The sequence below is a fragment of the Nuphar pumila genome, chromosome 6, assembly GCF_984573655.1.
Source record: "Nuphar pumila chromosome 6, dmNupPumi1.hap1.1, whole genome shotgun sequence".
Lineage (NCBI taxonomy): Eukaryota > Viridiplantae > Streptophyta > Magnoliopsida > Nymphaeales > Nymphaeaceae > Nuphar > Nuphar pumila.
In genome coordinates this window covers 75807591-75879679 of record NC_143254.1, presented here as the reverse complement: position 1 = coordinate 75879679, position 72089 = coordinate 75807591, and the positions used below count along the sequence as shown (strand labels likewise).

The 72089-nt window shown below is 35.4% G+C and overlaps 1 pseudogene; it reads left to right on the top strand.

Moving 5' to 3' along the window:
* Positions 1-30421: 30421 nt before the first annotated feature.
* Positions 30422-56704, top strand: LOC149834935 (amino-acid permease BAT1 homolog; annotated as a pseudogene).
* The last annotated feature ends 15385 nt before the right edge of the window (positions 56705-72089 follow it).

Genomic DNA, 72089 nt, shown 5'->3' with positions numbered 1-72089 from the left:
GTAAAGGTGTCAGGAATGGTCAAACCTTATACCGACGAGCGAATCCCGTCTCTCCATTGTCCCACAAATTTTAAAAAAGGAGGCGAGTGATTTTTAACTTTTCTTTGGTCAGATGAGACCTTGCAAAAGAGTTCTTCTCTCTTCTTCCTTTTCTTTTCTCTCTTCTTTTTTATCTTTTACCCCCTCAAAAAGGGAATAGAGGCTAGAAAGGCGAAGAGAAGGGAAAGAGGAACGAGAGGAAAAAATTTGCATGATCACAGCATACAAAATATTTCTCCGGTTCTAAGGTAAAGGCTTCCCAACATCTTTGGGCGCCTATCGATATACCTCAGACTGTGGCCCTTAGGTACGTGGTAGGGGGACGCTAACCCAAATAAGTGGTCCAGTTGTGAGGCTCTCTCCCAAACTATGGTTCAGTGAGACAGTCCAGCAACGTGAAGACCAGGACAATATAGGTAGGGATGTTTTCAAAAACATGTTCAACATGCAATAAAACCACAAAGCTCTAATGCAAGTCCTAAAGAGATAGAATTTAAATGAAGAGAAGCATACACTTGCATACATTGTTTGCATTCAATCCTTAGAATTAAATCTAAGTGAACATGGAATAGTCTCCTCAATATGGTTCTACCAAACCATACTTAAATCCTATATGCCTTATGTTAGCTTTAGGACAAAATCTAGGTTCCTAAGGTTTGCATGAAAATGAAGCTGACATTTGTAGAATAAAGACTTAGATAATATCAAAGCAAAGCAAAAGGCACAGATTCGATCGGACGGATACGATGTCCCATCTCGGTCACCAAAAACTGTGATCATCGCAAAAAAAATTCTCTTGGTGTTCCTTCTCTTTTTTTCTTCTCTATTCCTTTCTAACCTCTATTTCCCTTTTTAAAAGGGAAAATAAAAGGTAGAAAAGAAGAGAGAAGAGAAAAGAAAAGAAAAGAAGAGAGGAACTCTTTTGCGAAGGTCTCACTTGACCTTAATTTTGAAAATATTTAGAAAAATTACTCGCCTCCGTTTTGAAAATTTGCGAAAAAAAATGGAGAGACAGGATTCACTCGTTGGTACGAGGTTTGACTGTTTCTGACGCCTTTACCAGGGGTAATCGAACCAAGGATCGAATTTATGCCTTTTTGCTTTGCCTAAATATTATCTAAGAATTTATTCTAAGTCTAAGATGCACAAAGAATCATGCTTGTGCAATGCAAATACAGAAATGTATGCTTCTTGAGAAAATACTTTTGGAAATTTGAGATTTTCCAAGTGATTCTAAAATAAATGTGATAATGGAGTGAAGAAATGATTTTTGAAAGTTGAATCTAACTTAGAACTTGAGATAGATCTGAAAAGATATTTGAAGTTCTATGTCTTGAAATAATCAGAATTTTCGGAAAATAAAAAAAGAATAATGAGAAAGGGGAATTTGAAGTTGAGATAGATAAAGAAAATGAAGTTTCAAAGTCAAAATGGACTTTGAACTTGAATTTTGAATCTGGCTTTCGAAGTAGAGATGGAATTTGAAATGAAATTGAATTTCGGATTTGAAGTTTGAAATCAAAATGGGATTTAGATTTAAGAATTTCAAATGGAATTTAAAAATAGAATTGGATTTAAGAAATCTAGATGTGATTTGAAACTAGAATTGGTTTTGAAATCTGGAATCCTAAATGGAATTGGATCCGAAGTTTGGAATCCTAAATGGAATTTGGATCCGAAGTTTAAGATCCAAGATGGAGTTGGATTCGAAATCTAGAATCCTAAATGGAATTGGATCCGAAGTCTGAGATCTAAGATGGAGTTGAATCCAGAATCTGAAATCCTAGATAGAATTGGATCCGAAGTCTAAATGCTAAATGAGATTAAATCTGAAGTCTGGGATCAAAAAATGGAGTTGGATCCGAAATCTGGAATCCAAGATGAGATTGGTTTTTGAAGATCTGAATCCAAAGGAGAATTGGGTTCTAAATTTAGAACCCAAGATGAAATTTGGATTTTTTGAGGATCCAAAAATGGGACTTTGAAGATGGATCTGGATTTTGAAAATCCATTTTTTGAATTTGAAATTTAAGAAAAAACGAATTATGAGATTTAGAATTAATCTCAAAACTTTGATTTTGAATTGAGGATCAAGACTCAATCTTTAGATAGAACTTTGAAGATAAAGAATAAACTTGATTTTTAAAGTTTGAATTTGAAATCAAAAGATGAATCGGAAATTTCAAAATTTAAATTGAACTTTTGAAATTTGATCTGAGATGTTAATTTGAATTTGAAATTGAATCCTGAAATGAATATGGAATTCCAAAGTTGAATTGAACTTTTTGATTTTGAGATGTTAAATTGATTTTTGAAACTGGAGAATGAATTTGGAATTTCAAAGTTGAACTGAACCTTGAAATCTTGAATTGGAGATTGAATTTTGAATACAAAAGAGAAATTTGAGATTTTAAAGTCAAATTGGACTTTGAAATAAAAAAATTGGATTTTGAAGTGAGATAGAAAGATGAATTGAAATAGAAATTGAAGATGGATTTGAGAAGTGAAGAAGATACTTGAAGAATTATTTCAGAATCAATTGAGTTTTGAAAAAGGATTTCGAAAACATGATATAATTCTATCCTAAATGATGAATGGAGGAGGAATTTTGAAATTGAGTTTTTGAAAGAAATATTTCATTCTTTAAATGAATTGAAATAGGATTGACGATATAATACATCCCTGACTATGGTCACTGAATGTATCATATAATAATCATATTTAAATTCAGGTGAAGAATAAAACATATTTTGGTGCTTTTATAGAGTTTAAAATGAAATTAACTCTCAATATATCCTGACTATGGCCATTGATATATATCTTGAGTTAATTTTAAGTTTAAACTTTGATAAAAGAAGCAAATATTTAGAAAGCATGATGATTTTTTTTTTAGAAGGGTCCAGTATGGATCCTGTGTTATTCCATAAAAGATGAAAACCATAAGTTTTGTTCACAACCTAACTATGGCCATTGATGCAAATCATCAACTTAGGATTTAATCACCTTTTATAAAATGGTGCATGTGTCATTTGTGTTCCTATTCGTGAATTTTTGAAAGGAAAGAGAAAATGATATGAAAACACATAATTCTAGAGAAAGTTCATGCTCATACATTCTAATCTAGTGCAGGAAATGTAAAATTTTCATTCATATCTAATTTATTACAATTTGAATGAAATTGAAATCACAAGTTCCTAATTTAAGCAAAAAGATGGCTTTTTCTACCTAATTCCTGCAAAACTCAAGTTAGAGCAAGGTAAAAGATGCCTACAAAAGGGAAATAGTTGCATTTGAGATGCAAGAAGAGGGAATGGATTCTTGTGGAAATAGCGTTAACTGGGGCAAATGATGTTTATGAATAAGTTGGAATATCATATAGGCACAATGTTATTGTTGTATCACACTAGTGGAGTGGCTGGAAGTGGGGTTGTAGATGGGATGCAGAAGAAGGTGGTAGGAGCTTGCAGTGTTTGGCACCTCTACGAATGCCTAAAGTGAAGCCATAGCAATGCCTAAGCACTACTGTAGTGGCATGAGAGGTTATTGCAGTGCTAGGCGCTGTTGTAGATACATGAAAGGCTACAACCATAGGCACTGATGCTGGAAGTGAGGTACAGAGACATAGTGCTGTGCACAGGTGACAGCGAAGTGCAGTGATGATGCCATGAATATGCAGGTGCAAGTATAGGCAACAAGTGGTATGGTAAATGCAGGATGAGTGCAGCACAGGAAACCTTATGAAAGACAGTGGGAGGGTGTTGTTCTGCAAGTGAGAGTGTAAACGTGAATGAAAAAGGGGCAGAAGTGCTAATGCAGTGAAAGGATAATGATGTGCTGAACACGTAGGTAAAAGAATGTGCAGCAAATGTGGTAAAGAGATGCAATGAAATGATACAAAAAGGGGTTGTATGTAGGAGTATAGTTAATATACTCAATGTATATACAAAACAGTGGATGGTGGTAAGTAGTGGTGGAGGGAATGAAAGTGAAGGGAATGACATGTGAATATAGCAGTGAGATGAGAAAATGCAGTCAAACAGGAGAGAGAAAGATCATGACAGCCTTGCCCAACAATCCCCAACCAAAAGGTCAATAGGATAAGGAGGATATTCATATTTCCACAGATGAAACTGTTTGGGTTCATCTCACAGGCTGATTCTCATCTATTGGGCCATGGAAAGATTGATGATAGCGGATCATACTCAATTGTCAGCCTTCCAAATTGAAAACATAGACGATTTGCTTAGTAGGGCCACTAGTGATTACAGAAGCACATCAATGACCAACTGAAGTTCTAAGAGATCTCCTATGAGTCTGTGAATACCCCAATTTTTTCAAAATTTTATAAAATTTCCCTCTTGGTCTCTGACCTCATATTTCTGAATAAATTGAGTCATTTTTAATCCAAATTCCAGTTATTTCTCATATTCACTGGAATCCAAATTCATGTTATATATCCGACTCAATTTCACATCCGGATACAGTGATAGAATTTAAATCTGAGCCTCATTATCCAATTTTCGAAATCAATTTTATAGAAGTACCAAAATAATTTCTGAAAGGCTCAAATAGTCCATTCAGTATCCATTTGGATCCATTTACTTTGTGTTTCTCAATTCGAGGTCCAAAACTCGAATATTTTCTTCAAAACCAAGATCCAAATCCATTTTTTGAAGAAATCGAACCTGAATTCTCAGAAAACCTTTCTTTCGTAAATATTTCTCAAAAATACAAAAAATTAGTTGTAAACCCTCTATTTCCCTTCAGTTTTTAGAGTTTTATTTCAAAAACACAAAAAATACAGAAAAAGAAAAAAAAAATCGGTTTTAGGAACCTCCTTTTGAAAAGCCTCTTTTAGCTTAAAGAGCCCTTTTCAGAAAAATCTTTTGAAAACAACCATCATTTTGCAAAAATTTCCTCTTAAATCTGCTATTTTTAAAATTCTCTTTTATATTTTGTTTAACTTAAATTTTAAAACCTTTAAAATCATAAAAAAAACATTTTTTTAAGAAAGGTCGTCTGTTGCTGCCTCAACCCTAGACCCTCCAGAAAAAGGGAAAGAAAAGGAGGAGGAAACAGAGGAAGAAAAGGATGAGGAAAGAAGGAGGAAAAGAAGCAGGAAAAGAAGGAAAAAGAAGAATAATAAGAGAAAGGAAGGATAGGAGTTGGAACATTCAGCGATTGGTGGTCACCAGTCTCTCTCTCTCTCATCTCTCTTCTTCACTTAGAGTTTACGAAATTTGGAGAAGTTTTCAGCCCTTTCTTTCAGACCCCTTCAGCCAAGGTGAGTATTCCTCTTCTATTTCCTTTAAATTTCTTGTCATAACATGATTAATAGATTAGAATCTAAGTTTTCATCTTCCTATTTGCTGCATTTTAATCTCTGTTTTGATTGAGCCAAAAGAATTGAAGTGATTTGATCTTTTTATATCAGATCCTTCTTTCAAATGGGCTATAACAAGTTAGATTTGTGCCTCATCCATTATGCATTTTTTTTTAAAATTTTTCATCATCCATTCATGTTTTAAGGCATTAGATCTCATGTTTGAATATCTACGCATGTGCAATTTGCTTTCATCATGTTCGGTTGCTTTCTAGATTATACTTTAAATTTTGGTGCATTTTAGATCTATCGATTTGTATGTAACCAGAGCTCATTTTAATCTGAATGTTTTACTGCAACTTCATGCATATGTTTTCATGTTCTTCACCAAAAATCAAATCATTTTGAGTTTGTTTGACCTACTTTAAAAATCGATATTCAGAACCTGTTATTTTACACCGTCAGGATTTTAGCAGAATCACGACCAACTTGCGGGAGTGATTTCTCTCTAACCAAAGATGATCTTTCTGATCCATAAAAATAGGTGTTTTCTAAATTGAATCTAGTTTGTTCATGCCAAATTTCAGCAATTTCTATGGTGTTTTCATACTCGATTTGGGTTAAAAACCACAACCCTGTCATGATGTGTCATTTTAACAGCTCAAATTTTGATTCATTTTGTCAGAATTTTATTTCCCGAATGGAAGATCATTTTCTAATTCTATAAAATGAGTTCTTTTTGTTTATATGTCTAGTTCATCCCTGTAAATTTTCAAAAAATTTCATGGTCAATTTCTATTTTATTTTGATTAAATATCAGAACCCTGTATCCAGATTTTGTATATGTTCTGATTTTGGCCCCCATGTCATGACTGTTGTAACATACCTTCAATAAATCACCATATGATTGGCAACATTCTTCAGCAAATCGTTGTTATGATTTTTGGGGTCTCCAATGAATCTCTACTATGATTTATAGTGTTTCCGGGTCTCCAACGAGCCCTGCAATGATTTTTAGTGTTGTCCGGTCTTTTAACTATGAATCGTAGTGTTTTCGGGTCTCTAACGAGCCCCACAACGATTTGTAGTGTTGTTCAGTCATCCTACAACAATTTGCAGTATTTTCTAGTCTTTTAACTACGATTTATAGTATTTTCAGGTCTCTAACGAGACCCACAATGATTTATAGTGTTGTTGGACCTCACTATAGCGATTTGTAGTGTTTTTCGGTAAACACTGCAATGATTTGTGATACAAATCGCTGTAAATCGCTACCTGAATTAGGATAAACTTGTCAGGGTCATATATCTCCCTAACCAGAGATCGAATTTCAAATCCGTAAAAAGTGGTGTCTTTGTTATGGAGTCTAGTTTACTCTTGCAAATTTTCAGCAATTTTTACGGTCATTTGATGCCTCATTTGGATCTAAAACCAGACCCCTATCAGTCTGCCTTATTTGAGTGACACAGGTTTTAGTTCGTTTTGTAAGAGTCATATCTCCCCAACGGAAGATCATTTTTCAAATATGTAAAAAGGGTTTTCTTCCTCTCTGTGTCTAGTTTATATATGAAAAGTTTTATAACTTTATATGCTCATTTGATATCTCAAACTTGTTGAAAACCGAGACTGGTTACAGAATTTCAAATTTGTAACAGGTTCATTTCCTGTTTGGAAACAGTGACTTCTCGAAGTTGCCATTTTCAAACCAAAATTGATTTTTCAATTATGTAAATTGGGTTAGCTTTTTAATTGAGTTAAACAACTTTTCCATCAAATTTGGGAGAAATCGGGTCTGTTTAGCGTGTGTAACATCCAGTTTATTGAAACCTGACTGTTAAAATCTAATTTCTTGTTTCTGAAATTAATGCTCTAATGTTTTGATCATAACTCTAGTTTCAAGAATGATTTTGATATTCTGTAAATAGAAAATGCTTTCTTGTTGTGTTGTGAATCTAAGGGTTCATTTTGAGTTAAAATCAAATCGTTTAAGACTTCTGTCCACTCAGAATGCTCTAACAGGTTCACCTGCAAAATCCTGATTCTGCAAAATCTTGTCTTGCCTGGATAAGAGAATCCAAATTCGGGTTTTCCTCAGATGATTGCTTAGCATTTTCAATTCTACAACATTCATCAGATTGTTATGTGTCTGCATATCATTTTAGACATTTTTAAAGTCATTGACCATTTATTCATTGCATCTTTCAAAAACAGATTTCATAAAAAAGCATTGCTTTGTTAAAATGAAGTTAAAATGGGCATTTTATCACTTTTAAATTCAAAATTTCAAACATAACTCCTGTATTTCATAAATAAAAAAATGAATTTTATCAAGTTGGAATGCCTTAACTTCATTTCAAACAAGCTTTGGAGTTTATTTGCCTTTATTTCAATAATTTTCAATAGATTTTCATAAAAATCTCAATTTTAAGGTTAAATTCACTTCAAATTCAAGTTTAAAAATAAATTTATATGTTTTAAGCACCAATTTTGAAAATCAGAAACTCCAAAAATGCATTTTCAAATGCTTTCACAAAATCATGCATCATATGTGTTTATTTTGTTTAATTTTCTTTATCTCTGAGGCATAAAAGGCTAATTTTGGATATATTCTTTAATTTTTCAACAATTGAGGAGAAATCCATAAAAGTCAACATTTATTTCTAACAAGTTTGCTCATTTTGCAGGATTTTTTTTATTTTTGTTATCGCTTTTTCAATTGTTGTATCAATTCAAAGGTTGTAATAAATCAATTAATGAGAAGTTTACTTTACGCTTAGTTTAGAATGAATGAGCATGTAGTTTAACTTTTCATTTTTCATAATAAATATGTTGCATTTTTTATTTTCATTTTCAATAACACTATGGTGAAATACAAATGACACAAGCACCATTCTAATAAAAGGTGACTAAATCCTAAGTTGACGATTTGCATTTATGGTCATAGTCAAAATGTGAACAAAACTTAGGGTTTTCATCTTTTATGGAATAACATTGGGTCCACACTGGATATCTTTCAAAAAATCATCATGCTTTTCTACATATTTTCCTCCTTTATCAGTGTTTAATTTAAAATTAACTCAAAACATATATCAAGGGCCATAGTCAGGATATATTGAGAGTTAATTTTATTTTAAACTCTATAAAGGCCCCAAAATGTATTTTATTCTTTAAATGAATTTAAATACGATTATTATATAATACATTTTATGGCCATAGTCAGAAATGTATTATATCTTCAATCTTATTTCAATTCACTTAAAGAATGAAATATGCTTTTCAAAACCTAATTTCAAATTTCTCTTAATGCATTCATCATTTAAGATAGAATTGCATCATTATCTTTTAAACTATTCAAGTTATTTTTTTCTAAGTGAGTTTTGAAATAATTTTTTTCAAAAATAGTCTTCATTTCAAAGTTATCCTTTTTCTAATTTCATTCCCAATTTCATGCAATTTCAATTCCTTATTTTCAAATTAATTCTCTCCATTCAATTACATTTTCAATTTCAAACTTCACTTCTTCAATTCTTCAATTTTAAGTTTAAAGTGCAATCTTTTGACTTCTAAATTCAATTCTAACTTCTGATTTTCAAATTCAATTTTAAATTTTGAATTCAATTTCAGAATTTGATTTCCAGATCTTCGATTTCAATGCTTTTAAATTCATTTCAAATTCTTGAATTTCAAAATCGTCATCTGATTTGCGACATCCTTCAGTAAATCGCTATTGTGATTTACCGTATCTTTCCATAAATCATTGTGTGATTTACAATGACTTTTAGCAAATCATCCTGTGATTTACGGTATTGCGATTTATCGCGTCTTTCAGAAAATCATTGTTGCGATTTATAGTATTCTTCAATAAATTTTAAATCAATTTCTAAACTGTCGGGCCATTTCCTAAAGGATGTTTCCAAATTTCATTACGAAAATCACTTGGAAAATCTCAAAATTTCTGAAGCATTTCTAAAAGTATGCATGTTTTCAAGTTCAAATTCATAGCACAAGCATGATTCAATGTGCATTTAGGACTTAGAGTAATTACTTAGATAAATTTGGGCAAAGCAAAGGCATGAATTCGACCCTTGGTTCGATTACCCCTAGTAAAGGCGCCAGGAACAGTTGAACCTCATACCGACAAGCGAATCCCGTCTCTCCATTTTCCCGCAAAATTTTAAAACGGAGGCGAGTAAATTTTCAAAATCTTTTTCCAAAGGTCAAGTGAGACCTTGCAAGAAATTTTCTCTTTTCCCCCTAAAAAGGAAGAAGAGGAAAATTTTTACAATGATCACAGAAGTGGCGACCGAGATAGGACTCGTCTTCGTCCGGTCGAATTTTTGCCTTTGCTTTACTTTGATATTATCTAAGTCTTTATTCTACAAATGTCAGCTTCATTTACATGCAAACCTTAGGAGCCTAGACTCTGTCCTAGCTGACATAATGCATATAGGACTTAAGTATGGTTTGGTATGACCATATTGAGGAGATTATTGCATGCTCACTTAGACTTAGGTCTGAAATACAACTCTCCTCAATTCTAGGGATTGAATGCAAACAATGTATGCAAGTGTATGTTTCTCTTCCTTTAAATTCTATCTCTTTTAGGGCTTGCATTAGAGCTTTCTGGTTTTATTGCATGTTGAGCATGTTTTTGAAAGCATCCCTACCTATATTGTCACGGTCTTCACGTTGCTGGGTTGTTTCACTGAACCATAGTTCGGGAGAGAGCCTCACAACTGGACAACTTATTTGGGTTAGCGCCCCCCTACCACGTACCTAAGGGCCATAGTCCGAGGTATATCGGTAGGTGCTCAAAGATGTTGGGAAGCCATTACCTTAGAATCGGAGAAATCTATAAGTCACGTACTTGGGTATATTGGCTTACCTTGATTGGAATCAGATGATCTGAACCATAGAATTAGGATTAAGGTCCTATAAGCCATTTTAAATATTGCATTTAGATTCAGCTTTTAGGGAGTGCTGTTTGTGCATACTTGTTTGTGCAGCTTTAACTTTGCAATGTTTCTTTGTATTCTCTTATACATATCAACTTTTCTAAAACCCTGGGTATATTATTCAAAATTTCTCCTTATTTTCAGAAACCCAGGTGTATGTTTTTTTTCTACATTCTTTTCTCTTTTATATATCAAACTTTCTTCAATAAACCCTGGAAATATCTTTTAAAATTTTCTCGATCTTTCAAAAATTTTCAAGTTTGTATCTATTCTTCAAGAGTCTATCCATAAGTCTTGCATTCTATCTGATTATCTTTATTCTTTGCCCCAGTATCATTCTGATGGCGTCTAATTCCCTCGATGTTGTCTTTTCCAGAGATCATGTCTTCTATCAGATAAAGGACGGATCCATGGATCATCGGGTTATCCAAACTCATCCCTTCTTCCCTCGGTGGTATTATTCTTGGTTTGCCACCTTCTCGCATATGTTCTCAGACCACTTGGATGATTGTGGATTGGAGATGGCATCGGCAGTGGGCAAGCAGACCATCAACGGAGGTCTTATCCAGGCTATGGCAGAACGGTGAAATCCATGTACCTGCACCTTTTGATTTTCATGGGGAGAGATGACTTTACTGATGGACGAATTCAATGATATCATAGGTTTGCTAGAGCCAGCTGGTCAGCCAGATGATCCAGTTGAGCAGTAGTTTCTGATCAACATCAAAGGGGTAGATGTTCAAGAAGCATTAGCTAGAGCAACATGGAGCAGATCTTGGCCTCTCACTGAGATCAATGGAACTCAGTTCATCGACCTGTTTGGGCTCTATCGCAAGTATGGAGCTTATGAGGAAGTTGACACCTTGTCTCGAGCAGCAAAAGATAGAATTCAGCATGCCATGATCCTATGCACAGTGGGATTAACATTCTTTCAAGACAGTCAAAACATTGTTGATGTCAGAATTGTCCAGCTCTTTCGGAGATGGGGAAGCAAGCAGACCCGTCATATTTCAGTTTCCATGGAAGCTTTAGCCTTTTTCTACCGAGGATTAGCTCGCTTCGCCCTTGGAGAGACCATTTTTGTGGAAGGATGCACCTATGCCCTACAATCTTGGTTTCTGCGACATGTGCCATCAAAATCCAATTCCTTCAGGTTCAACAGTAAGAAGCCGAAATCAGCCATTCAGTATCGAGCCTTGATCGAGAGCCTACATCAAGAAAAGATTCTTTGGGATTACTTCGACAGGCGAGAATCAGTTCCTCGCTACACTTATGCTCATAGCAAGCGCTACAGATTGCTTGGTCCCTTCTTTTGTGTCGACTATCAGACAGAGAGGTGTCTCAGACAGTTCTCGCAGTGGCAAGTTCGAGCCAACATTCGCTTCCCGACAGGTAACATGCCAGAATTCAATATGCAGTCAGATTAGTGGTCTGGGGCATACCATGTAACCAAATACACTTGAGATTCCTTCATTTCTCTTTATGTGTTTCCTGGACCCCATGTATCTTTCGAATATCAAGAATGGTGGCAAGTGGTCTGTCCACCCTCTCTTTGTTTTTAAATCCATCGTCAATAAAATTTATCTTTTTTTTCGTTCTACTGAAAAGCTTTTTGAGCCAAATTTTATTCTGTTTTGTAGCATAAAATGGTCATGATGCTTATGACAACCTCATCCCTCGTAATAGGGACATTCTTTTAACATATTCCTCATTCGTCTTCAATATCTATCATTATGGTTGACGACCTCACCTAGGTAACAAGGCACATTTCCAGTTGTCATGAAAATGATGATGACACAATTATCACAAATCTTGTGACGACCCAATCCCTGGTAATGGGATAATCTTTCAAATTGTCTGTTGAGTCCTCCATTCTTGCCTTTTTCTGCCCTAACCATTCCTTTATTCTGCAGAAATCATTGGCATTGTTAAGATGGTTTAGACAAGGACTGGGAAAGAGACAGTCCCTCAGCACAGTGGCAGTGAGATCGAGGCGATGGAGTCTCCCAAGTCAGTCACAGGACATGGTCAGAGCAAAGGAGATGACATTGATCCCGTCATGTATGGTCTGTTTCAGAAAATGATGGCCAGAATGATGTCAGAGCAGGCCGAGGCAAGTTCGAAGAAGGTCATTCCTAAGAGCAAACCGAAAAAGAAGGTTGTGAAGAAGCCGATCAGAATTGTCAGAAAGAAGGTCCGATCAGAATCAGCAGAAGAAGAGTCGGAAGAGGAAGAGCAGTTTGTGTTCGATCAGAATCCTCCGCGGCAGTTTGTAAAGATCTTCGAAGAACCCGAATCTGTGAACAAGCCTAAGTATGGGATTCCAACTAAGGATCCGATGCATGAGCAATTGAAGGAGATGACTCGAGCAATCAAAGATATTCAGGCCAAAAGTAAGGGCAAGCAAACCTACACTGACGAGGATTTTTACAATGGCCTAGACGGGGACGATGATCTGGAAAATCTCCCTCGCAAGTTCATCAAGTTTGATGGCACGGGCAATCCAAAAGCCCATTTGGCCATGTTCTATGCAAAATGCGGTCGTTTAAAAAAGGACAACAGGGCCTTGTTCATCTGCTTCCCTCGCAGCTTGGAAGGAGTATCGGTCAGGTGGTTTTCAGACCACATCAACCCTATCAAACTACGAGAATTTGATAAGGTAGTAAACCTTTTCATCAAGCGCTTCATGTTCAATGTCGAGGCCTCGCCCACTCTCAATCATCTGTATAATCTAAAGCAAAATGAAAATGAGAGAGCAGGAGAATTCATCCACCGGTGGAGGAGCACCTGTAACAAGATGAAGGTTCCCATTCCAGAGGAACATGCTCTACAAATCATCCTCAATAACTTCTCTCAGCCTATAAGGAATCTCATTTCCACATCTCTTGTAAAGTCATTCATTAAGTTAATCGAGAGAGCCGAATGGCTCGAAACAGGATTGGACAACGACCTTTATGAAGGTTACCCATTCGTTTGAGGTAACCCTGAGCAGAAAGAAGGCACATGTTACTTATTCTACCATTTTTTCAGGCAATAGCAGCAGTTTCGGCGGCAAGAAGAATAAGAAAAACTGTAGCAAGGGCTCAGGAAGCTCTAAGGCTGAAAGAACGAACTCTGTAGCCCAGAAAGGCAAATTCATCAAGTCGCAGCCTGTTCAGCCGGTGCCACAGCCTGAAGCAAAGCAACAAATGAAATCGAAGCATGATGGCTGGAGTTATGATAGAGAGTTCACCGCCCTAGAGCAATCCCGGGAAGATATCCGAGAATACATGCTATCGAAAGGGATGGTTAAACTCCCTAAGATGGCTGATCCACCAGCCATTATGGGCAAATAGACGAAAAAATTCTGCAAATTCCATCAGACTGTAGGACATGACACAGAGCATTGTTTTGTCCTCAAAAATATCATCCAGGACTGTATCGACAAGAATTTGTTGATCAAGGATGAAGAGCAGTCAGAGATCTTGTCCAAGCCCTTTCCCAAGCATTCAGCTTCAGTCATTTCAGAGCAAATAATCCTTCTTCAAAACAGTATTCAGCCATGTTCCAGCCAGGACATTCAGGATCAGCATCAGGTCCTCATGCTGCGTCAGGCACAGTCTTCCACCAAGAGGGTGGATATCACTTCAATTTTTAGTAATAAGAAATCAGTCAGCGAGGCAGCAAAGGTAACGGCAGAAGCCAAAGTCCCATCATGATTTTCTCATTCTTAATATTCAGTCATATCATTTTTTTTTGAGGATTTTGTCTCTCCAAAACCATTCAGGATAAGGTTTTAAGCCCGAGAAATCATGTTTTTCAAAATAAACTTCTTCCACACCTAGTTCAGATCTGTTGACTAAGGCATTTTTCAAAATTTGGAGTGTTTTCTTTGCCACTAAGCTCAACTTTCAACAGGCTTAGTAGCAAAGAGGGGCATCTATGAACACCCCAAATTTTTCAAAATTTTATAAAATTTTCCTCTTGGTCTCTGACCTCATCTTTCTGAATAAATTGAGTCATTTTTAATCCAAATTCCAGTTATTTCTCAGATTCACTGGAATCCAAATTCAAGTTATATATCCGACTCAATTTCACATCCGGATATAGTGCTAGAATTCCAATCTGAGCCTCGTTATCCAATTTTCGAAATCAATTTTATAAAAGTACCAAAATAATTTCTGAAAGGCTCAGACAGTCCATTCGGTATCCATTTGGATCTATTTACTCTATGTTTCTCAATTCGAGGTTCAAAACTCGAATATTTCCTCAAAACCAAGATCCAAATCCGTTTTCTGAAGAAATCGAACCTGAATTCTCAAAAAACCTCTCTTTCGTAAATATTTCTTAAAAATATAAAAAAATAGTTGTAAACCCCTTTATTTCCCTTCAGTTTTTAGAGTTTTATTTCAAAAACACAAAAAAATACAGAAACGGAAAAAAACAAATCGGGTTTAGGAACCTCCTTTTTAAAAGCCTCTTTTAGCTTAAAGAGCCCTTTTCAGAAAAATCTTTTGAAAACAACCATCATTTTGCAAAAAAATCCTTTTAAATCTGCTATTTTTAAAATTCTCATTTATATTTTGTTTAACTTAAATTTTAAAACCTTTAAAATCATAAAAAAATATATTTTTTTAAGAAAGGTCGCCCGATGCTGCCTCAACCCTAGACCCTCCAGAAAAAGGGAAAGAAAAGGAGGAGGAAACAAAGGAAGAAAAGGAGGAGGAAAGAAAGAGGAAAAGAAGCAGAAAATGAGTAGAAAAAGAAGCAAAAAATGAGCAGGAAAAGAAGAAAAAAGAAGAATAAGAAGAGAAAGGAAGGATAGGAGGAGGAACATTCAGCGGTTGGTGGTCAGCAGTCTCTCTCTCTCATCTCTCATCTTCACTTGGAGTTTACGAAATTTGGAGAAGTTTTCAGCTCTTTCTTTCAGACCCCTTCAGCCAAGGTGAGTATTCCTCTTCTATTTCCTTTAAATTTCTTGTCATAACATGATTAATAGATTAGAATCTGAGTTTTCATCTTCCTATTTGCTACATTTTAATCTCTGTTTTGATTGAGCAAAAAGAATTGAAGTGATTTGATCTTTTTAGATCAAATCCTTCTTTCAAATGGGCTACAACAAGTCAGATTTGTGCCTCATCCGTTTTTGTTTTTCTTTAATGCATTTTATGTTTTAATTTTTCATCATCCATGCATCCTTTCATGTTTTAAGGCATTAGATCTCATGTTTGAACATCTACGCATGTGCAGTTTGCTTTTATCATGTTCAGTTGCTTTCTAGGTTATACTTTAAATTTTGGTGCATTTCAGATCTTTCGATTTGTATGTAACCAAAGTTTATTTTAATCTGATTTTTTTATTACAACTTTATGCGTATGTCTTCATGCTCTCCACCAAAAATCAGATCATTTTGAGTTTGTTTGACCTACTTTAAAAATTGAGATTCAGAATCTGTTATTTTGCATTGTTAGAATTTTAGAAGAATCAGGACCAACTTGCGGGAGTGATTTCTCTCTAATCAGAGATGATCTTTCTGATTCGTAAAAAGGGGTGTTTTATAAATTGAATCTAGTTTGTTCATAACAAATTTCAGCAATTTCTATGGTGTTTTCATACTTGTTTTGGGTCAAAAACCACAACCCTGTTACCCTGTGTCATTTTAACGGCTCAAATTTTGATCTATTTGTCAGAATTTTATTTCCCTAATGAAAGATCATTTTCTAATTCTATAAAACGGGTTTTCTTCATTTATATGTCTAGTTCATCCCTGTAAAGTTTCAAAATTTTTCATGGTCAATTGCTATTTTATTTTAATTAAATACCAAAACCCTGTAACCAGATTTTGTATATGTTCTGATTTTGGCCCCCATGTCATGAGTGTTGTAACACACCTTCAATAAATCGCCATATGATTGGCAACATTCTTCAGCAAATCGTTGTTACAATTTTTGGGGTCTCCAATGAATCCCTACTATGATTTGTAGTATTTTCGGGTCTTCAACGAGCCCTACAACGATTTATAGTGGTGTCCGGTCTTTTAACTACGATTCATAGTGTTTTTGGGTCTCCAACGAGCCCCACAATGATTTGTACTGTTGTTCAGTCATCCTATAATGATTTGTAGTATTTTTCGGTCTTTTGACTACGATTTATAGTGTTTTCAGGTCTCTAAGGAGACCCACAATGATTTATAGTGTTGTTGGACCTCACTATAGCGATTTGTAGTGTTTTTCGGTAAACACTGCAGCGATTTGTGATATAAATCGCTGTAAATAGCTACCAGAATTAGGACCAACTTGTCAATGTCATATGTCCCTAACCAGAGATAGGATTTTCAAATCCGTAAAAAGTGGTGTCTTTGTTATGGATTCTAGTTTACTCTTGTAAATTTTTAGCAATTTATACAGTCATTTAATACCTCATTTGGATCTAAACACAGACCCCTATCAGTCTACCTTATTTGAGTGACATAGGTTTAGTTCGTTTTGTAAGAGTCATATCTCCCCAAAGGAAGATCATTCTCCAAATCCATAAAAAGGGTTTTTTTTCTCTTTGTGTCTAGTTTATATCTGGAAAGTTTTATAACTTTATATGCTCATTTGATATCTCAAACCTGTTGAAAACCGAGACTGGTTACAGAATTTCAAATTCTTTAACAGGTTCATTTCCTGTTTGGAAACAATGACTTCTCGAAGTTGCCATTTTCAAACCAAAATTGATTTCTCAATTATGTAAATTGGGTTAGCTTTTTAATTGAGTTAAAAAACTTTTCCATCAAATTTGGGAGAAATCGGGTTTGTTTAGCGTGTGTAACATCCAATTTATTGAAACCTGTCTATTAAAATCTAATTTCTTGTTTTTGAAATTAATGCTCTAATGTTTTGATCATAACTCTAGTTTCAAGATTGATTTTGATATTCTGTAAAAAGGAAATGCTTATTTGCTGTGTTGTGAATCCAAGGGTTCATTTTGAGTTAAAATCAAATCGTTTAAGACTTCTGTCCACTCAAAATGCTCTAACAAGTTCACCTGCAAAATCCTGATTCTGCAAAATCTTGTCTTTCCTGAATAAGAGAATCCAAATTCGGGTTTTCCTCAGATGATTGCTTAGCATTTTCAATTCTACAACATTCATCAGATTGTTATGCGTCTGCATATCATTTTAGACATTTCTAAGTTCATTGACCATTCATTCATTTCATCTTTCAAAAACTGATTTCATAAAAAAGCATTGCTTTGTTAAAATGAAGTTAAAATAGGCATTTATCACTTTTAAATTCAAATTTTCAAACATAAATCATGTATTTCATAAATTAAAAAATGAATTTTATCAAGTTGAAATGCCTTAACTTTATTTCAAACAAGCTTTGGAGTTTATTTGCCTTTATTTCAATAATTTTCAATAGATTTTCATAAAAATCTCAATTTCAAGGTTAAATTCACTTCGAATTAAAGTTTTAAAATGAATTTATATGTTTTAAGCACCAATTTCAAAAATCTGAAACTCCAAAAATGCCTTTTCAAATGCTTTCACAAAATCATGCATCATATGTGTTTATTTTGTTTAATTTTCTTTATCTCTGTGGCATAAAAGGCTAATTTTGGATATATTCTTCAATTTTTCAACAATTAAGGAGAAATCCATAAAAGCCAACATTTATTTCTAACAAGTTTGCTCATTTTGCAAGTTTTTTTTTATTTTTGTTATCTCTTTTTCAATTGTTGTATCAATTCAAAGGTTGTAATAAATCAGTTAATGAGAAGTTTACTTTACGCTTAGTTTAGAATGAATGAGCATGTAATTTAACTTTTCATTTTTTATAATCAATATGTTGCATTTTTTATTTTCATTTTCAATAACACTATGGTGAAATACGAATGGCACAAGCACCATTCTAAAAAAAGGTGACTAAATCCTAAGTTGACGATTTGCATTTATGGCCATAGTCAAAATGTGAACAAAACTTAGGGTTTTCATCTTTTATGGAATAACATTGGGTCCACGTTGGATCTCTTTCCAAAAATCATCATGTTTTTCTAAATATTTTCCTCCTTTATCAGTGTTTAATTTAAAATTAACTCAAAACATATATCAATGGCCATAGTCAGGTTATATTGAGAGTTAATTTTATTTTAAACTCTATAAAGGCACCAAAATGTATTTTATTCTTCAAATGAATTTAAATATGATTATTATATAATACATTTTATGGCCATAGTCAGAAATGTATTATATCTTCAATCTTATTTTAATTCACTTAAAGAATAAAATATGCTTTTCAAAACCTAATTTCAAATTTCTCTTAATGCATTCATCATTTAAGATAGAATTGCATCATTATCTTTCAAATTATTCAAGTTATTTTTTTCTAAGTGAGTTTTGAAATAATTTTTTTTAAAAATAGTCTTCATTTCAAAGTTATCCTTTTTGTAATTTCATTCCCAATTCCATGCAATTTCAATTCCTTATTTTCAAATTAATTCTCTTCATTCAATTACATTTTCAATTTCAAACTTCACTTCTTCAATTCTTCAATTTTAAGTTTAAAGTTCAATCTTTTGACTTCTAAATTCAATTCTAACTTCTGATTTTCAAATTCAACTTTAAATTTTGAATTCAATTTCAGAATTCGATTTCCAGATCTTCAATTTCAATGCTTTTAAATTCATTTCAAATTCTTGAATTTCAAAATCGTCATCTGATTTGCGACATCCTTCAGTAAATCGCTATTGCAATTTACCGTGTCTTTCCATAAATCATTGTGCGATTTACAATGACTTTTAGCAAATCATCCTACGATTTATGGTATTGTGATTTATCGCGTCTTTCAGAAAATCATTGTTGCAATTTATAGTATTCTTCAATAAATTTTAAATCAATTTCTGAACTCTCGGGCCGTTTCCTAAAGGATGTTTCCAAAATTTTTTACCAAAATCACTTGGAAAATCTCAAAATTTCTAAAGCATTTCTAAAAGTATGCATGTTTTCTAGTTCAAAATCATAGCACAAGCATGATTCAATGTGCATTTAGGACTTAGAGTAATTACTTAGATAAATTTGGGCAAAGCAAAGGCATGAATTCGACCCTTGGTTCGATTACCCCTGGTAAAGGCGCCAGGAACGATTGAACCTCGTACCGACGAGTGAATCCCGTCTCCATTTTTTCGCAAAATTTCAAAACAGAGGCGAGTAAATTTTCAAAATCTTTTTCCAAAGGTCAAGTGAGACCTTGCAAGAAATTTTCTCTTTTCCCCCTAAAAAGGAAGAAGGGGAAAAATTTTGCAATGATCACAGAGTCTCAATAATAAGATATGCATTTGTATATTTACACACACACACACACACACACACACACACACACATATATATATATATATATATATATATATATATATATATATATATATATATATATATATATATATATATATATATTCAGACGTTGAATATCTTCAGTCCGTTATGCACTAGCCATCTTAACAGGGTAGAGCCTGAATTGCAAACTGATTCCCCTGACTCACTCAACATTTTGTAATGTAGCTTTGTTGCACAAATGTCTTTATTAAGTATTTGCATATCTAATGACTTGTTGCTAATTGTACTCCATAAACTTGAGAAACATGTTAATTGAATAGGGACCAGGCATATGGATTGATATGCAAACATTGTAATCACATGCACTAGCTATACTAGATATCTATATAATATGAGATGTGATACAGTAAATATCCTATCAAGACAAAAGATACTATAAACATGATGAGGAGGATGCTAGTGACATATTGGAATGTACAGGTATTATGCATCAGCTAATAACATGCATCTCTCTTCCTGCATTGAATGTAATGAAACACATGTATATAAAATAAAAACCCTACAGTATATGTACAGGTAAGATTGCAGGAATTTGTGCATTGGTGCAGAAGATCAAAATGAGCAGTGAAGGGCAGTATGTTGATGAAATGGAAATGTGTTGAGTGTACACGTGGTGAGATGAAAGTGCCATGTGCAGGTGGGTGGCAATGGACTGAGGCAGCATGTGTATCATGCTTATCTCAAGATACAGGAAATGAGGTGTGTGCGTGCTGGTGTTGATAAATGTGACAGGTGGAATATGGTGCAGGTGGTAATGAAGAAATAAGAAGTGAAATGTCGTGATGCAACAGTGAACTTTATATGAAGATATTGAGTTCTTGTTTCCGATAATACAAGAACCTCCAAGCCATTGTATCAATCAGTTGAACCTGCAGGAAAAATGGGACATGATTAGATCTATGCAGGTTACCCCACCACCAGTTATGTCTGGTGTCTACACTGTCTATAGAATGTACAAGAGTTTGAGAATTCTCCAAGTCCATCAGTTCTGTGATTTCCTGCTTGTTGAGTGATCAACCAAAAAGTTGTGAATTCAACTCTCTACTGGTCTCTGATGCTTCCGCCCCTTAACGTATTTTACATTCACATACCAATGAATCAACTATCACCATATCTCTGAATATTCCATCCAGATTATCTTAGCTGCCATTTATCTTCAACCTGGACTAGAAATTATATTCACCCTTTCTCGCTCAAGGAAAACCCATCCAGATTTGTTTTTTGGGCGAGCCTTAACAAATTATCCCAGACATCAGATATACAATTCAATATGGAGCTCATCCATCTTTCAGATTTCAAGCAAAGTATGTTGAGGAAGTATAAAAACTCAAAATAGCATTGTTGCAAGGGATTTTGAACTAAGAACATCAAAATTATTGCAGATAAGGCTTCATGCAGCCGATGAAGACCAAAAGAGGATTGTTGGAAGCAGTCCAACTAGCTAAAACAACCATGGCAAGGTCTCTAAACTTCTGAGGCAACAATAGTACAGTCGCGTGGGTCAAATGAGCATGAGCAGAAACCCATAAGTGTTTTTTTAGGCACTTCACCTTTAGAAATCATCAATTCCGAAATTAATGAGCACCAGGACTTTTATTGCCCCAAAGAATTCCCATTAAGAGAGATCTTTACTAGGTTATGCATTGCCTTTTTATCCTTTGCAAAAATAGTTAGCCTCTTCAAGCCAACTTTGAATTGCATAGTGATGAGAGGTGGATAAAGCTATGAAGTAATACACGCATGTCATGAAAATTAACGCAAATGCAGGAGCAAAATGAAATAGTGAGAGTTAACTATGAAATCTACAAGATAGTGAGCATGAATTGCAAATCGAAACACAATACTGAGATAAAATCCTCAGATCCCGATTCATCACGGAAAGCAAAAGAGATAAGACAAATTTAAAATAAAAGTATGCTACGAACTCAAATGAAGATGAAAGACAATGCTTATAAAACACGGAGAAGTTGCAGATATGCTGTAATGAAAAATACAGAACAATAATATATATATATATATATATATATATATATATATATATATATAAACAGGTTAGCCGAATGGAAAAAGTAATCAACAGATTACTGAATGGGGATCAGTAGATGATCAAAACTCAGATGAAAATCAGATATGACAGGGAAACTGAAATAAAAAGAGGAGGATCACAATAATACATGGCATAAATTGAAACCGTAATCAACATATGCAAAATCACTGATCATGCATATAATTCAGGGTTATTTTATATCAAAAATATGCATGATTTTATAAAATAATGTTTCAAAAACCCAATTTTATGTTAGTTTTCGAGTAAATGTGCTAAAATGATTTAAAAATAGAAAATGCATGAAAAATAGTTTTATTTTACATTTTTATGCCTATTTTAGTTTTTGTTATAGTTATAGAAGTTTAGTTTTAGTTTTTATTAAAAATAAAAATAAAAAAATAAAAAATGGAGAAAAATAGTTTTATATTCATTTTAAGTGTTTGTTTTTTAGAAAAGAAAAAAAAATATAGTTAGAATAGTTTTTGAGTTTCTTTATAAATAAATAGTTTTTTTTTTAACTTTTGAAAATTTTCATAATAAACCGATTTATACGGTTTTCTTTACTTTTAAAAATGAAAAAAAAATAATAATAAAAACAAACCATTACATGGCTTGTAATTTTTGAAAATTGAAAAAACTGAAAAAAATAACACAAACCGGCTTGAACCGGTTTGCATTTCTAAAAACTGGAAAAAAATATAATAAGTAAATCGGTTCCAGCCGGTTTGGATTTTGTTAAAACAAACAAACAAACAGCAAACCGGTTCAAAACCGGTTTGCTTGTTTTTAAAACCCAGAAAAATGAAAAGAAAAGGGTGCCTCCCCCATTCACGGTTGAAGCTCCTCTTTCCCCTCTTTCCCACTCTTCCCTCTCTTCTCTCTTCTCTCTTTTCTAAATCTCTTCCACCATCGCCGGTGGCTGCTTCTTTCCCTAACTTCCCCTTCTCCCTCTTTCTCTGTCTATATTCCGGCGACGGCGGTGGAGGATTCTTCTGTCCGGTGACAGCACGGTGGAGGTCGCCACAATCTCTTCCCCGAATTCTTCCAGCTCCATTTCACGGTAAGTCGATTTCTTCTTCCTCTTCTTCTTCTTCTTCTTCTTCCACTTCTTCTTCTTCTTCTTTTTCAAATCTTCTTCTTCTTCTTCAATAAATTATGTCATGCTGTGTGTTTGTTTTTTTTAAAACCGAAAAGAAAATTGAACTTTATATTTGTTGTTTTCCAAAAAATTTCTTCATTTGTTGCATGATTTGTTGTATTCTGTATTAATCGTCTGCATATTTCTAATGTTCATCGTTTCTTCATTTTTTTTTTATAATAGAAAAAAACAACAACAGTAGATCGCATGTTTCTTCTTCTTTTCGATTTTTAGATTTGATTTTGCTATTCTGATTTTCCTGTTCCTCATTCTTTTGATTTTCTGTTTATTCATTTGTTGATTTGATTTTTGATTCCGATTCATCCTAATTTTTTTGTTGTTTTACATTCACTATAGGATTTCTTGTTTTGCATTGTTAATTCCCTGTTTCTGCATTATGATAGATCCATCGCATAGATTTCTAGATTTTGCATTAAGCTTGTTTTCCTGCTTAGCATTCTTAATTTCTTGTTGTCTTCAAGTAAAATTTCCTGGTTATTTCATTTTTCAGTTTTTAGTTCATTTCCAGTTTTCTTTAAAATTCCTAATTCCATTTCCGATTTCTGTTTCAATTTTTTTTTTTCAATTCCTGTTTGTGATGCCCTGTCTTTCAATTAAGTTTCATTTCATTTCAATGTATGGTGTTCTTGTTTTTCAGTATTTCAAATAATGCATTTCTTTCCTGTTAAACATTTTATTTTCCTGTATTTTGTCTTCTAGTTTTTCTTGTCATTTAAATTCCTGTTTGTTTTAATCATTCATTTCTTATGTTTTTTTTTTATAAGTTCATTTTCTTGTTGTTTTAGTTCAGTCATTTTCCATAATTGTGCTTGATGACTTAGTTGTTTTTTTTCATATATAGCAATTGTAGTTTTAGATTTACTTAGTGAATTGCCATTAGTTCAAGATAGTTTAATTGGCATTAGATTCTTTGCATGATATCTTTCACAATATTTTTAATAGTATAGTTTTAGTTTCTATCTGTGGTACTGCTCGTGTTCATTTTATTTGTGCAGGATAGCACAGGACTGGAGCGGAAGCGATTACATGACACGAAGTACGAAGAATAAAGTTTTTTTTACTTTTTAGTTTAGAATTAGGAATTTAATTGGGTTTGTAAATATTGCACTTTACGCCCTCTGCGAAGGGTATTCATTTGTTGTAATAGTTAGTTGTTTTTACTTTTCTTGAACATTTTACATTTCAATAATTCGGCAATAAAGGTTAGTTTAGATTTGTGTACTTGAATACGAAATATTCCTGTTCCCTGAGTTCGACCCGGTCTCATCTACTAGTGAGAACCGGTTTTTATTATTTGATGTCTGGTTTTCACATGTTTTTTATATAAAAATCTTTTCAAAATTACAACGATTTAAAAGAAGACATCAAATTTTGGGCGCCGTTGCCGGGGAACGGCATAATATTAGTATTCACTTTATTGCCTAGTGTTTGTGTGCATTTAGGTTTAGAACCACGTATGTGCATATCTTAGAGACGAGCTTACTTTTCTACACAGCCCACCTATTAGGATTCCCTTAGAGGTGACTGTGTACGATTGGTACCGTACACATAGATTTCATATTTCTTATGCATAATCTCTGTTATGTGTAACTGCGTGGTGTTTGTTTAGTTTTTGTTGTTTTTAGTTTACTCGCTTTGTGGTTTGAGTGGTTTGGCCGCTTAGTGCGTTAGTTAGGTAGAAAACCCAAATTAGGACGTGTGCTACACCGGTCTACTCCAAGGTGTATGCAATGGCTGACGATCATCAATTGATCCATCCTTTGAGGGAGTACTTTATGCCAAATATGTATACTCCCGCCTCCTGCATCACGAGACCTGATGTAGGAGCGAGCCATTTTGAGATTAAGGCCAGTGTGATTCAAATGTTACCCTCGTTTTATGGCCTTAGCAATGAAGACCCATATCGTCATCTCGACAAATTCCTTGAGATTTGCTCGACTGTGCGAATCAATAACTTTGGAGATGATGCCATGCGGTTGACTTTGTTTTCGTTCTCTCTCAAAGATAAAGCCAAGCACTGGCTAAAATCTCTTGAGACGGTTCGTATTACTACTTGGGAAGGAATGCAAAAAGAATTTTTAAAAAAATATTTCCCAATTTGTAAGACGAACCAGTTTCGTAAAGCTATAACCAGTTTTTCTCAAATTGAGGGAGAACAATTTCACGAGTCTTGGGAGAGATTGAAAGATCTTCTCCGCAAGTGTCCCCATCACCAGGTGCCTCATTGGCAGTTGGTGCAGTATTTTTATGACGGGCTTACTGAGAAGCATCGTCAAATGGTTGATTCGTCTTGTGGGGGCACTTTTATGCTCAAGAGTGAGGACGAGGCATGGTCTCTATTCGAGACCTTGAGTGAAAACCAGATGCATCATGCTTTGTCTTCACGGCTCGATAGGACTACATCTCTGTCTAGTGGTCCTAGGAAAATAGGGATTTCCGAAGTTGGGTCTGAGTTAGAATTGCGTACCAAGGTTGACCAGTTGACTAGGAAGTTAGATCAATTCCTAGCCAATTCCTCGATAAATCCAGTACAAAGAGTGTGCGAGCTATGTGCTAGCCCTGCACACTGTGTTGCGGATTGTCCAGCAACGCCATTATATCCTGAATTCGTTCAGGAGCAGGTGAATGCTGCCCAAGGTTTCGCTAAACCCATGCCCGGTTCATTTACATCCTCATATAACCCAGGTTGGCGAAACCAGTTTATTTCCCCATCTCATCAGCCCTCCCAGACACAATATAGACCCAGTAACCCTTCACAAGGTTACTCGCATCCCATTTTTCCACAGGTTCATCCTCCAGCCCAACCTACTTATACTCAACCCCATTCTCATGAGCCTTCATTTAGTCAATCCTTTCAAGATAGGATATTACAAGTTTTGAGCTCCCATACGCAGTCAATAGCCAAGCTAGAGACTCAAATGGGACAATTGGTTGAGACTTTCACTAAGCAAAGCCAAGGGAACCTTCATAGTCAGTCTGTTGTCTTAAAGGGAGAGGATTCCATGTCATTTGACTTGCAACCCACTGATTCACATCATGAGCAAGTCGAATTTGTTACATCCCTTAAGTATGGGAAGGCGTGTCACTCCACTCGGGAATCGACTCATGAGCCTCATATCATTTCTACTGACGAGTCGATCTCCATGATACCTCAGCAGAAGGGGCCTTACCCACAGCATGCATTATCATCACATATTCATAAAGCCCCATTCTCTCAGCCTTTAGGATCACCGATTGTTTTCAGTAAGCAAGAGGTACAGATGCAGAAGGTGCTTGACCAAGTCAAGCCAGATCATATTCACCACTTATCTGAAGTTGCATTCATTGATAGTCGGTCGGTCCTAGACTCTCATTTCTTGACCAGTGTCTCAGATGAGACTAATCTCTGTTCTTCACGTCGAGAGAATTATGATCCTACAGTTAGAGGTAGACGGGATGGAAACACAGTGCGTAGTGTCACAGATGACACTCTTTTCTTCATAGAGCCTCATTGAGCCTGACTTCATGTCCATTGATCTCATGGACGATGAAGATTTTTCCAGGGATCCGTCTGGCTGGAGACGTGAAACTTAGCGCTTTATGGGAGGCAACCCATATCTTGTATAGTATTAGATTTGCTTAGAATTTATATATTTTATTTTGTTTTTACTTTTTAGTTTTCTTCATGAGTTTTTCATGTTCTTTTTGTTTCATTCTATGAGTTTTATGTTTTGTCATGTATACATTGCATTCATTATCTTCATAGAACGTGCATTTTTAATTCATGTCAGGTTATTCTACTCTTTTCCCTCATTTATTTTTCTCATGTGCATTCACGTAGTTTCATATAAGCATGGGGGAGTGCCACTGGGACAGTGTCATTCAAGCATGGGGGAGGGTATAGTTTGCACACCTTGATATTTCTGTTTACGTTCTTGCACATGTTTACACATTTCTCATGAAAAGTAGATTTTTAAAGAAAGAGTTTGAACTTATATGAATGTTATTTCAAATCTGATGTTTTTAGAGGATTTTTAAGCCCCACGAAAAATTTTTCTGACATAGATCTAAAAATTATGGTTGTTTATGTGGATTTCAAAGAAATGATGATAGATACATGTTAGAATTTATTTTGAATCATAAATATGAATTTGCACAGTTCTATTTTTAAAAAAATAAGCAAATGAACAAAAGCGTAAAAAAATGAGCTCAAAAGAAAAAAAAAAGAGCATGCGTTAGGTTGTTTGGATAATTCCATAATCCTTAGTAGATGGAACTTAGATGTAAGTTGAAACTTTTAATTCCATTTTCGAAAAGGAAAGTGGAAAACTTCGTGATCCTAAGTAACTGAGAACAGATACAAGTTGAAATGTTTGACTCTCACGTTATAAAGGTGAATGAAGGAAGTCACTTTTATGTCTTAGTTGATATCTTTTGGTATGTATTGAAGAAGTATAGAAGATATTGACATTGCACAAGGCATAAAAGCAGACCACATGCAAGCTATAAGAGAAGAATAAGTGCGCAAAAAGAAAAAGCATGAAAAAATGAAAAAATCGAGAAAAGAGCTGAAAAATAGAGAAAAGTTTAGTGCTTAGAAGTGTGATTGAGAAAACCTGTGCAGAAAACATATGAGTGAGGTTAAATAAATAATAATATGTTTTTATTGGATTTTCTAAGAATAAAACATAAATAATTGTGATATTTAGAAAAGTGAAAGAAATTCTTTTTCTGTGGTGGTACATAAAAAACTCTAATTATATTTCGATTTTGAAATAATAGGAAATATTTGTGAAAATAAAGTCTTTGATTATCTACTACTTATGAGGATGTGTAATATTATGCATACATGACAGAGATATTTGTGGGTAGCATCACTGCAAACCCTCACAAGACCTTACTCGTCCACTGGGGTAACCCAGGGGTTGAAAGGGCTTGTTGTATGAGCTAAATGCAACTGTGATTCCTACGAAAGTGAGTTAGGTGATAGTTTGATTTCTTGCATTTTTCTAGTTTGCTCGAGGACTAGCAAAACATAAGCATGGGGGTATTTGATCATGCATATAATTCATGGTTATTTTATATCAAAAATATGCATGATTTTATAAAATAATGTTTCAAAAACCCAATTTTATGTTAGTTTTCGAGTAAATGTGCTAAAATGATTTAAAAATAGAAAATGCATGAAAAATAGTTTTATTTTACATTTTTATGCCTATTTTAGTTTTTGTTATAGTTATAGAAGTTTAGTTTTAGTTTTTATTAAAAATAAAAATAAAAAAATAAAAAATGGAGAAAAATAGTTTTATATTCATTTTAAGTGTTTGTTTTTTAGAAAAGAAAAAAAATATATATAGTTAGAATAGTTTTTGAGTTTCTTTATAAATAAATAGTTTTTTTTTTTTTTTTTTTTAACTTTTGAAAATTTTCATAATAAACCGATTTATACGGTTTTTTTTACTTTTAAAAATGAAAAAAAAATAATAATAAAAACAAACCATTACATTGTTTGTAATTTTTGAAAATTGAAAAAACTGAAAAAAATAACACAAACCGGCTTGAACCGGTTTGCATTTCTAAAAACTGAAAAAAAAATATAATAAGTAAACCGGTTCCAGCCGGTTTGGATTTTGTTAAAACAAACAAACAAACAGCAAACCGGTTCAAAACCGGTTTGCTTGTTTTTAAAACCCAGAAAAATAAAAAGAAAAGGGCGCCTCCCCCATTCACGGCTGAAGCTCCTCTTTCCCACTCTTCCCTCTCTTCTCTCTTTTCTCAATCTCTTCCACCATCGCTGGTGGCTGGTTCTTTCCCTAACTTCCCCTTCTCCCTCTTTCTCTGTCTATATTCTGGCGACGGTGGTGGTGGATTCTTCTGTCCAGTGACAACACGGTGGAGGTCGCCACAATCTCTTCCCTGAATTCTTCCAGCTCCATTTCACGGTAAGTCGATTTCTTCTTCCTCTTCTTCTTCCTCTTCTTCTTCTTCTTCTTCCTCCGATTTCTTCTTCTTCTTCTTCTTCTTCTTCTTCTTCCTCTTCTTCTTCCACTTTTTCTTCTTCTTTTTCAAATCTTCTTCTTCTTCTTCTTCAATAAATTCTGTCATGTTGTGTGTTTGTTTTTTTTTAAACCGAAAAGAAAATCGAACTTTATATTTGTTGTTTTCCAAAAATTTTCTTCATTTGTTGCATGATTTGTTGTATTCTGTATTAATCGTCTGCATATTTCTAATGTTCTTCATCGTTTCTTCATTTTTTTTTTATAATAGAAAAAAACAACAACAGTAGATCGCATGTTTCTTCTTCTTTTCGATTTTTAGATTTGATTTTGCTATTCTGATTTTCCTGTTCCTCATTCTTTTGATTTTCTGTTTATTCATTTGTTGATTTGATTTTTTATTCTGATTCATCCTAATTTTTTTGTTGTTTTACATTCACTATAGGATTTCTTGTTTTGCATTGTTAATTCCCTGTTTCTGCATTATGATAGATCCATCGCATAGATTTCTAGATTTTGCATTAAGCTTGTTTTCCTGCTTAGCATTCTTAATTTCCTGTTGTCTTCAAGTAAAATTTCCTGGCTATTTCATTTTTCAGCTTTTAGTTCATTTCCAGTTTTCTTTAAAATTCCTAATTCCATTTCCGATTTCTGTTTCAATTTTTTTTTTTCAATTCCTGCTTTTGATGCCCTGTCTTTCAATTAAGTTTCATTTCATTTCAATGTATGGTGTTCTTGTTTTTCAGTATTTCAAATAATGCATTTCTTTCCTGTTAAACATTTTATTTTCCTGTATTTTGTCTTCTAGTTTTTCTTGTCATTTAAATTCCTGTTTGTTTTAATCATTCATTTCTTATGTTTTTTTTTTATAAGTTCATTTTCTTGTTGTTTTAGTTCAGTCATTTTCCATAATTGTGCTTGATGACTTAGTTGTTTTTTTTCATATATAGCAATTGTAGTTTTAGATTTACTTAGTGAATTGCCATTAGTTCAAGATAGTTTAATTGGCATTAGATTCTTTGCATGATATCTTTCACAATATTTTTAATAGTATAGTTTTAGTTTCTATCTCTGGTACTGCGCGTGTTCATTTTATTTGTGCAGGATAGCACAGGACTGGAGCGGAAGCGATTACATGACACGAAGTACGAAGAATAAAGTTTTTTTTACTTTTTAGTTTAGAATTAGGAATTTAATTGGGTTTGTAAATATTGCACTTTACGCCCTCTGCGAAGGGTATTCATTTGTTGTAATAGTTAGTTGTTTTTACTTTTCTTGAACATTTTATATTTCAATAATTCGGCAATAAAGGTTAGTTTAGATTTTTATTATTTGATGTCTGGTTTTCACATGTTTTTCATATAAAAATCTTTTCAAAATTACAACGATTTAAAAGAAGACATCAATCACTAAAATAATGAAAAGAGAGAGAAAATCGAAGGAAGAAAAGAAAAGAGAAAATAGATAAAAAAAATATTGGAATTCAAGTATTCCTAATAATATGGCACACGTATGGACCGATCTTGGCATAAGCAAGTCGGTATCACCAAAAGTGCCTTGTTGGGTCGATGAATAAGGGAAAAACCAATATAAAATCAGAAATAGCAGAGAAAGAGGGCTTACCGTGTTCTGCAGAAATCTTGAAGGATGGGGAGGATAGATCGACCTTCTGGCTTACTTGTATTGCTGAAAGTGTTGATCTTCTTCGCCCGATCAGAGGGAAGAGGCTGAGAGTTCTTCAATTGTCCAAAAAGAGAGCACCAGAAAAGGAGGAGAAGGCTATGCGGGTTACAGAGGGATTGCGAGCGTCGATCAGAAAGAAGCCCAAGGAAAAAGGGGGAAACGCGATCGGGAGAAAGAAAAGGGGTGAAAGGGTGAGGAATGGATGCCCTGGATGGAGACTCGATGCCAAGAGCTTCCCCTTTGCATTCATTTTATAGAGGGGAGAGGAAGGCTCTGGAACGGGGGTCGTTGGAGATCGACGATGGAGGAGAAGAGGAATTGATCAGAGGGGTGGAAGGTGATGGGAACTCTCGAGAAGGGGGAGGATCGGGAGAGGGAGAGAGCGAGAAGAGAGGGAGAGAGCTCGCAAGGCAACGGTGAGACCGTTGCAGGTTTTCTAATTTTTCAAAAAGGAGGATCTAAAAAAATGGTTTTTCATAAAATTGGTTTTCAAAAAGAGGCTTTTAGCAAAACAAGCTTTAGACTACTTGTTTTTTGCATGTTTTTTTATTTTTTGTTGTTTTTCTTGGTGTTTTCCGCATTTTTTTATATTTTTGAAATAAAATCCTAAACTTACGAGAGAACAAAGATTTTTTTTGAAATATTTTTGTAAAATTTGAAAATATTTACAAAAGAAGGGTTTTTCGAGAATTCAAGGCTATTCTCTGAAAAATTCTTCAAAAAGCAGGTTTGGATCCAAAATTTGAGGAAATTTTTGAGTTTTGAACCTCAAATCAAGAAATATACAGCAGTGAATCCAAACGGATGCTGGATGGACTGTTCGAACCATTCAAAACTATTTTTGGTATTTTTGTAATTTTAATTTGAAAGTTGGACAACGAGGCTCAGATTTAGATTCTGATATTGGATCCGGATTCGAAATCGAGTCAGATATATAAAAATAGAGTTTATCCCAGAAAATCCAAAGAATGAGTGGAATTTAAATTGGAATTGACTTGATTTACTCAGAAAATGGGGGTTAGGGGCAAAAAGGGAATATTTACAAAAATTTTGAAAAATTTGGGGTGTTCACTGGCACCTTATGACTCTCTGCAATTGGTCGAGAGGCCTTATTCTCACTACCTTTCGACTTGTCGAAACGGCTAGGCTGAGTCTTCTTAGAAGACTCCCAGTCATCCTGCGTCACAAAGACATCGTTACGATCTATCGATATTATTTTTGGAAAAACCAAAAAGTTGGTTCTAGTTTTCCCCACCTGAAGTACTGTGGCCATCTCGATTGCTTGGTTGAGATTTTGAGGACGACTGGTGTGAACACCCCAAATTTTTCAAAATCTTTTAAATATTCCCTTTTTGCCCTTGATATCATTTTCTGAGAAATTAAGCCACTTTTGAATATAAATTCCAGTTCATTTCTTAAGTTTTTAAATTGATTTCGGATCTGGATCCATTGTCCAGATCCAAATCCGAGTCTCATTGTTCAAATTTTAAATTAAAATTATAGAAAATACCAAAAATAGCCTTTAAATAGCTCGGATAGTCCATTCGACATCCGTTTGGATCCATCACATTGTATTTCTCGATTCGAGTGTCAAAACTCGAACATTTTCTCAAAACCTGGGTTCAAACCCATTCTTCTGAAGAAACTTTCCCCAAAATAACCCTCATCTTTCAGAAAAACCTTTCTCTTATGAATATTTTGAAATTTTGTAAAATTAGTATTAATTTTTTTAGTTTTAGAGTTTTACAAATATATGTTTAAAAAGAAAAAGAACAAAAAAATAAGAAAATCAAAAATCCAAAAATTTCAGAAACTATGCAATCTACCTTCCTTTTTAAACCTTTTTCTTGAAACCCTTTTTTGAAAAACCAAAAGCCACTTTTTAGAAAAATCATGAAAAGGGATCCTCTATTGGGAATTTTGAAGAAATTTGCAACGGCTTCCCTCCGCCTCCCACCATCGATCTTCAACGAACCTCCCTGGAGTCTCCCTCAACCTCTGATCTTCAACAACCCATCTCTCTTAAATGCTCCTCTCCTTCTTTAAAAGGGGAGCACGCAGGAGAGAGAGGGGGTCGTCTTCTACCCCTCCACCTTCTTCTCCTTCAGGGATCCATCCTTCACCTGTCCACGCCGCTCTTCACCTCTTTATCCACCCTTCAGAATTTCAATAGAAGATTGAACCAAAAAGAGGAACGCCTCCTTCAAAACCTCTGCAGCATCTTGGTAAGTCCTCCTTCCCCCCCTTATTAACCTCTAGCTTTTTGTCAACCCTTCCCCTTTTCATCTTTGATCCCCATTAACGCACCCATGGGAGAATTGGGTTGCTTATAGCAATGCTAATCCTCTCCCTTTGTGCAACAGCAAACAGAGGGAGCAATCCCAACATTTACATACCCGTTTGATTCTAGTTTTCTAATTAGATCTAATATCCTTTACATTACTTTTTATATTTTCGTTTTATATACTCCAGCTTATCTTTCCTTTTGTTCTTGAGGCTATGTGATCTCATCGGCCCCTTTTCAATTTAACTTCATTTTAGTTTTAGAAATGATTTCCTCAATGACATCCGGCCCGATCCAGTATTAGACCGGGTTCATCTGACGGAAATTTGTTTTGACATCATGCTTCCCCTGAATCCTGATGTTCCCAGCAATTTCGATTTTCTTTCATATCAAATCCTCTTTGATGATCAAATTATATTCTGGTTGTCATTTGATTTTTGGATTTTATGCTTTATCTTGCGATTATCCGTTTCTAGTTGATTTCCTGCTGCGATCACCATCGTCATTTTTTTTTTTACGATCTCATTTAGAACATCATTTCATCCCATTTCCTGCGTTCATGAACATTTTGCTATCTTTGGAGATTTCGTCCAGTCATGCGGGCCTCACCCTATACCAGCAGCCTACTGCAACAGAAATTCAGATCAGATTTGTTGAAGAAATTCGATATCTGGCCTAGGTTTATCGAGTAAATGGCTCCACATTGATTGTCGTCTGATTTTTTTTTCTTAACGCTTGAGGTCTGCAGATACGCGAGTGCGATGGCTGCTATGGTCACTATCTTTATATTTCAAATTTTTTTTTTTTTACCCTTGTTTCAGCATTTCTCATATCATTCATGCTTCTCATGTGATCATACTGTGAACACCCCAAATTTTTCAAAATCTTTTAAATATTCCCTTTTTGCCCCTAAATTCATTTTTTGAGTAAATGAGTCATTTTAAATCTAAATTCCAGTTCATTTCTCAAGTTTTATTGAAATTAAATTCATTTCATATGTTTAAATTGATTTTGGATTTGGATCCATTGTCCAGATCCAAATCTGAATCTCCTTGTTCAAATTTTAAATCAAAATTATAGAAAATACCAAAAATAGCCTTTAAATAGCTCGGATAGTCCATTCGACATCCGTTTGGAACCATCACATTGAATTTCTCGATTCGAATGTCAAAACTCGAACATTCTCTCAAAACCTAGGTCCAAACCCATTCTTTTGAAGAAATTTCCCCGAAATGGTCGGAAATTCTCAGAAAAATACTTTTGTAAATATTTCTCAGAAAAATACAAAAAAATAGTTTTATCTCTCGTACTGCTCAGGTGTTAGAATTTTACTCTCGAAAAAAATAAACAAAAAAACAGGAAAAGGGCCGAGAAAAGAATGAAAAAATCAGAATAATGAAGAAAATAACTTTAAAGACCCGTTTTTGAGAAAAATTTGTTTCAAAAGACTTTTTTTTGGAAATTTTGAGAAAATTCCCTTTTAACCAAGTTAGGGTTTTTCGAGCTCGGGTTTTTCTCTCGCCTCTCATTCTCCTTCTCCCCCTTCTCGAAGCCTCCATGGCTTCCATCCGCCCATCACCTCTCTCTCCTTCATCCATCTGCACTGAACCCCCCATCAACCCTTGATCTCCAACAGCTCGACCCCTCCGGATTCAACTTCTTCTTCTTTAAGAAGGGGTCACAAATGCCTCTTCAAAGCACCTCTTCTTCACCTCTACATGGCTTCTTCACTCTTGATCTGTTTCCACCCTTCTCCCTTTCCCCTATCCTTCAGATGGCGCTTCACCCCTCTTCGTCCAGCATCAGGTCCATCTTCTGCCTCTCCATCTTCTTCCCCTTTTCGATCGATCGTGTTTCCCTCTTCTTTCTCCTTCCCCTTTCCCTCTGATCTCCCTTGTGTCAAATTCTTCCCGCTATTTCCTTTCGCCGTCGATTGAAAGAAGCAAACCTCGGCAGTAAGGTTACAGGTAAGTCACTATTTCTTTCCCTCATTCAATCTTCGGTAAAAGATTTTCTTTCTTTCATTTTTTTTACTGCTTCTCCTCTATTTTAGACCTTCTCTTTCGTTTATACTTTCTTTTTATCACAATAGTGCCAACGACAGGGTCGATCTGCATATAGCAGGACCGACCCCTCTATGGCTACATTAATGAAACTTTCTAGTTTCAACATCTGTTTCTCTTTCCTGCAAAATTTCCTTTGTGTTTATAGTAGCTTCTTTTGATTGCAATCTCTGCATCACGGTTAATCCCCGTTCCATAGGTTTATGTTTTAATATTTTGTAATTTTGTCATGGCTTACACTTGTTATGTGTCATTGTTTTCCTGGGATCCAATGACTCCGTCGCACCATACAAATACTGTATATCGGAGTTCTGGGATTCCCAACATCATTGATGGCTTCAGATGTTAAGGATTCCTTGCAATAGCTGATAGGGTAAACCCTTGCAATTGTTTAAACATTGCTAATCAAGAGATGTCTAGCTACGATATCACTGATTCGCTGGGATATTCCAATCCCCTTCTGCGTTCTCCACCTATGTAATCCCTTACTGAGGCGTCGGCTGGACCTCTAGTCATAAGGATCTCATCGGCAGAAGCAAGATCCTCACTCTAGTTCAGTAAGTGGGTGATATACCTTGCAGAAAGTCCCACACGATGAAGAAAGGTGAGTTATACGAATTTTGTTATCAATTTATTCTCCATTTCGATAGCTATCTCTTTATTTATCATGTCATTTGCCTATATCACTATACCCATCATTGTTCATTATTTCTGTTTGAATACCAAATTTTATTTCATCCCTCATTCATGGCGTCCCAAAATCTCATTGGCAACATTTCATTGGTAATATCTCTGTCACTTCATTTCATTTTCACTACATTGATCTCTTTTCCATTATATATTTGATCTGCAATTTCCCCTGTTCCTTGACATCAATATCATCAGATGTTTGTTGTTTATATTAATTTTATCAAATACTTTGGCCTCCATGGCCTGGTTTGCTGCAGCATAGTATGCTTGTGTCGATCATTGCGTGGCTACATCATGTGGGAGTCATAAAACATCGACTCTCTACGCTCGGTTCTGTGTTTTCCTGTATGCTACGCTCCCTACACCATTTTCTTAGCATTGTTCATTTCACCATTTTCTCCATTGTAGTGTCTCTATTCTCTTGCAGGTGTATTATTTATGGAATCTGTGTAAGAAAATCAAGAATTGATATTATTAAGAATCATTGATAAGAGCTCAAATGTCATGGCAAAAGACAAATACATAAATATAATTATGAAATTCTAATTAAAAAAAAAACTCTGAATGGAGCAAACTTCTTGGAACAACATGCCTATAGCAGAAGTAATACCTTTGGGTGTTCTGGCTTCTGACGTCAGTATTTCAACCTGGTTTGTTATTGAGGTAATATTTTGTCACTCGCTGCGTGCTTTGCTGCTATATGTTTCTAGCATTCACATCAGATAATATGAACTTCAATTTTGCATACACTTCTGTTAGTATTCCTGAATCATTTTTTTTTTCAGACAGGTCTGGTATCTTTTGAACGACATGATGGCAGGGATGGATATATCAGCCGATGTATAGAGTGAGCAAATAAAGCAAGATTTTCCAACTTTCGCTTTGAGCAAATAGATATCTGTCATCCTCAACCGCTGCCAGTATAAAAGTTGGTGGAATAGGCCTCATCTGCGAGCCATTTGTGAAGTCATCTCAAGGTGTTACCCGAAATCATCTGTGTTGTGTTGAAATTACTGCTATCATATGATGCACTGATTACCTGACTCAAAACCCCAACCTCTGATTTAAACTTGGAGAGCCTGCTCATTGGCTCAAAGTTAAAGCTTCTGAGTTGATTCTAACATGTTGTTAAATCCATGCTTTTACAATGTCCTAGATCAGAACAGACCACGTGAAGAGCCATATTTGTTTCATTGTTCCTGTGGCTGTTGAGAACAATCGTAGGCCCATGAGGAGAATTAACTGTCTTTCTATTTTCCTTTTTCCTCCCATGCTTACTTACCATGCATTTAGGATTTGGTTCTAATTTGGAGAAAATTGGTCTAGCAGCATTACATGTGATGGTACCCAATTTTTTTTTTTTTGCATAGATATTGCTGACATTATTTCCCTGTTTCAATCATATTAAGGGGATCAAGTGTTCATCATATGAATCACTATGTGCTGGTTCACCATGTATATGCCTTCTTGCACAAATCATGATATGGAATTAATCTTGCCAGTAGGTGTTTGCTATTACGTGATCTCACGATACCCTGTATCTCCTCCCCATTTTCCCTTTTTGTTTAAACTAATTTGCCAATTGCTTCACGTGGATTGTTCCATCTTCATTTGGTCCCTGTTGTATAAATTGCATTAATTTGCCTTGTTGTCTCATGGACATTGTTAAGGTACAGGTGTATGATGACTACTTGTTAAGACATTTCCATACTTCTGTCTCCAGATCTACCAGTAAAGGTCTCCGTCAGCATGTCACTGCAGGACATAGTGCTAGCAATAGGATTATTGCAAACATGAATTTAACTGTGCTGTCACGACATTTTTTTTTCTCCAAGCAAGGGATAAAATGTGTAGAAGGTCTACCTCTGTGGCGCAAGAAGTCATCAGATATTAATAATGAGCTATTTAAGTGTTACAGAAAGGAAAAAAAAAAAGGAGAGAGCCTAATGAATTTGTTACAGCTTATGATTTCTTAAACTCAAATGACAAAAGTTTCAATGTGAGTGTTTGGTATAATTCAATACATAAAAATGACACAGGGGGCATTTTTGCTAGATTATTGCATGAATGTGGCATCAAATGCCTACCTCCAGGTATCGATGTGAAAATGCCTGTAGAATTTGGGAAGGAAATGCCATTCTCCAGCAACAAGACTGAGGCTGGATTTTTTGTCGATTATTGGTCCACTTTTCCTCTACATGGGTGATTGAATTACTATTTCCTGTGATGTTAACATATTTGGTTTATGAGAAGCAACGGAAGCTAAGAATCATGATGAAAATACATGGGCTTGGAGATAGTCCATACTGGCCGATTTCCTATCTCCATTTTTTTTTTGTTCATTTCAGTAGTATATATATGTTTGTGTTCTTCGGTTCCATCATCGGACTCCAATTCTCCAAGTTTAATAGCTTGCAGTTTGTGTTCTGTTTTATTCACCCAAACTTGCAGATTGCACTTGCTTTCCTGAGTTAACACCTATTTAACATTCTGACACTGGTCTTGGTCTCAATATTGTTTGCTAACAAATTGTCATTGCCATGTAATGTTATTGCTGTGTCTATCCCTGCATCACCTTACACAGCACACTCACTATGCTTATCTCAATACATTCTACTTAGTGCATGTCACCTGTATGATTAGCTAGCTGCACATAAAAACCTGTTGCATGGGTATTATGTTGTTATTTTGTGGCATGCTACTACTGTATATTAGCACATCATCTGTATATTATCTTATTCACCATTATTATTTTCTGTGTGTTAGTCTAAATATGCACATGCATATACATTTTTGTTTATACCCATATCAATTGATTCAATCCAGGATCAGGTGATGAGCCTTACACAACATTTGTTTATATTAGCACATGTACACTCGGTACACCATATTTGCATATCACTTCTCTTACTTCCTGCAAAATTTGTTATATCCACTCACATCACAAAACTCACCCTTCATTCTCCACATCTTGTATATATATTCTTTCTCATTAGCATAATATATCCTATGTATATCTTTACATCCACTGTCTTAGCAACATGATGCATTATCTAGATATTCTCATGTAGAGATTTCTCATTAGCCTAGGCACGATTATATATGTATAGGGTCCTTAAGCATGACATTTTCGTATCCTCTTATACTTCGCACCTTTACTTTAGGCTAACCTTGTTTTGCAACGATATATGAGATGTCGGTTCCCTCTTTTGGATCAGAACTTGAATGGTTTAATTCCATGATGTAATAACTAGGCTATAATGAGAATTCTCCATCTCAAGCACTAGATTAGAATGTATGAGCATTGTAAAAATCCTAAATTAACTGTTTCCACATCATTTGCTTCTTTTACTTTCAGAAATTCACAAATGGGTACATGAATGGCACGTGCACCATTTCGTAAGAGATAATTAATCCCAAGTTGACGATCCACATCAATGGCCATAGTCAGGGTGTGGACAAAACTTAGGATTTTTATCTTTTACGAAATAACACTGGATCCACACTGAATTTTCTTCTTTTATTAGAATTTAACTTAAAATTAACTCAAAATATATACCAATGGCCATAGTCAGGGTATATTGAGAGTTAATTTTATTTTAAATTCTATAAAAGCACCAAATGTGTTTCATTTTTCACCTGAATTTAAATATAGATTATTATATAATACATTCAATGACCATAGTCAAGGATGTATTATATCTTCAATCTTATTTTAATTCATTTAAAGAATGGAATAGCTTTTCAAATCCAATTTCAAATTCTTTAAATTCATTCATCATTTAGGATAGAACTACATCATATTTTCAAAATTCATTTTTCAAAAACTCCAAGTAAATGTAAATATCTTCCTCAATCTATCTTCAATCCTTATCAAATCCGATTCATCCTTTCATTTTTCAAAATTCTATTTTCAATCTCAAAGTTCAATTTAACTTTGAGATTTCAAATTCATTTTATATTCAGATTCAAATCAGATTTCAAAAATCAAATTTGACTTTGAAATTCCAAATTCATTCAAAACTCCAATCCAATCTCCAAGTTCAATTTAACTTTGAGATTCTTGATTCATCTTCTAAATTTCAAATTCAAGGTCTAATTTGACTTTGAAATTCATCTGTATATTCAAGATTCAATTTCTAAAACTCATTTTTTTCAAATTCAATTCAAACTTAGAAATTCTTGATTCATCTTCTAAATTCCATATTCAAACTTCAAATTCAAAGTTCAATTTGACTTTGAAATTCATATTCCAAGTTCAAAATTCTCAAATCAAATTCTGAAATTCTAAATCCAAAGTTAGATCCTAAATCCAACTTGGATCCAGATTTCCAAGTATAAATCCCCACTTTTGGATCTCAAATTCAGATCCAAAACACATTCTAGGATCCAAGTATCAACATTCATATCGGATCTCAGACTTCAGGTCCAAATCCACTTTAGGGTCCAGACTCAGATTCTACTCTGGATCTCAGACTTCAGATCCAAATCCATCTTAGGATCCAAAATCCAATTTTACATCGGACCTCAGATTCCAGATCTTAAATCCATTTTTCCAATTCCATTTTAAAATCTAGATTTCAAATCCAAGTCCATTTCCAGATCTCATTTGAACTCCCTAAATCCATTTCTATTTTTAATACCATTTGATTATCTCAGATCCATTCTAAATTTCAAACTTCAAATTCGATTCCATCCCAAGTATTCGTTTCCTTTCCTAAATTCAAATTCAAATTCAAAGTCCATTTTTTACTTTGAAACTTCATTTCCTTTCATTTCAAAGCTTCAAGTCATTCTTTCTCATTTATTCTTCCAACCCTCATTTACTTCAAAAACTTAAAACTCCTCTGATCTATCTCAAGTTCTAAAGTTAGATTCAATCATTTCTTCACTCCCTTACCATGTTCATCTCAGAATACTTGGAAATTTTCAAATATCTTTCGAAAAGAGCATACATCCTTGCATTTCACAAGCATGATTCTTTGTGCATTTAGAGTTAGAATAAATTCTTAGATAATATTTAGACAAAGCAAAAGGCATAGATTCGATCCTTGGTTCGATTACCCCTGGTAAAGGCGCCAGAAACGGTCGAACCTCGTACCGACGAGCGAATCCCGTCTCTCCATTTTTCCCGCAACATTTTCAAAACGGAGGTGAGTAATTTTCTAAATATTTTCAAATAAAGGTCAAGTGAAAACCCGCAAAAGAGTTCCTCTTCTCTTTCTTTCTCTTCTTTTCTCTTCTCTCTCTTTTCTGTCTTTTATTCTTCTCCCTTCAAAAAGGGAGGAAAATAGAGGTTGGAAAAGGAAAAGAGAAGGAAGAGAGAGAAACCACAAGAGAGGAAAATTTTTGCGATGATCACAGGTTTGGCGACCGAGATGGGACAACGTCTTCATCCGGTTGGATCTATGCCTTTGCTTTGCTTTTATATGATCTAAGTCTTTATTCTAACATATGTCAGCTACATTTCATGCAAACCTTAGGAGCCTAGACTCTGTCCTAAGCTGACATTATTTTCATATAGGATCTAAGTATGGTTTGGTAGGACCATATTGAGGAGATTATCCATGTTCACATTAGACTTAGGTCTTAAATACAACTCTCCTCAATTTTAGGGATTGAATGCAAACAATGTATGCAAGTGTATACTTCTCTTTATTTAAATCTGTCTCTTTAGGACTTGCATTAGAGCCTTCTGATTTTATTGCATGTTGATCATATTTTAAAAAACATCCCTACCTATATTGTCCCGGTCTTTACGTTTCTGGGCTGTCTCACTGAACCATAGTTCGGGAGAGAGCCTCACAACTGGACCACTTATTCGGGCTCGCGCCCCCTACCACGTACCTAAGGGCCATAGTCCGAGGTATATCGGTAGGTGCTCAAGGATGTTGGGAAGCCTTTACCTTAGAACCGAAGAGATATCTTATATGCCACGTACTTCGAGCTTCGGCTTGAGTATATTGGCGTACCTTGATGGAAATCAGATGATCTAAATCTTAGAGTTAGGATTAAGATCCTATTTGCCATTTCAAATATTGCATATAGAGTCAGCTTTAGGGAGTGCTATTTTGTACATCCTTGCTTGTATGTCTATGATTGAATGATATTATATATGAATATATATTCTTATATTTTCCAAAAACCCTAGGTATATATTATTCAAAATTCCCTCTTTTTGAAACCCCGGGTGTATTGCCTTTTCTTTCTGATTTCTTCAAAATCTTTTTGATCCTGTCTGCTACTTTTCAAAATTTTTAAATCCTTGTCATTTATTTTTCAAAACTTGTTTTTCTCCATCATGAGAGAAATGATATTACCTATGAGGATTTTCAAAATCATAAAATTTCTGCAAAATTCTTCAAAAATTTAAATATTTTGATCTAAATCCCTTTTAAATAAACCAACATGTTGATTTTTCCTTTTTTCAAATTAGGTTTCGAGAACCATTTGTCTTCAAAATCATCATCTCATGTTTGTTTTCTCTTTCAAAATTGGTTTTTAAATCACTATCTTCGAAATCAAACCTCATGATGATCTCTCATGATGATTCTCCTTTTTAAAAGGGTCAGATCTCACACGGACCATTCTTCTTACAAATGAATTTTCTTCCCAAAAATGATTTCTCACTTATCTTTGAAATAAACATTCTTTTTCAAAGATCCCATATGCAGGCAGGATCAGAAAAACTCCTTTTTCTCAAATCTTGTAATCTTCAGTTAATTTTGATATATTCATCAATTTCGTTCATTTTATCCATATTTTTTTATCAAGTTTACATCAATTTTAAGTTTATCAATATTTCCTCAATTCTATTAAATTTTATCCATTCTTTACCCTTTCAGGTTAAGGGATAAACCTGATGCCTCTTTCCCATGAGGTATTTTCTAAATATTCTTTGTAGCCCCTTTCAGGTTAAGGGAAAAACCTGACCCTCGTTGTCCGAGGTGCTTCCCGCTCAGGTTAAGGGATAAACCTGACCCTCGTTGTCCGAGGTGCTCCCATTCAGGATAAGGGAAAATCCTGAGACCCCTTGTAGGAGCAACAACGCTACCTATGAGGATTCTTTTGTAAATACAAGTTTTGTTAATCTTTATTTTAGATTTATATCAATTTGCCTTCTATAAATTTTCTTAAATTCTATTCTTTTTCCCCCTCAGGTTAAGGGATAAACCTGACCCTCGTTGTCCGAGGTGTTCCCATTCAGGATAAGGGAAAATCCTGAGACCCCTTGTAGGAGCCACAATGCCACCTATGAGGATTCTTTCATAAATACAAGTTTTGCCAATCTTTATTGATTTTCTAGATTTATATCAATTTCCCTTCATTAAATTTTCTTAAATTCAGGATAATGGATAATCCTGAAACCCCTCATAGGAGCAACAATGCTACCTTTGAGAGTTTCTTTCCAAAATAAATTTTCAAATTTTTTTTCCTTTCTTCTTCTCCATTTTTATAAATTTTGTTCTTCTTCCCTTTCAGGTTAAGGGATAAACCTGAATCATTCCTTTCTAAATTCTCATCAAATGTCTATTCCATTTCCCCTTCAGGATAAGGGAAAATCCTGAAAACACCGACAATCATTCTCGCTCAAATCTCAAGTATCTTAAAGAATGTCGGTGTCCCCCTTTTTCTTCAAATCTCCATCAGAAAACACAGTATTTACACTGGGGCATTTTTTGAAAAATTCATACAGGCAAGCCTAGCACTCATGCTAGTGTTTGGCTGACCGATCAGTTGGCCCTCAGGTCACAATATTTCCACAATTTTCCTCAAATTCTGTCAATCTTTCATTAATTCCTATCCCTTCTCATCAAATTCTCCTTTAAGATTCGAGTTTCGACTCAAACTTCCAACTCTTTCCCTAAGATTCGAGCCCTGACTCGAATTTTCTAGCTTTCCTTTGAAGATTTAGGTCTTAACTTGAGTCTTCTTTCCTTCAAAAATCTAAAAAAAAAACTTTTAAGTATTCATTTGAGATTCGAGCCCTGACTCGAATTTTCCTGCTTCCCTTCGAAAATTTGAGTTTTATCTCGAGTTTTCTTCAATAAAAGAATTTTCCAAGTTTTCCTTTAAGATTCGAGCCCTGACTCGAATTTTCCTACTTTTCCTTCATTCAGGTTTTATCTCAAGTTTTCTTGCCTTCAATAAATAAACCTTCAAAGTTTTGATTCGAGCCTTGACTCGAATTTTTCCTGCTTTCCTTCGAAAATTTGAGTTTTGTCTCAAGTTTTCTTGCCTTCAATAAATGAATTTTCAAGTTTTCCTTTGAGATTCGAGCTCTGACTCGAAACTTTCCTGCTTTCCTTCGAAAATTTGAGTTTTGTCTCAAGTTTTCTTGCCTTCAATAAATGAACTTTCAAGTTTTCCTTTGAGATTCGAGCCCTGACTCGAACCTTCCTGTTGTCCTTCGAAAATTTGAGTTTTATCTCAAGTTTTCTTGCCTTCGATAAATGAACTTTCAAGTTTTCCTTTTGAGATTCGAGCCTCGACTCGAACCTCCCAGTTTTCCTTTGAAAATTCAAGTTTTTACTCAAAATTTCCCTGTTTTCCTTGTAGAGTTTGAGTCCTGATTCAGATACTTTTTCAAAGGCTTACCTTCAAAATCCAGTTTTATATCAAGCTTACCTTCAGAACTTTAAATTCACATTTACCTTCAGAATTCAACCTCATGTTGGATTCTTCCCCAGAATCCCACTGATATTATCAAAATTCGATGTTAAGCAAAGGTTTTGTCATCAAGGATTTCAGGAATATCTTGCCAAATTGCCATAAAATAGTTGTTGATCTCAAACTTTTATTACATAAAGAATTTCCTCAAATCTCCTTAGTATTCCTTCCAAAAGGGTGAAACTTTTGTAAAGAAAGGCTCAAATTCCAAATTTTCTGTTGGTCAACCAAGAGGATGAAGAAAAATCTTCGACATGACCGGTAAAGGAAATATTCAATGATGCTGAAAAGTCATAAATGAGCTGATATTGATCATAGCTATGGCACATTCTTAAAGATTATTCTTTGGCAGTGAGACAGTGGAAATATCCTGGGCAGTCTGAAAAGAACCTACCCAATTCATGTCTCCTTAAGACAGCTAAGCTGCAAATCAAATATCCGCAAAAGGGATCTCTCAATTGTCGTCAAGATGAAGGCGAATTAAGCGAGTAGACCCCCGGGGCCAAAGAAGATTTGAAACATCTCCAAGATGACGGAGTTTATGATGGATCCTTCCAGGGAAAGTTCGGATCACCGTCGAGATGAAGGCGGATGTGATGGACCTACCGACAAACCCTAAAAGATATTTGATTCCAGCTATCATCTAAAGACCTTTGAGTCAATACCACCATATATGATCCCTGAGAAAATGAAGGATCGGAGCATCTCCAAGATGAAGGAGTTTGTGACGTACCCTTCCCTGAAAAAGAGAGAAAAGTCAGGACATCTCCAAAATGAAGGATGATGTGAAAGCCCAAGAAAGCCCCATGACTCAAAAGAGTGCAAAAAGATCATCATGGGAAAATACCCAGGATATCAAACTGCCCAAACTACAAAGAATCTCCTTTACCTATGTGAAATTCTTCTACCAATATCTTTTTATTCAATTACTTTTATGAAGCTAAGAATATTTCCTCTCTTTTCATATCAAAGAAATTGATAGCATCCTTGAAGAAGACCAACAAGTAAATTTGACTTTGATCCTGGATTCTATAGAGTTAACCTAGTTGGGGGTAATACTCTTGGTGGAAAAGGGAACATCTTTCGAAAGTACTTACCTTCAATTACCTTGAAACAACTACAATTTTATCACTTTGGCAATATTTTTCCAGCTCTCCTGATGAGAAATAAGAACTTGACATCTGTTATTGATATACCTTGGTGTTGCCTTTTCCTTCTTTTTGCGTAGTCGAAAGAATTGCCTTCCCCTCTTTCATAAGAGTTGCCTTCCCCATCTTTCGCTTTGTCGAGAGACTCGCCTTCTCCTTGATAAAAGGATCGCCTTCCCCGTCTTTCGCTTTGTCGAGGGACTTGCCTTCTCCTTGATTAAATGAATGCCTTCTCCGTCTTTCGCTCTGTTGAGAGACTCGCCTTCTCCTTGATAAAAGGATTGCCTTCGCCGTCTTTCGCTTTGTCGAAAGACTCGCCTTCTCCTTGATAAAAGGATTGCCTTCTCCGTTTTTCACTTTGTCGAGAGACTCGCCTTCTCCTTGATAAAAGGATTGCCTTTTCCCGTCTTTTGCATTGTCAAAAGATTTGCCTTTCTCCTTGATTAAATGATTGCCTTCTTCGTCTTTCGCTTTGACGAGAGACTTGCCTTCTCCTTGTTAAAAGGATTGCCTTCTTCATATCCTACATTTTTCCTTCTCCTTACCAAAAGGATTGCCTTCTTCATATCTTACATTTTGCCTTCTCCTTGTTACAAGGATTGCCTTCTTCATATTTCACATCTTACATTCTCCTTGTTACAAGGATTGCCTTCTTCATATTTCACATTTTGCCTTCTCCTTACCAAAAGGATTGTCTTTTTCATATTTCACATCTTGCCTTCTCCTTGCTAAAAGGATTGCCTTCTTCATATCTCACATTTTGCCTTCTCCTTACTATTGCCATCTTCATATCTTCATATTTTACCTTCTCCTTGCTAAAAGGATTGCCATCTTCCTCGTCATCTTCATATTTTGCTCTCACCTTCTCCTGTCCAAAGGATTTGCCTTGTTCCATCTTTCGCCTTGTCAAGAGATTTGTCTCCTTGATAAAGGGTCCGCCTTATTCATCTTTCACTCCATCGAAAGATTTGCCTCCTGTTACCTTATTCATCGTTCATTTTTTCTTACATCCCCTTATTCCAGAAGAGTTGCCTCATTCAGTTGAAGTATCTCTCCTGTCCCATCACGGTTTCAAGAAATCCGTATGGTTGTTCCCACTCAGGCTAAGGGTCAAACATGTACTTCTTGCGGTCATTAAATTCAAAAGCTGATTTAGTCTCAGCAATGAGACGCCCAAGTTCATCCCTTTTTCAAGCTTTAGGGAACCCCATTTCCTTCCTCCTTTCGCAAAACCCCTGTCGGATTTGTTCGTCCAAACTCCGAAGGTCCCATCATGGTCTCTTCACTCGAGATTCCATATGGTCGTCCCCTTCAGGTTGTGGTTAAACCTGAATCTCGTTCCAACGAGTTTCCCTCGTTTCAACGAGGTGTTTTCCTTCAGTCCCATCATGGTTCTTCCCATCGAGGAATCCATGCTTTGTATATCCATCCGGAATAAAATCCTACTTGAGCTTCATCTCATGAGGCGTTTTCTCATAAATGTCCCATCAAGGTCATCAGATACTCCTTTCCCCGTTCAGATTATCTTGATATATCTTCGTCCCATCCAGGTTAAGGGCTAAGCCTGAGTCATTCCAAAAAGTTGATCTCGCCTCATTCATGAGACTTGATCGAAACCATTTCATCATTTCGGGATCATCACCCAAAGTCCCATCACGATTTCCTCATTTTCTACTCAATCATATCATTTTCAAGGATTTCGTCTCCCCCAAGCCATTCAGGATAAGATTTTAAACCTGAAAAACCATGTCTTTTAAATAAAATTCTTCCACACCCAGTTCAGATCTGCTGACTGGGGCACTTTCAAAATTCGGAGTGTTATCTTTGCCACTAAGCTCGGCTTTCAACCGGCTTAGTAGCAAAGAGGGGCATCTGTGAACACCCCAAATTTTTCAAAATCTTTTAAATATTCCCTTTTTGCCCCTAAATTCATTTTTTGAGTAAATGAGTCATTTTAAATCTAAATTCCAGTTCATTTCTCAAGTTTTATTGAAATTAAATTCATTTCATATGTTTAAATTGATTTTGGATCTGGATCCATTGTCCAGATCCAAATCTAAATCTCCTTGTTCAAATTTTAAATCAAAATTATAGAAAATACCAAAAATAGCCTTTAAATAGCTCGGATAGTCCATTCGACATCCGTTTGGAACCATCACATTGAATTTCTCGATTCGAATGTCAAAACTCGAGCATTCTCTCAAAACCTAGGTCCAAACCCATTCTTGTGAAGAAATTTCCCCGAAATGGTCGAAAATTCTCAGAAAAATACTTTTGTAAATATTTCTCAGAAAAATACAAAAAAATAGTTTTCTCTCATACTGCTCAGGTGTTAGAATTTTACTCTCGAAAAAAATAAACAAAAAATCAGGAAAATGGCCGAGAAAAGAATGAAAAAATCAGAATAATGAAGAAAATAAATTTAAAGACCCATTTTTGAGAAAAATTTGTTTCAAAAGACTTTTTTTTGGAAATTTTGAGAAAATTCCCTTTTAACCAAGTTAGGGTTTTTCGAGCTCGGGTTTTTCTCTCGCCTCTCATTCTCCTTCTCCCCCTTCTCGAAGCCTCCATGGCTTCCATCCGCCCATCACCTCTCTCTCCTTCGTCCATCTGCACCGAACCCCCCATCAACCCTTGATCTCCAACAGCTCGACCCCTCCGGATTCAACTTCTTCTTTAAGAAGGGGTCACATATGCCTCTTCAAAGCACCTCTTCTTCACCTCTCCATGGCTTCTTCACTATTGATCTGTTTCCACCCTTCTCCCTTTCCCCTATCCTTCAGATGGCGCTTCACCCCTCTTCGTCCAGCATCAGGTCCATCTTCTGCCTCTCCATCTTCTTCCCCTTTTTGATCGATCGTGTTTCCCTCTTCTTTCTCCTTCCCCTTTCCCTCTGATCTCCCTTGTGTCAAATTCTTCCCGCTATTTCCTTTCTCCGTCGATTGAAAGAAGCAAACCTCGGCAGTAAGGTTACAGGTAAGTCACTATTTCTTTCCCTCATTCAATCTTCGGTAAAAGATTTTCTTTCTTTCCTTTTTTTTACTGCTTCTCCTCTATTTTAGACCTTCTTTTTCGTTTATACTTTCTTTTTATCACAATAGTGCCAACGACAGGGTCGATCTGCATATAGCAGGACCGACCCCTCTATGGCTACATTAATGAAACTTTCTAGTTTCAACATCTGTTTCTCTTTCCTGCAAAATTTCCTTTGTGTTTATAGTAGCTTCTTTTGATTGCAATCTCTGCATCACGGTTAATCCCCGTTCCATCGGTTTATGTTTTAATATTTTGTAATTTTGTCATGACTTACACTTGTTATGTGTCATTGTTTTCCTGGGATCCAATGACTCAGTCGCACCATACAAATACTGTATATCGGAGTTCTGGGATTCCCAACATCATTGATGGCTTCAGATGTTAAGGATTCCTTGCAATAGCTGATAGGGTAAACCCCTGCAATTGTTTAAACATTGCTAATCAAGAGATGTCTAGCTACGATATCACTGATTCGCTGGGATATTCCAATCCCCTTCTGCGTTCTCCACCTATGTAATCCCCTACTGAGAAGCCGGCTGGACCTCTAGTCATAAGGATCTCATCGGCAGAAGCAAGATCCTCACTCTAGTTAAGTAAGTGGGTGATATACCTTGCAGAAAGTCCCACACGATGAAGAAAGGTGAGTTATACGAATTTTGTTATCAATTTATTCTCCATTTCGATAGCTATCTCTTTATTTATCATGTCATTTGCCTATATCACTATACCCATCATTGTTCATTATTTCTGTTTGAATACCAAATTTTATTTCATCCCTCATTCATGGCGTCCCAAAATCTCATTGGCAGCATTTCATTGGTAATATCTCTGTCACTTCATTTCATTTTCACTACATTGATCTCTTTTCCATTATATATTTGATCTGCAATTTCCCCTGTTCCTTGACATCAATATCATCAGATGTTTGTTGTTTATATTAATTTTATCAAATACTTTGGCCTCCATGGCCTGGTTTGCTGCAGCATAGTATGCTTGTGTCGATCATTGCGTGGCTACATCATGTGGGAGTCATAAAACATCGACTCTCTACGCTCGGTTCTGTGTTATCCTGTATGCTACGCTCCCTACACCATTTTCTTAGCATTGTTCATTTCACCATTTTCTCCATTGTAGTGTCTCTATTCTCTTGCAGGTATATTATTTATGGAATCTGTGTAAGAAAATCAAGAATTGATATTATTAAGAATCATTGATAAGAGCTCAAATGTCATGGCAAAAGACAAATACATAAATATAATTATGAAATTCTAATTAAAAAAAAAAACTCTGAATGGAGCAAACTTCTTGGAACAACATGCCTATAGCAGAAGTAATACCTTTGGGTGTTCTGGCTTCTGACGTCAGTATTTCAACCTGGTTTGTTATTGAGGTAATATTTTGTCACTCGTTGTGTGCTTTGCTGCTATATGTTTCTAGCATTCACATCAGATAATATGAACTTCAATTTTGCATACACTTCTGTTAGTATTCCTGAATCGTTTTTTTTTTTCAGACAGGCCTGGTATCTTTTAAACGACATGATGGCAGGGATGGATATATCAGCCGATGTATAGAGTGAGCAAATAAAGCAAGATTTTCCAACTTTCGCTTTGAGCAAATAGATATCTGTCATCCTCAACCGCTGTGAGTATAAAAGTTGGTGGAATAGGCCTCATCTGCGAGCCATTTGTGAAGTCATCTCAAGGTGTTACCCGAAATCATCTGTGTTGTGTTGAAATTACTGCTATCATATGATGCACTGATTACCTGACTCAAAACCCCAACCTCTGATTTAAACTTGGAGAGCCTGCTCATTGGCTCAAAGTTAAAGATTCTGAGTTGATTCTAACATGTTGTTAAATCCATGCTTTTACAATGTCCTAGATCAGAACAGACCACGTGAAGAGCCATATTTGTTTCATTGTTTCTGTGGCTGTTGAGAACAATCGTAGGCCCATGAGGAGAATTAATTGTCTTTCTATTTTCCTTTTCCCTCCCATGCTTACTTACCATGCATTTAGGATTTGGTTCTAATTTGGAGAAAATTGGTCTAGCAGCATTACATGTGATGGTACCCAGTTATTTTTTTTTTGCATAGATATTGCTGACATTATTTCCCTGTTTCAATCATATTAAAGGGATCAAGTGTTCATCATATGAATCACTATGTGCTGGTTCACCATGTATCTGCCTTCTTGCACAAATCGTGATATGGAATTAATCTTGCCAGTAGATGTTTGCTATTACGTGATCTCACGATACCCTGTATCTCCTCCCCATTTTCCCTTTTTGTTTAAACTAATTTGCCAATTGCTTCACGTGGATTGTTCCATCTTCATTTGGTCCCTGTTGTATAAATTGCATTAATTTGCCTTGTTGTCTCATGGACATTGTTAAGGTACAGGTGTATGATGACTACTTGTTAAGACATTTCCATACTTCTGTCTCCAGATCTACCAGTAAAGGTCTTCGTCAGCATGTCACTGCAGGACGTAGTGCTAGCAATGGGATTATTGCAAACATGAATTTAACTGTGCTGTCACGACATTTTTTTTTTCTCCAAGCAAGGGATAAAATGTGTAGAAGGTCTACCTCTGTGGCGCAAGAAGTCATCAGATATTAATAATGAGCTATTCAAGTGTAACAGAAAGGAAAAAAAAAAGGAGAGAGCCTAATGAATTTGTTACAGCTTATGATTTCTTAAACTCAAATGACAAAAGTTTCAATGTGAGTGTTTGGTATAATTCAATACATAAAAATGACACAGGGGGCATTTTTGCTAGATTATTGCATGAATGTGGCATCAAATGCCTACCTCCAGGTATCGATGTGAAAATGCTTGTAGAATTTGGGAAGGAAATGCCATTCTCCAGCAACAAGACTGAGGCTGGATTTTTTGTCGATTATTGGTCCACTTTTCCTCTACATGGGTGATTGAATTACTATTTCCTGTGATGTTAACATATTTGGTTTATGAGAAGCAACAGAAGCTAAGAATCATGATGAAAATACATGGGCTTGGAGATAGTCCATACTGGCCGATTTCCTATCTCCATTTTTTTTTTGTTCATTTCAGTAGTATATATATGTTTGTGTTCTTCGGTTCCACTTCGGCTCCAAGTTTAATAGCTTGCAGTTTGTGTTCTGTTTTATTCACCCAAACTTGCAGATTGCACTTGCTTTCCTGAGTTAACACCTATTTAACATTCTGACACTGGTCTTGGTCTCAATATTGTTTGCTAACAAATTGTCATTGCCATGTAATGTTATTGCTGTGTCTATCCCTGCATCACCTTACACAGCACACTCACTATGCTTATCTCAATACATTCTACTTAGTGCATGTCACCTGTATGATTAGCTAGCTGCACATAAAAACCTGTTGCATGGGTATTATGTTGTTATTTTGTGGCATGCTACTACTGTATATTAGCACATCATCTGTATATTATCTTATTCACCATTATTATTTCCTGTGTGTTAGTCTAAATATGCACATGCATATACATTTTTGTTTATACCCATATCAATTGATTCAATCCAGGATCCGGTGTTGAGCCTTACACAACATTTGTTTATATTAGCACATGTACACTCGGTACACCATATTTGCATATCACTTCTCTTACTTCCTGCAAAATTTGTTATATCCACTCACATCACAAAACTCACCCTTCATTCTCCACATCTTGTATATATATTCTTTCTCATTAGCATAATATATCCTATGTATATCTTTACATCCACTGTCTTAGCAACATGATGCATTATCTAGATATCCTCATGTAGAGATTTCTCATTAGCCTAGGCACAATTATATATGTATAGGGTCCTTAAGCATGACATTTTCGTATCCTCTTATACTTCGCACCTTTACTTTAGGCTAACCTTGTTTTGCAGGGATATATGAGATGTCGGTTCCCTCTTTTGGATCAGAACTTGAATGCTTTAATTCCATGATGTAATAACTAGGCTATAATGAGAATTCTCCATCTCAAGCACTAGATTAGAATGTATGAGCATTGTAAAAATCCTAAATTAATTGTTTCCACATCATTTGCTTCTTTTACTTTCAGAAATTCATAAATGGGTACATGAATGGCACGTGCACCATTTCGTAAGAGATAATTAATCCCAAGTTGACGATCCACATCAATGGCCATAGTCTGGGTGTGGACAAAACTTAGGATTTTTATCTTTTACGAAATAACACTAGATCCACACTGGATCCGTTTTCAAAATTCATCATATTTTCCTTAAAAATTTTCTTCTTTTATTAGAATTTAACTTAAAATTAACTCAAAATATATACCAATGGCCATAGTCAGGGTATATTGAGAGTTAATTTTATTTTAAATTCTATAAAAGCACCAAATGTGTTTCATTCTTCACCTGAATTTAAATATAGATTATTATATAATACATTTGATGACCATAGTCAAGGATGTATTATATCTTCAATCTTATTTTAATTCATTTAAAGAATGGAATAGCTTTTCAAATCCAATTTCAAATTCTTTAAATTCATTCATCATTTAGGATAGAACTACATCATATTTTCAAAATTCATTTTTCAAAAACTCCAAGTAAATGTAAATATCTTCCTCAATCTATCTTCAATCCTTATCAAATCCGATTCATCCTTTCATTTTTCAAAATTCTATTTTCAATCTCAAAGTTCAATTTAACTTTGAGATTTCAAATTCATTTTATATTCAGATTCAAATCAGATTTCAAAAATCAAATTTGACTTTGAAATTCCAAATTCATTCAAAACTCCAATCCAATCTCCAAGTTCAATTTAACTTTGAGATTCTTGATTCATCTTCTAAATTTCAAATTCAAGGTCTAATTTGACTTTGAAATTCATCTGTATATTCAAGATTCAATTTCTAAAACTCATTTTTTTCAAATTCAATTCAAACTTAGAAATTCTTGATTCATCTTCTGAATTCCAGATTCAAACTTCAAATTCAAAGTTCAATTTGACTTTGAAATTCATATTCCAAGTTCAAAATTCTCAAATCAAATTCTGAAATTCTAAATCCAAAGTTAGATCCTAAATCCAACTTGGATCTAGATTTCCAAGTATAAATCCCCACTTTTGGATCTCAAATTCAGATCCAAAACACATTCTAGGATCCAAGTATCAACATTCATATCGGATCTCAGACTTCAAGTCCAAATCCACTTTAGGGTCCAGACTCAGATTCTACTCTGAATCTCAGACTTCAGATCCAAATCCATCTTAGGATCCAGAATCCAATTTTACATCGGATCTCAGATTCCAGATCTTAAATCCATTTTTCCAATTCCATTTTCAAATCTAGATTTCAAATCCAAGTCCATTTCCATATCTCATTTGAACTCCCTAAATCCATTTCTATTTTTAATACCATTTGATTATCTCAGATCCATTCTAAATTTCAAACTTCAAATTCGATTCCATCCCAAGTATTCATTTCCTTTCCTAAATTCAAATTCAAATTCAAAGTCCATTTTTTACTTTGAAACTTCATTTCCTTTCATTTCAAAGCTTCAAGTCATTCTTTCTCATTTATTCTTCCAACCCTGATTTACTTCAAAAACTTAGAACTCCTCTGATCTATCTCAAGTTCTAAAGTTAGATCCAATCATTTCTTCACTCCCTTACCAAGTTCATCTCAGAATACTTGGAAATTTCCAAATATCTTTCGAAAAGAGCATACATCCTTGCATTTCACAAGCATGATTCTTTGTGCATTTAGAGTTAGAATAAATTCTTAGATAATATTTAGGCAAAGCAAAAGACATAGATTTGATCCTTGGTTCGATTACCCCTGGTAAAGGCGCCAGGAACAGTCGAACCTCGTACCGACGAGCGAATCCCGTCTCTCCATTTTTCCCGCAACATTTTCAAAACGGAGGCGAGTAATTTTCTAAATATTTTCAAATAAAGGTCAAGTGAAAACCCGCAAAAGAGTTCCTCTTCTCTTTCTTTCTCTTCTTTTCTTTTCTCTCTCTTTTCTGTCTTTTATTCTTCTCCCTTCAAAAAGGGAGGAAAATAGAGGTTGGAAAAGGAAAAGAAAAGGAAGAGAGAGAAACCACAAGAGAGGAAAAATTTTGCAATGATCACACATACCTGACATAGGGTGATGCTCTCTTTGATTAAATGCCTTGAATGATTTCTGCCTTGATGAATTTCTTTTTAACTGTTTGAATGTTTGGGGGGGGGGAGATGCCTCTGATAGGAGATGCCTCTGATAGGGGATGCCTTTATTATGATCACACGCTCATCAAAAGTTTGTTAAGGTTTTGTCATTCAGAGGATCATAGAGGTAAGTTTGAGTTTGATTGATTTATTTATTCACCATGTTATCTATGAAATCTTTTGTCGTAAATATGAGTTTATAGCATTGTTGATTTTGTCTTCTGCCTATTCTCATATATCTGTACATATATCCTAAGTTGGGACTGACGTGTGTTCACGTTCTTTATAAATAGTTTTCTTAACTGATTATTTCAATACTGCTAAGTCCCATCTTCTCCATTGTCATTTCTCTGTTACATGTGGTTAAGAAGTTAAGTCTCGGGCCCTTCTTTGTTTTGGTCATTCCTCTAAAAAAAAAAAAGAAGAGGGGACATATACACGTATACAGGGGTCTGTATACAGGGGTTTGTTTTTGTCATTCTGTCTTGACAATAAGCGGAATGAACTTGTTAATATCAATGAAAGGTTGTGGATATTAGTAATTCCCCTGCACGTATACACGTATGGAGCCTTTAATCTTCTTACATAATTGTAGGCGTTAAAATAATATTATTGAGGATTTTTATGTTCTACAAAGGACAATCACTAACTTGATAGTGGGTTCATGCATGATACTGGCTTCTTTGTTTTTGTCTTAGATAGATATGGCGTTCTGATGGTTTATAGGAGCACAAGTGATGAAGCTTTCTTGGTCATACAAAGTTTCTACTTACTATGTATATTCGTTTTAGGGGATATACCTTTGAAGGAGTAGCCTACCTTTTTGGGTTTTAATGCAAAGGTTGCCATTCAGATTTGATCTAAACCATTCTGACCTTTTGTTGAATGGCTGGATTTCCTTGATCGGCATTATATGGATTAAATTCAGGTTCAACATTGTTGGTCAGTGGGCAATCACTACCAGTGTTGATTTTTCACTTGCACAGTTGCTTCAAGTGATCATCCTACTCAGTACTGGCGGTGCCAATGATGGCGGATACAAGGCCTCTAAATATGTTGTCATTTGCTTACATGGGGGAATTCTTCTTATGCATGCCATTTTGAATAGCCTGTCCATTAGTTGGCTATCACTTTTTGGACAGATCGCAGCTGCATGGAATATTGTAGGTGTCTTTGTCCTTATGGTTCTCGTACCTGCTGTGGCAACTAAGAAGGTAAGTCTTGAGTTTGTTTTCAAGCATTTTAATACACAAAATGATGTTGGGATCTGAAGTAAATTGTACATGTTCATACTGGGACTACTTATGAGTCAGTATACCCTGACTGGTTATGATGCATCAGCCCATATGACAGAGGGGACCAAGTATGCAGATAAGAATGGACCAAAAGGAATAATTATTTCTGCTGAGATGTCCATCATTGTCGGTTGGGCGTACTTACTTGGCATCACATTTGCTGTAACCAACATCTCATATGTTTTAAGCGGTGAGAATGATGCTGGTGATTATGCTATTGCCGAGGTTTTCTACTTGGATTTCAAGAACAGATATGGCTATGGAGTTGGAGGTATCACTTGCCTCGTAGTGGTTTCCATTGCCATCTTCTTGGTGGCATGAGTTCAGTAACAAGCAATTCTAGGATGGCATATGCCTTCTCAAGAGATGGAGCTATGCCATCCTCATCATCATGGCATAAAGTAAACAAGCAGGAGGTTCCAATAAATGCTGTTTGGCTTTCCGTGTTTATTTCTTTTTTTTGTGGCGTTGTCTACAGATGGTATTTCCTAAACAGTAATATCACTTTTCATATCGTAGCATATTCATTGCTTCCATGCTGCTATAAGCACCTTATCACCATTCATCCTTATTATACATTCTGAAACTCACTCCTGCAAAATCAACTACAGCTTCAACACCCAGCCTGCCACTTTCCCTGTTCATCACTTAATTGTCCTTCCTCTGTACATCTTCTCCTGCAGCATCAGAAGTACTATATATTCATTTGTCACCTACAACTACTTCCAGCTCTTGCACCATCTCCATTTTACAGCAGCATTGCTGCCGCTATCTTTCAGAACCCTGTTGTAACTTGTCACTCATACCTTCATTATACTCTCTTCAGCCCAGCTATTTCTACTTCTTTCATGCAAAACACCAGCTAATTCTATCTACTTCCTGCAAGATACCACCAGCATCTTAGTGCTTACATTGTTCATCTCCTGCATCAGCCACCAAATAGCATCTTTTACAACCCCCCCCCCCCCCCTTTCATTATCAACCCCTGCATGCTCCAGCAGTACTTTGCACCTGCTTCAGTTTCAGTTTTGACCCCAGCTGCCACCAGCTGTGGCTTCACTCACTTCTCACACATCTTTAATGCATCACCTGCTGCATAACAACCCCATTGCACATGCTATGACCTCCTGCATATTCAAGGCATAGCAGCTAAGGAGCTGCTGTAATCCCCTACTATCACCCACCTTGCAAATCCACTCCTTTACCTACAGCTAGCCATTCCATCGCCCTGTTGCTACAGTGTTGTTTGCAGCAACCTGTGCATATACCATCTCCTACACCTTGCACTAAACTCCATTTAGCCTTCCTCACATCCACAGCCTCACACAACCACTATCTTCAAATATCTATATAAATATGTACCCCCTGTGCATCTTGGCCTCACAATCAGTTTTCCTCTTTTTGTTTCTACCCATCACCTTGTATATACATCTGCCGAATGCCTCCATTTGTATCTTATCTGCACTCCCAATACTCATACTTCACAGATACCCATGCTGCCACCTCCCTATTTATATCACTATTCCAACAGCCCCACTATTGCAATCGTCCATTCATCCACAGCCCTGTTGCAATTACCTGCTAACCATCCCCACATCAAACCCTGTTTCACATCATTACATCTTAATTGATATTTTTACTTTCAACCCACTCATTCATTGGCACCACTCATCACAATATTCACTAAATGCACATACATTTTCATACAGTTTCTCCTTATTAGCATATTGGCATCTTCTTAGATATTTCTGGTAACCTCTTAAATTCTTTGATATTTTATATTTCACATTTTATTTTTGCTCTATGCTAATCTTATTTTGCAGGGATACATGGAAAATATTGTCCTTTCTTCTTAGACTAGGATGTTATCATTTTTCAAGATTGTAATAACTAGATTAATGAGAATTCTACGTTTCCTGCTTTAGATAGAATGAATGAGCATTGTAAATATCATAAATTGCTTATTTTCATGCATTCTTGCCTTTATTTCTCAAATTTTCACAAATGGCTACATGAATGACACGTGCACCATTTCGTAAGAGGTAATGGATCCCAAGTTGATGATCCATACCAATGGCCATAGTCAGGGTGTGGACAAAACTTGGGATTTTTATCTTTTGCGAAATAACACTGGATCCGCACTTGATCCGTTTTCAAAATTCATCATATTTTCCTTAATTATTTTCTTCTTTTATCAGAATATAACTTAGAATTAATTCAAAATATATACCAATGGCCATAGTCAGGGTGTATTGAGAGTTAATTTTATTTTAAATCCTATAAAAGCACCAAATGTGTTTCATTCTTCACCTGAATTTAAATATAGATTATTATATAATACATTCAATGACCATAGTCAAGGATGTATTATATCTTCAATCTTATTTTAATTCATTTAAAGAATGGAATAGCTTTTCAAAATCCAATTTCAAAAATTTAAATTCATTCATCATTTAGGATAGATTTGCATCATATTTCTAAATTCTTTTTCATAAAATCCAAGTAATTCTTTCCTTCATTTCTCAGATCAAATCCTATTTATAAATTCAAATTCAATTCTATTTCTCAAAAGGATTCAAGAATTCAATTTCAAAGTCCCATTTGACTTTGAAACTTCAGAATCATCTTGTATTTCAAATTCCAAATTCTATCTTAAATTTAAAATCCAATTCAACTTTGAAATTCATTTGTATATTCAAGATTAAATTTCTAAAATTCATTTTCCAAGTTCAAATTAAACTTGGAAGTTCTTGATTCATCTTCTGAATTTAACTCCAAATCCATTTTAGGATCCAGGATTCAACACTCATATTGGATCTCAGACTTCAGATCCAATTCCTCTTTAGGATCTAGGGTTCAACACTCATATTGGATCTCAGACTTCAGATTCAATTCCTCTTTAGGATCCAGAGTCCAATTCCACTTTTGGATCTCAGACTTCAGATCCAGTTTTCCTTTAGGATCCAGAGTCCAACTCCATATTGGATCTCAAAATACAGATCCAAATCCATGTTAGAATCCAGAATCCAACTTCACCTTGGATCTCAGATTACAGATCCAAAATCCATTCTAGGATCCAGAACCCAATTCTACTTTGGATCTTAGACTTCAGATCCAAATCCATTCTAGGATACAGAATCCAATTCTACATTCGGATCTCAGACTTCAGATCCACTCTATTTTAGGATCCAGAACCCAAGCCCATCTTGGATTCCAAATCTCGGATCCCATTCTGTTTAGTATCCGGAATCCAACTCCAAATTCTAGATTTCAATTCTATTTTCGGATCTAATCTGAATCTCTTAAATCCATTTCTATTCTTAAATACCATTTGATTTTCTCAGTTCATTCCAATTTCAAACTTCAAAATCTAAATTCAATTCCATCTCAAGCATTCATTTTCTTTCCTAAATTCAAAAAGTTCAAGATTTAGAGTCTATCTCCAACTTTGAAATTTCATCATCTTTTCATTTCAAAAGTTGTAAATCATTCTTTCTCTAAGTCAAGACTTACTCTTCCAAACTCTGATTTACTTCAAAGACTTAGAAGTTCTCTGATCTATCTCAAGTTCTAAGTTAGATTCAAATCATTTTCTTCACTCCCTTACCAAGTTCATCTCAGAATACTTGGAAATTTTCAAAACATTCTTTTCAAAAGAAGCATACATCCTTTGCATTGCACAAGCATGATTCTTTGTGCATTTAGAGTTAGAATAAATTCTTAGATTATATTTAGGCAAAGCAAGAGGCATAGATGTCATCCTTGGTTCGATTACCCCTGGTAAAGGTGCCAGGAACGGTCGAACCTCGTACCGACGAGCGAATCCCGTCTCTCCATTTTCCTGCAAAATTTTCAAAACGGAGGCGAGTTATTTGCTAAATATCTTTCAAATCAAGGTCAAGTGAAAACCCGCAAAAGAGTTCATCTTCTCTCTCTCTTTCTTTCTTTTCTCTTCTCTCTTTCTTTTCTGCCTTTTATTTTCTTCCCTTCAAAAAGGAGGAAAATAGAGGTTAGAAAAGGGAAAGAGAAGGAAGAGAGAGAAACCACAAGAGAGGAAAAATTTTGCGATGATCACAATTGGTCAGCACTCTCGTCCTCAGGCCATCACGTAAACCATGCACATACTTCTTAGCCCGTGCCTCGTCAGTGGTATAAGTATGTGGGCAGTACTTCTTTAAGTGTCAGAAGCGTGTAGTGTGTACTCTACCACCTTCATAGACCCCTGTCGAAGATCCAAAAACTCTTGTTTCTTGCGATCACATGCGTACTAGGAAAATAGGTGTCCATGAACACCGCTGTAAACTCCTCCCATATGAGAGCACGTCGCTTGTCAAGCGTGTAGCATACCTTGCGGGTTGTCTCCCACCAGCTCTTGGCGTCACCCTGGAGCCGGTAGGTGGGAAAAGAAACCTGTCTCTCGGCGAGAACCTCGAGAATCTCAAAAATCTTGCCTATGGCGCAGACTTATTCCTCCGCCGCATCTGGATCCTCCTTACCAGTGAAGGCAGGAGGGCTCAACTCCATGAAGCGCTTGTATGGCGCTCCATTGGTTGCGACAGCTGGTGCCGCTACGTAACCATCATGTTGATGGCATGCACCATTGCCATTACCCCCGTTGCCGGCATGGTTCTAACAATAGGCCGTCAGATTCACGAGGGCTTCAAAAATGAAGTCCCTCTGAGCAGTCCAACCTGGGGGTTGTCGTCTGGCCATCTACAAACACACACACGGATTGAGAGTGCCTATAAATTTAGCATAAATCACAAATTCTTATTCATGTGACCCTCTCAGATCTATGTTCTGATTCTTGCTGCACTTGTCATAAGAAATAATTATAGGCATACAATTTTCATAATAATTTATCAAAACAAATAAAAATGGAAGCATACTTACAGCGATGGTGGTCGGTTAGACGAGCTTTGAGCCATACTTTCCTTATGCTTTGATACCATGTTTGTAACACCTCAATTTTTATAACCCAAAAATGGTGGAATTTTTTTTTTGAAATACATTTAAATCTTTTAGCAGTTAACAGCGGAAAAATACATTGGGCATAAAACTTGGCGTGCTACTTCAGATGAATGCTAGCAAACATATAATTAGGGAATTTAAAGTTTAACAACTAATTAACCATGCATGAAATAAAATCAAGTTCCGTAATATCCAAAATTAATCACATTTGTCCTTGAATTAAATTAAAGTAAAATCAGAGTTCAGAATCCATGAAGCAGAGGAAAGGTAGGCTCAGTCCCCGTTGCAACCTTCCGCCTTTGCATGTAAGCACCTACTTGTTACCTAAAAAATATTAAACCATATAGGGTCAGACAAAACATGTCTCAGTAGAGTGAAATATGCTAAACTTGTAAGACAGAATTACAAGACAAAGATTTCAATAGAGATTTCATGGTTTAACATTTAATTTAACTTAAACAATCATACAACTAATCATGCATGTTTAGAATTTTCACATTTAACAGAAAAACATTAATCCATACATTCAAAATACAAAATGCATGAACAGATAATATGCATGACTTACCATATGCAGAAGCCCTTCAATGCATGCATATTTTCTTATCTTTGATTATATTTTCTTAATTAGATGATGCATGCAATGAAAAATTAATACACACACCATTTAAGTTATCACTTCTTAGCCTTGTTGATACGACACAGGCAGACATTCTCAGATCAGGACCATGACACAGGACGTGTTTTACATACAGGGGTGGCTTTAGCCTGGTCAGGTCCATTCACTAAGACGGGGTGAGGGACGTTAATACGAGAGAGATTCCCAACACCTTTCAACCTGATGCATCAGTTTTTTTTCATGAGTACTAGAACCTCTATGTTGCAGTCTAATGCCAGAGGTTTTCCCCATAAAATCGTGGGAGGGGAGGAGCAACCTTCTGTGCCCGTAACAGACTTGCCCCACGAAGTTGTGTATCACTTGCTACTCTCCCAGCAAGTACCTTGAGTTTTAATGTCACATGATTACTTGATTACAGTCTTACTTTTCATGCAACATTAACTTGAACTACTTTATGATTGTGAATGCACTTTTATAAAGCAGTGTAAATATTCACTTAATACAGCTTGTAACCGAACTTGAGCACATGCGAGGTATGAATATCTTACTCGTTTTTACAAACCACATATAACATGTACATAGCAATTCAATAAAGAATATGTATATGAACATTCACATCAATGAAACAGTCATATCATCATGATAAGTAAGCATACATATAGCCCAACATTTTCAGAAATTAAAACATGACTTGCATTCATTGGATCCTTAGATCCTTGATCTTAATTGTGTAAACTTTCATTAACAATTCATGCCATAATCATATAAAATTTGCCTAAAATCAGACCTTCATAATCATTCACATAATGCATGCTAATTCTATAAAGAAATTGCATAAAAACATATAAACTATGCATCTTTTGAACCTTGGTCTATGAATTTGCCCTAATTTTACTGATTTCTTAACTCTGCCCAACTGGTACATAACTCACAGAAAATTTTTGGCTCCATGAACAGAGATAAAATTTCTATAGTATATAGGAAATTTTGTTAGCTATTCATATCCGCAAACCGTTCGTAAAAACTTTTTCATATGAGGGAGTTACAAATGTTTTACTACAGACCTATCAGTTTTTATTTCGACTATCACAGGGACATACTCGGTTCATGAACAGGGCCCAAATTTTTATAGTAGATGCAAAATTGTGTTAGCTTTCCAACGCAATAATTCATTTGTCAAAAATTCCCCAGACGATAGAGAAACAACTAATTTACTGAATGAAGGTCAAGTCAAAAATATGGAAATTCTGAGATTTGCATTCAGGTGAATCAAACCGAGTCACCCGAATCCCAAGAAAATTCAAAAGAAATAGGCAATATGCATGAAATAAAATTCAAAAAAATGTACAATATTCACAGTAGATGAAACAAATCATATTCTATCAATCAAACCAACATTTGCATAAAAATCATGGCATAAATTGAATACTAGCTATTTTTACAAATCTATTTTATGAGAAACTGGTTTTTATGAAAAATCCGATTTCAAAAAGGGTTTTCTTTAGGAGAAAATGTGTTTTTGCCATGGATCATTAGATCTGAGTCAAATCCACGGTTAGGAGGGTTTGATCATGATCTATACTCATGAAAAAGCATAGAAATTCATGCCAAGAACTCCGTTCTTGCAAGAAAAGCATAGAAACCCTACCTTTGGTTGAAAAAACATGTTTCTTGTTGGATGAACGGATCTTTTTGCTTGATCCTACCGATCAGCTCCTTCTTCCAGCAGAGTGGAGACCTTAGATCACCTCCCCACACCCCTTGAAGTCTGGATCTTGCACTCAAGAATCAAAAGAAACCCTAAAGAAAAAAAGAAAAGGGAAGGGAAAGAGAAGAGGGTTTTGGGGGGAGAGAGAAAGAGCTCTAAAATTTTCCAGCCCAAAATGAGGGGGGCGTGAGCTATGAGAGAGTTTTATAACCCCTATTGAGTTAGGTCATGGGATGGAATTAATTCCAGCCCTTGATCAAAACATGAGGACCCATGAGAGCCCTTAATCTCCCTATTTGACTAGTCAAGTTTTAAATAAACTTGAAATTCACCATACCTTTATTTTCAAAATAAAACTTGAAGTATGATGCCACATAGGATGGGATGGCCCACCTATGGACCAATACTGAAATATAAAAATGTGGTTAATTTATGAAAAACCTATTCTATTAAATTATAATTAAATAATTATTAAATTTCAATTAAAATCATTTTTGTTCTATATAACCACAAATCATGTGAAAATGTAAAGACATTAAGTATAAACCAATTCCAACCTATTAAGCATATTACTATGTATATTTTTTACAATCTACTTTTGTTAATTCACATCATTTAAATAAATTTACTTAAAGAAAACCAATTTTTTTTCTTTTTAAGAGAAATGTTTTCAATTGGTCATCACTTTGGATTTTCTCTAATATCCAAACCATGTAGGGTTTATATTTATTACTTTTTAACATATTAAACCCCCCCTAAACCTTACGAATATACTCAACATTCATTTTTTAAAGAACTCAGGATTTTATATTGGCACGCAATTCAAGAAATTTCATAATGCTATAAAAAAAGAGCTTAGAAATTTTTGGATATTACACAAACGGAAAAAAAAGCAACTATCAGAGAATTTAGATAAAAACAAAAGAGAAAGGGGGATACTTACTAGAGCGGGTTGTAAAAGTCTGAAAAGAGGGGGACGATATTCCTTCAATGGAACCAGAGGGGAAGCTCGTTGGTTTCCTTTTGCTTGCAGGAGCCTTGAAAGAGGGAGCAAAGGAGGGGAAGAAGATCAGAGAGGGAAGAGTTGAGAGGGAGGATGAGGCGCTTGAGAAAACTCGATGCAAGAAGAGAGGGCAGGTGTCGATGGATGTCTCTCGACACCCCTTTGCAACGGTTTTATAAGAGAAAACCGTTACAAATTTTGCAAATCAGGTCCTTGATTTTCTGAAAGATTTTCAAAATAGTGGTCCCTTTCAAAAGTTTTCTCAAAAAGTGGTTTTAGCAAAAAGGTGTTTTCAAAAGGAGGTTTTAAAACTATAATTTGTGTTTTCTTTTCTATTTTGATTTTTTTGCTCTTTTTCTTTGCATTTTATTTTTATATTTTTTTTGTATTTTTCTTTTCTGTTTCAAATTTTTTTGTTGTTTTCTTCGTATATTCCATATATATTTTTTTGTTTTTGAAATAAAGTTCTAAAATCTAAGGGAAAATAGGGGATTTTAAACTAATTTTATAAAAAATTGAAAATATTTATAAAAGGGAGGTTTTTTTAGAATTCGAGTTTGAATTTTGAAAATTTCTTCAGAAAACGGGTTTAGATCTAGATTTTGAGGAAATATTCAAGTTTTGAACCTCGAATCAAGAAATACAGAGCAATGGATCCAAATGGATACCGGATGGACTGTCTGAGCCTTTCAGAAATTATTTTTGGTATTTTTATAAATTTGGTTTAAAAATTGGATAACGAGGCTCATATTTGGGTTTTAAACTGGACCCGGATGCGAAATTGAGTCAGATATATAAAACGAATTTGGATTCCAGTGAATCCGAGAAATAACTGGAATTTAAATTAAAGATGACTTAATTTACTCAGAAAACGGGGTTCAGGGGTAAAAAGGAAAATTTTACAAGATTTTAAAAATTTTGGGGTGTTCATAGATGCCCCTCTTTGCTACTAAGCTGATTGAAAGTCGAGCTTAGTGGCAAAGAAAACACTCCAAATTTAAAAAAAAAAAACCCAGTCAGAAGATCTGGACTGGTGTGGAAGAATTTATTTTGAAAGACATGGTTTCTCAGGCTTAAAACCTTATCTTGAATGGCTTTGGTGAGATGAAATCCTCGAAAATGATGACTAAATAACAAAAATGCGGAAATCGTGATGGGACTTTTTGGGAGAAGATCCCGAAATGGGGGAAAATAAGAATTTTGATCAAGTCTCATGGGTGAGACAAGATCTGCTTTTTGGAATGACTCAGGTTTAGCCCTTAACCTGGATGGGACGAAGATATATCGAGATGAATTTCAGGTTCTACCCTTACCTGAATGAGAAAGGAATACACAAAGACCTTGATGGGACATTTTTGAGAAAAATGCCTCGTGAGTTGAATCTCAAGTATTAACCTTTCCTGGATGGACATGAATGGCATGGATTTCACAATGGAGAAAACCATGATGGGATTGGGAGAGTTACCTCGTTGAAACGAGGAACCTCATCGAAACGAGGCTCAGGTTTAACCCAACCTGAATGGAAGATACCTCATGGGAACATGAGGTTCAGGCTTAACCCTTAACCTGAAAGGGATGATACCTCGAGGTGTGAGGTTCAGGCTTAACCCTTAACCTAAAAGGGACGACCATACGAAATCCTCGAATAAAGAAACCATGATGGGACCTTCGGAGTTTGGACGAACAAATCCGCAAGGAGTTTGCAAAATGACAAAAATGGGGGTTCCCTAAAGCTTGGAAAAGGGATGATCTTAGGCGCCTCATTACTAAGACTAAATCAGCTTTTAAAAATAGATGACCTCTCGCAGAAACTTTAGGCTTGACTTTTAACCTGAGCAGGCGGTACCTCGAGGAGCGAGGTAACAGGTTTAATCCTTAGCCTGAATGGATAGAGAATCCTCGAGGAGTGAGGAAACTGTGATGGGACCTTTGGATTTTGCACAAAAAACCCAAGAGGGGTTTGTAAAATGAGGAAAATGGGTGTCCCTAAAGCTTGAAAAGGGGTTGATATTGGGTGTCTCATTACTGAGACTAAAATAGCTTTTAAAATTGATGCTCTCTTGTAGAAAGTTCAGGTTTGACCCTTAACCTGAGCGGGAACTGTCTATGACGGGACAGTGGGGAACACAGGGAAGTGTGCAGATCTGAGAGCCTAAACACTCAAATCAAAACATAAGGGAAGGACTTTCCAGTCCTAATGAGGGACAACATCAGGATATATCAAAATGAACATCAAGTTCTTGCTTCATGTTGGGATAACTAGAAAATATTGCCAATAAGATGCCAAAAATTATAGTCGATTCAAAATGATTGAACTGTGCCCATATGTGTGAAAACATCGCCTCCTTCTACCTAGAGTATTAACTTCAATTGGGCTAACTCCGTAGAATCAAGAATCAAATTCAAACTTGTTGTTGTTGAGTTTCTTCAAGGAAGATATCAATTTCTTTAATATGAAAAGAGAGGAAATATTCTTAGCTTCATAAAAGCAATTGAGTGAAAAGATATTGATAGAGAAATTTCACATAAATAAAGAAGATTCTTGGCAGTTTGATATCCTGGAGCCTTTCCCATGATGATCTCTTAGCACTCTTTTTTGAGTCATTGAGCTTTCTTGGGTTTTGAGGAAAAGTTTATTACATCATCCTTCATTTTGGATATGTCTTGACTTTTCTTTTTTTCTGGGAAGGGTACGTCACAAACTCCTTCATCTTGAAGATGCTCTGATCCTTCTTTTTTTTCTCAGGAATTATATTGATGATATTGTTTCTTGGGTTGAGAATCTTTTGATGATAGCAGAAATCAAATATCCTTTAGAGATTGTCGGGAGGTTCATCGCAGTCGCCTTCATCTTGATGGTGATCTGAACTTTCTTTAGAAGGATCCGTCACAAACTCCTTCAACTCGAAGATGATCCAAATCTTCTTTGGCCCCGGGGGTCTAGCTCGCATATTCGTCTTCATCTTGATGACAATTGAGAGATCCCTTTTGCAGATATTTGATTGCAGCTTAAATGACTGGGGAGATATGGATTGGGTAGATTCTGTTATCGCCCAGGATATTTATACTGCCTTACTGCCAGAAGAATGGTCGTTAAGAATGTGCCATAGCTATGATTAATATCAGTTCACTTATGGATTTTCAACGTCTTTGAATTTTCCTTTACTGGTCATATCGAAGATTTTTCTTCATCCTTTTGGTTGACCAACAGAAAAGCTCGAATTCCCTTCTTTCTTTGCAAAAAACTTGTCCTTTTGGAAACAATATTTAAAGTAGTTCGAGGTAATTCTTTGTGCAATAAAAGCTTTGAGATCAACAACTGTTCTTGGTAGTAAATTGGCAAAATGTTCTAAAAATCTTTAATAAAAGGAATTGCTTGACATCTAATCAACACATCTGTGACAAAATTCTCCTCTCTTTTTTCCCAAAAAGAGAGACTCAGGCTTGGCCTTTACCTGAATGGAAAATAAGAAATACTCTTGTCTTCCCTAAAGAGGAGGTGTTTGCAAAATGAAACTTTCGAAGAGAAATTAAGTTTTCGTAAAAACTCTCTATCTCTAGGATTCTCTTATGGAAAGACGATCGAAAAATGAGGTTGAAAAAAAGTATCACAGAGGAACGAGTCCATCACACTCTCTCTAGAAGAGGATCCTCTGTGAAGGGGGTGGCCAAAATGAGAAATTGGGGGCCACAAAAGGAAAATGAGCTTCCATCGAAGCTCTCCCTAGAAGAGGGTTCCTTTGTGTAAAAATTGGGTTGTTGTTTTGCAATCTGTTCACAAAAAAACTAGTCCCTTCAAACTCTCCCTATAGAAAGGGTTCTTGTGAACGATAAAAATGGTTGCATGCGAAAGGAACGAGCTCCCTCGAACTCTCCCTAGAAGAAGGTCCTCCACAAGAAAAAAATGATTGATTTTTTATAAGATGATAACTCGAAGGTTGAAATTGAGATTTGGAGCTTTGAATGGTTAGTGCAAAGACTGAACCTGGGGGGCTAACTGATCAGTCAACCACACACTAGCATGAGCACTATATGTACTAGTACGAGCACTGGATTTTGAAGGATATACCAGTATGAGAGCTGCATTTGAAAATGCACCAGTACGAGCGCTGGGTTTTGAAATGCACCAGTGCGAGCATTGGATTTTGAAAATGCACCAGTACGAGCATTAGATTTTGAAAGATGTTCCAGTACGAGCACTAGATTTTGAAATGTACCAGTACGAGCACTGGATTTTGGAAAATGCACCAGTACGAGCAATGGATTTTGAAAAAGAGACTGACACTCTCAAGATTTTTGTAAATCAAAGCAGGAATGATTGTCGATGTCTCAGGATTATCCCTTATCCTGAAGGGAAAAAGGAAATATCTCAAAGGATGAGGTTCAGGTTTATCCCTTAACCTGAGAGGGAGTGAAAATCCGAGTCCGAAACTGGATTTTTCAAAGGAAAACTTTGGTCTAATACGAACATCGGATCAAAAGGAAGTCCGAGTTGAAACCTGAAACTTCAAAATAAAAGAAGAAAAGATCGAGTTTAAAACTCAAATTTTCAAAGAAATGCTTGGTCCAATACGAGCATCGAATCCAAAAGGAAGCCCGAGTCGAAACTCGGAACTTCAAACGAAATATGAAAGGGAAAAACCCGAATCGAAACCCGGCTCTTAAAAATAAAGATAAAATGGAAAACTCGAGTTTGAAAACTCAAATGTTCAAAGCAATGATTGGTTCCAACATGAGCATTGGATCCAAAAGGAAGTCCGAGTCGAAACTCGAAACTCCAAATGAAAATATAAAAGGAAAAACCTGAGTCGAAACTCAGATCTTTAGAATAAAAATAAAATGGAAAACCTGAGTTTGAAAACTCAAATCTTCAATGCAACAATTGGTTCCAACATGAGCGTTGGATCCAAAAAGAAGTCTGAGTTGAAACTCGAAACTCCAAACAAAAATATAAAAGGAAAAACCCGAGTCAGAACTCAGATCTTTAGAATAAAGATAAAATGGAAAACCCGAGTTTGAAAACTCGAATCTTCAAACACCTTATTGGTTCCAACACGAGCATTAGATCCAAAAGGAAGTCTGAGTCAGAACTCGGAACTCCAAACGAAAATATAAAAGGAAAAACTCGAGTCGGAACCCAAATCTTTAGAATAAAGATAAAATGGAAAACCCGAGTTTGAAAACTCAAATCTTCAAAGCAACGATTGGTTCCAACATGAGCGTTGGATCCAAAAGGAAATCTGAGTCGGAACTCAAAAATCCAAACGAAAATATAAAAGGAAAAACTTGAGTCGGAACCCGGATCTTAAGAATAAAAGAAAAACAAAAACAAAAACCTGAGTCGAAACTCAGATGGGAAAGAAGTAATTCCAACCCGGGAGTCATATTCTGGAGGGATCTACAAAAGGTATGAATAGAATCTGACGTTCATGAAGAATATGAGAGATTTATTCAAGATTCTTGACCCAAGATGGTCTAAGATTTAAATTTATTTAGGATGGTCTCAAGATTATCCCTTATCCTGAAGGAGAATAGAATAAAGATTAATAAGAATTGAGGAATTTATGAGAAATAATTCTGGTTTTTCCCCTAACCTGAAAGGGACATACCTCGGAGAACGAGGTTCAGGTTTAACCCTTAACCTGAAGGGGGAAGAAAAGAATACCTCGAAGGTCAAGGTTCAGGTTTATCCCTTAACCTGAAAGGGTATGAAAAGAATACCTCGAAGGCCGAGGTTCAAGTTTATCCCTTAACCTAAAAGAGAATGAAAACTCGAGTCCAGAACTCAGTTTTTCAAGGGAAAACTTTGGTCCAATACGAGCATTGGGTCAAAGGAGGAAATCCAAGGTGGAACCCAAAATTTCAAAATAAAAGAAGGAGAATTCGAGTTTTAGAATTTAAATCTTCAAAGCAATGATTGGTTCCAACACAAGCGTTGAATCCAAAAGGGAGTCTGAGTTGGAACTTAGAACTTCAAACGAAATATAGAAGGGAAAAACCCGAGTCGGAACCCATATCTTGAAAATAAAAGATAAAATGAAAAACCCGAGTTTGAAAACTCGAAACTTCAAATCAACGATTGGTTCCAACACGAGCGTTGAATCTAAAAGGGAGTCCAAGTTGGAACTCAGAACTACAAACGAAATATAGAAGGGAAAAACCCGAGTCGGAACCCGTATCTTGAAAATAAAAGATAAAATGGAAAACCCAAGTTTGAAAACTCGAATCTTCAAATCAACGATTAGTTCCAACATGAGTGTTGAATCCAAAAGGAAGTCTGAGTCGGAACTCGGAACTTCAAACGAAATATAAAAGTAAAAACCCGAGTCAAAACCTGGATCTTAAAAATAAAGATAAAATGGAAAACTCAAGTTTGAAAACTCAAATCTTTAAAGCAACGATTGGTTTCAACACGAGCATTGCATTCAAAAGGAAGTCCGAATTGGAACTCAAAATTTCAAACGAAATATAAAAGGAAAAACCTGAGTCAGAACCCGGATCTTAAAAAATAAAGATAAAATAGAAAATCCGAGTTTGAAAACTTGAATCTTCAAAGCAACGATTGGTTCCAACATGAACGTTGGATCCAAAAGGAAGTCTGAGTCGGAACTCGAAACTCCAAACGAAATATAAAAGAAAAAACCCGAGTCGGAACCCTGATCTTTAAAAATAAAAGATAAAATGGAAAACCCGAGTTTGAAAACTCAAATCTTCAAAGCAACGATTGGTTCCAACACGAACATTGGATTCAAAAGGAAGTCTGAGTCGAAACTCAAAACTCCAAACGAAATATAAAAGGAAAAACTCGAGTCAGAACCCGGATCTTAAAATAAAGATAAAATGGAAAACCCGAGTTTGAAAACTCGAATCTTCAAAGCAACGATTGGTTCCAATACGAGCGTTGGATCCAAAAGGAAGTCTGAGTCGGAACTGGAAACTTTAAACGAAATATAAAGGGGAAAGACCCAAGTTGGAACCCGGATCTTAAAAATAAAAGAAAAATAAAAACAAAAACCTGAGACGGAACTCAGATAGGAAGGAAGTAATTCCAACTCGGGAGTCGGATTCTAGAAGGATTGACAAAAGGTATGAATATATTCCGACAATCATGAAGAAGATGAGAGATTTATTCAAGATTCTTGACCCAAGATGGTCAAAGATTTGAATTTATTTATGATGGTTTCAGGATTATCCCTTATCCTAAAGGAGAGATTGATAAGAATTTAATAAAATTGATAAAAGTTGATAAAGAATAAAAGAATTGATAAAATCAATAAAATCAATAAAGAATCAATAAAATTGATAATAAAAATTGATAAAGATTGACAAAAGATTGGTAAAAAATTGGTAGAAATTTGAGAAAAAAAGTGATGGTGAAAGACTTCAGAATTATCCCTTATTCTGAAGGAAGAAGGACCTCACAAGAGGAGGTTCAGGTTTATCCCTTAACCTGAAAGGGGAAGTTAAACCTTGACAAAATTTGATAAAATTGATGAAAAATCAATAAAATTTGATAAGAATTGATAAGATTGATGAAAAATTGACAAAGTTTTATAAAAATTGGTAAAATAGATGAAAATTTGATAAAGATGTATAAAAATTGATAAAACTAATAAAGATTAATGAAAAAGCGATAAAATTAAGGAAAAGAGCTTGTTTGATCCTGCCTGCACGCTTTGAAGAGAAGACAAATGTATGTACAAAATAAAAATGCCCCAGTATTATGGAGAAGAATAGTGGAATGACAGAATATCATTACTCAATTAAAAAGGCTCTTAGAAGAGTACTGTAACACCCCACTTTTTATAATCCGAAATTGGTGGATTTTTTTTTTTAAATACATTTAAATCTTTTAGCAGTTAACAACGGAAAAACA